Source organism: Ascaphus truei, chromosome 3 (assembly GCF_040206685.1).
Source record: "Ascaphus truei isolate aAscTru1 chromosome 3, aAscTru1.hap1, whole genome shotgun sequence".
Lineage (NCBI taxonomy): Eukaryota > Metazoa > Chordata > Amphibia > Anura > Ascaphidae > Ascaphus > Ascaphus truei.
The window spans coordinates 141429895-141501983 of record NC_134485.1 but is presented as its reverse complement, the minus strand read 5'-3'; the positions used below and the strand labels follow the sequence as shown (position 1 = coordinate 141501983).

The following is a 72089-nucleotide window of genomic DNA, read 5'->3' as shown; positions in this document are numbered from 1 at the left end:
CGCAGACCCTCCGGGTGCTTCTGGTGCAGGACGGCGCCTAGTCCATTTAGACTGGCATCCACATGCAGGACGTATGGCTGTTCGGGATCCGCATATGCAAGCACGGGCGCTTCGGTCAGACACTTCTTCAGTTTCAGGAAGGCCTGCTCACCCTCAGATGTCCATTTGTCACCGAACGGTTGGCGGGCCGATACAGCCTTCTTCCCGGTCTCTGAAGGGTATATTTTCAACAGATTGTTCAGGGGTTTAGCCTTGCTCGAGTACCCTTCCACGAAGCGGCGGTAATACCCACAGAACCCAAGGAAGGATCGCAACTCTGTGACGTTCTCTGGGCGAGGCCAGTTCACTACGGCCTCTACCTTGGCAGGGTCGGTGGCGATCCCTCTGGCGGACACTATGTGCCCCACGTAGGTCACCGAGGTATGGCAAAATCGGCACTTGTCTAGGGATAATTTCAAACCTTCGTTCCCCAGACGGTCGATCACCTTACACAATCGCTCTTCGTGCTCTTCCAGAGTCCTTCCGAAGATGATAATATCATCCAGGTATACCAGACACTCCCGTGGAATCATGTCCCCGATAGTCTTTTCCATCAACCTTTGGAATGTAGCAGGCGCCCCACATATACCTTGGGGCATACGGGTAAATTGATAGAATCCCAGGGGGCAGACGAAAGCTGTTTTCTCCTGGTCTTCCGCATTCATAGGCACCTGATAGTACCCCGATCGGAGATCGAGCACGCTAAACCAGTGACTTCCATTCAGCGCATTCAGGATCTCTTCAATGCGCGGAAGGTTGTACTGATCCGGGATCGTGCGATTGTTCAGAGTTCGATAGTCGACACACAGTCGTACGGACCCGTTCTTTTTCCGCACCACCACTATGGGCGACGCATAAGGTCCTCGGGATTCCGTCACAATCCCAGCGGTTTCCATGTCTTGTATGGCGTTCCTCACATCGTCCACATCCCGAGGGGCGATGCGACGAGAACGTTCCCGGAACGGAGTGGCATCACTCATTCGAATGGTATGTTGGGCACTGCGGCTGCACCCCACATCCATCTCGCTCGTGGAGAACACATGTCGTCGTTGAAGCAGCTGGGTGGTCAACCGTTCTTTCCACTCGGTGGACAGCGTCGACTCGCTGAAGTTGAAGTCCAGATCGACTACCCGCTCATGTGCGGCCGCCGCCTTCACCTGAGGCGTGGCTCCCACCGGGCTGACCGGATATATGCATCCCAACTTCTGATCGACATCAAATGCCATCGGAAAGGGGGAGAGATTCTGCACATACACGTTGGTTCGAAGAGGGATCTTAGCCGTCCATTCCCTCACTTCGGGTAGTACTCTATACCCTCTATGAACCTCCTCTTCTTCAGGCGCACTCTCCAGCGAGAACAGTTGGTCGTTCTCGTCCCGGTCGGGATAACAACACCAGACGGCCATCTTTTGCACTCCCCCTGGTAATATGGTCGTCAGTCCGCGCTGACGATTGTAGAGGTCCCCATGACGCTCCAAGGCATATACCCGGTGGCACTCTTCTCGTAAGATTGGGTCTAGGAGCGAATCGGCCAGCGGCAACTCGTTGGTCTCTTTCAAGTAGGCTCGGATTACAGCTTGTACTATGTCCGCATTGGTTCCCAAGATGATTGGGTACTTGCAATGGTCTTGGGGCTCCGGGCATACCATGGCCGCTACCTGCATGGGGTGCTTCTTGCCGGTGTTCAGTTGGAGTATTTCTAGCTGGACCCTTACAATCCCATCGATGGGGTAGTCTTCATTACTTAACCCCCTAACCTTCATATGTTCGGCCGGCCTCAGGGGGCAGTGTTGAAGGTGCTGGTCATAGAACTTGCGATATATTATGGTTACTTGTGACCCTGTGTCCAATAGGGCCGATGCGTATATCCCTTCCAGTACCACGGGCACGATGGCCGCAGGGCCCACTTGACTGTAAGCTTCACAGGGTGAGGCGTCATCACTGGGGCCAGCGTCAGAAGGGGCATCCGGGGTTCCAGAATGAGGGAGTTCGGGGTCAGCTTCTGCCATAGGTACACTGCAGACCATTGATCAGGCTGATTTCCCCCTATCGGAAGGGTGTTCCTCTGGATGACCTTCTCTTTCTGGACAGTTACGGAGGACGTGACCCTTCTTACCGCAGTTATAGCATACAACCGGACGGCTTTCTGGACGACTCGGGGACGGGGAAGGTGGTCGGTCGGGGGGTCTTGGTTTGTACCCCTTGGACGAGACAGCAGACTCTTCCTTCTTTTCTGTAGAGCCCTTTCCTTTGGAGGCAGAGGGGCTCTTAGGTTTAGCGATTGAGTGTAGCATAACATGAGCCTCCTGTAGTTTCACTTGCCGCAGCAACTCGGTGAACTTATAGGGGCCCCCGTCCATTATCTTGCTGCGGAGCATGTTGGCTATGGGGTGAGTGGGGCTTGATCCCCGCAGATACTGCTTATGGAGCGCTTCATCCATCCCAGAGGCGGGGACCAGCTTACGATTGAGTAGGATCCCCAAGACCAGCTGTAGACGGTGGATAAAAGCCAACAAGTCTTCCCCCTCTTTCTGATAAAGATTGAAGTACTTCTGCTAACCCGTACGCTTCCAACAGGAACGCCACCATTTCCAACGCTGTCAACTCTGGGTGTTGGTCCCTGTGAATGGTCAACATAGTAGACTCAGGGGGTCTGAGGCATTCCATGATACGCTGCCGCTTTACAGTGTCAGTGCACGACCACTCCTCTACTACTTTTACTGCATTCTCCCTCCAAAGGTCTATTCCTTCCTCCCCCTGGGGTATTGGATGTATTCCAGAGAAGGCCTTAAGCTTCCGTGGGCTTTGAGACTGGGATGCCACAGTGAGGGCTTCTACGAATTGGGGCAGCGTCACCCCCATTATGGAACCTTCGTTCGTTGCTCTCTCTCCGATAGGCCGGGAGTTTACCTCGCGGGGTACGGTGTCGGGTGGAGAGGGGGGGCTGTCAGCCCAACTACTGGCTTCCGGGAGGGCGCTTGGGGTAAAGGAGACTTTGGGTTGGGGACGGTCAACCCGGTTTGGGGTACTGGACACGGGTGTACGGGGTGTCCAAGTACTGGTGGACGGTTCGTCTGGATCTTGAGGAGGGGCTCTAAGTGAGAACATTTCCCTTATTACTGGTAAGTCCGAGTATATAAGGGGGTATCCTTCTGTCGGGCACTCGGGGGCTACTAGAATGTTCGGGGCCGCTTCAGGGCATATGTCCCGCCCCACGGTGAATAGTAGGGCACTCAAATGATAAGTAGAGTCGAACACCCTTCCACGGTACCATACTCTATCTGGCCCTAAGAGCTTGCTCAGTGAGTTCCGGATGTCAGTTTCCACTACTAACGCCGGGACGTTCCCTACGGCAACAACGTGTCTAGGTGGTTCACGGACGGTGGTGGCCCACGCGTGGACCTCTTGACGTGAGGTAATTACCATGATGCTGATCTTTGGTGATACTGTTTTGAATAGGGCACCCCAGGTCTGAGATCTCAGCAGCGCCTCCAAAATGTAACGGGTTCCCCCCCCCCCCCCCAATCGCAGATTATACTGTGTGGGTGCAGGAACATACAATGTTACTCAGTGTGGTGCATAACCTGTTGGCTCACAGGAGGGCTGAGACTCCACCACGGGAATCCTGGGGTAATACAATACTATGGACAACCACTTACAATAGGTGCAGCGCCTCCACCTGCGATGGCTCCCACCAGAGGGGGAGTGGTTCCTCGCAGGACAATCAATAACCACGTACAACGGAATTGATTATGACTAATACCTTTACTACTATGCATAGATTGAATACAACATCAACACATAACAGGTGTCCCTTGCTAAGGGTAACCTGACTACGGCGTCTCGCAGGACGCTATCACTAACGTTAACTTGCACCACGGCGGGTGCCCACACTTTATGCGTCACGGCGGACGCTAACACCTTAAGCGCCACGGCAGACGCTAACACCATATGCGTCACGGTAGACGCTAACCTTCCGAAGAGTGATCCCACCCTGTGTCCAGTAACCCCAACCCAATGTCTCGCACTCCCAATTCATATACCAATGTGTGTGTGTGTGACTGCGCAGCCACTATGTCTGGTGATAGGCCTTGTTGGTGCACGTGCGTTTGTGGGTTACCTGCCCGGGCTCCAGCCACGGGTGCCGCTATACCACTGGGGTTGGATCTGCCGGGATATCCTCCTACGCGTGGGGTGAATTCCAGCGTGGATAATATCACCGTAGCTCCGCACAGTCTTTACCTTGGATAGGATCTGTCTGCTGCCAGCAGGCCGCAGTCACTGCTAGCTTGGTCTCCGTGGAGATAGTCCAGCTCCCTCTTAGCAACCGATCAATGTTCGTGGTACACTACTAGCCAATAGATAATGGGGCAGGTTCCCTAACCTAGGGCCTGTCCCTACAATACTCCGCTAGGATGACTCAGGGCTATCTGGGGCCTAGGGGATTGCTGGCCTAGTGCAGAGAGTCACTGACCCCTGCACCCTACCTCCTTCCCCTAGCTGCTCCAGTCACCAACTCCTCAGTGTGCTCTAAGCCCGCCAAATGTATCACTATGTTGCAAGCAGTTACTACAGCCCTATTGGCTCCCTGGCGTCATGGGGCCGCTCCAGAGGCTCATGGGACTTGAAGTCCTCTTACAGAGCCCTCCTCTCATAGGCTACGGCTTCGCGGGCTTTTCTGTGCCTCCACTGCGCATGCGCGAGCTCCCTGCAGTCCTCCCGGTGCTCCTAGCCCTTGCGCATGCGCAACGCGTCTAATAATGGCGGCGCCCTGCTCTGCGAGCCGCCGGGACCGGAGCAACGCGATCGCGGCCTTAACGATGGCCCGATCGCGTCCCCGGCAACCGCCCGCTCGCGTCCCTAGCAACCGGCCGCAACAGTATGTAACGCGCGGTTCGCGCACCAGTACCCCTCTCTCCCTTGTCCTCGGCGGCCCTGCGCAGCGGAAAGGGGGGCGGAATAACAAGGGGGACCTGGCTACATATATATTAATAAAAATATACACATCCCCATTCTGATACATATGCACATATATAGGCATGTGTATTGAACAGTAGCTAATGCTCTAGCCATGAACAATAAAAAAAAAAAATATTTACATATTATGACATATTTAAAATTGATCTATGGAGACCAGTTCATATTGATGGACGAATTTCCAAATGTGAATAACATTTCATATAAAGGTCTGTGTGTTGAATACAACAGATAGCACATACTCAACAATGATATACAAAGTCATTTTCTAAGAAAAGGTGTAATGTCCACCACATCATTGAAACACAATGGATGCTTGGTTTTTAGTCTGTGTATCCAAAATTGCTCCCTGCGCAGCAAGTACATATCTGTTGACACCCCTAATATTTTCCTTCAGGGACTCGATGGCAGAAAAATTTAATGACTTGGCGTTATCGCCATGTGCACGGTTAAAGTGATCCATGAGGAACATCAATGGTTTGCCTTTGTCTATAATTTTTTTTAATATATTTTTGATGTTCCTTATGTAACGGGTTTCCCCCCCTTCCCAATCGCAGATATAGTGTGGGGTGCAAGGGAACATACAATGTTACCAGGTGTGTGGTGCATTACCTGTTGGCTCACAGGAGGGCTGAGCTTCCGCCACGGGGAACCTGGGGCAATATATACTAGGGGTAATCACTTACTCAATTCAGCGCCTCCACCTGCGATGGCTCCCACCAGAGGGGGAGTGGTTCCTCGCAGGACAATCACAATAATCACATATACGGTGAGGTATAATAACTAATACTATTTACTTAGGAACATAAGATAACATATATCATGACAATACCAACATAACCGGTGTCCCTCTCTTAGAGGAGACACTTACCACTGCGTCGCGCAGGACGCTTCCCAACACCAGGTGATCCCACCCAGTGTCCATAGAGTCCCATCCAATGTCCTGCACTCTTTCAGAGAGAAGCAATGGGTGACTGCGCAGTCACAATTACACTAAGGGCCCGTTGGTGCACTTATGACTGTATGATACCTGCCGAGCACTCCGGTGCTCGGGTCAGCAACACTTCACAAAGGGTCAGATGTGTGATGAATCCGTCTGATCCCAACCTTGAGTTATTCTCTGTGGCCCCGACTTGGGCCCGAACTCCTTAACTGGAACCGCAGCGTCCGCTGAGTCCCTACCTAACACTATAACAACATGACACACACTGTACTATAGGCCGTCCCTATAGCACAGCATCCTTAAGTGGCTTAAGGGGAAACTCCTAGGTCCTGCGGGGTGCCTATCCTATGCAGGTAGGTCCCTGCACCCACCCTACTCGTAACACGGGCCCTGGGCCATGGCTCCCCGGATTGGTTACCGCTATGAATCCCCCAGTTGCCTCATACTACGCGCAACGCGGACCTGGGCTATGGCTCCCCGGACTGGTTACCGCTATGAACCCCCACCAGTTGCCTCACGTCGCTTACATCACCTAATTCCTGCAGCAACGCTCTGCAGGCTAACACTCAGCCCACTTGTCCCTTTCTATTCCCCAGCTCTAACTACAGCAAGTGACAGGGGTCCCTAACCTGAGATTGTCCCTGGCAACACTCACTAACCTGGTGGGGAATCAGGGCTAACTTGGACCTTAGGGCCGCTGGCCTAGTGCAGGGAGTCCCTGACTCCTGCACCCTACCTCCTTCCCTGGGCTGCTCCTGACTCTGACTGCCCAATGTGCTGCAAGCCCGCGAAATGTATCCTTTGCTTCTCCTAGAGATCCTGCAGCCCTATTGGCTCCTATGAGGCACCTGGTGCCTACCTCGCTATGCTCCATGGGAATTGTAGTCCCATAGAGCCTATCTGAGCATTGGAGCCGCGTGCGCACTTGCCCTGCGCATGCGCGAGTATATAGGGGCCGCCTCAAGCTTTCCCTGCTTTGCCTTGCCCTCGCGCGACTTCGCCCTGAATCTGGGGCTCTACCAGCGCATGCGCGAGCTAAGGGGCAATGGTGACGCCCTCACCGCCCGGCTCCGAGAGCGCCGGGATCCCCGTGACGCGCACGCGTCCCCGGCAACCCCCGAGCCGGTACCTGACCGCCCTCACCCCTGCAAATGCCGGGCGGAGCCGCCATTGGACGCGGCGGCCCCCGAGATCGGCAGCTAGGTGAGGGGGGTGCTGACCGGCTGGGGAGACCAGGTTACACTTAGATCAGCGGTGCGCATACTGAGGGGCGCGCAAGATTGTTTAGGGTGGGGCGCAGGTGGCCAGCGGTGAAACATGCTGCTGCCGCACGGGCGGCCAACATGATGGCGTGTGTGGGCGAACGGCCGGCCAACATGATGGGGCGGGCAGGCGCACGGACAACATGATGATGGTGTGTGTGGACAGGCGCGCGGACGGACAGCATGTGTGTGTGCACGCGCGGGTGCTGCGGAGGTAGGGCGGCTGTGGAGAAATGTTTCCGAAGAGGCCAGGGGAGGAGCACACCCCAGCGCTGTGACATCAAACGCCCCTCCTTCTGGTGTCTGCCCTGCAAAGCGCTGTGGACCTGCTCTCCTCCGCTGGCTACCAGATTGCTGTGAATGTAATAAAATAATTTAAAAAAAGTAAAATCAGAACAACATTAAAAACGGAAATAAATTAATAATACTTAATACTGATACAGTAGGTAGGAGTGGATGACACTGGGGAAAGCAAATGGGAGAAGGAAAAAAAGGGGGGAGGGGAGGTAGCAAAGAAGTGGGTGAATGCCCCCCAAATGTATTGCCTTTGTGATATTGACCGTCCACCAGAAAAAAACAAATATTACCAGATACCAACAAACGATAAAATAAACAGATAGTGATACTAGTATACTGCCTGTATGGGACATGCTCTTCAGCTAGGAATGTGAGAATAAGGCTGGGATTATGGTCCCTGCGCGGCCACGTGCGAACGAGCGCGCCACCGCACGCACTCCTGCCGCCCAAGTGATTTGTGAACTTGGCTGCAGGAGATTGTAGACGGGGGCTGCATGAGATTGTATGGTGGACTCGTGGCAGACGCGTCACAAAGCTGGTTCGCCCACATCGGCTGAACCAGCTTACGTGAGCTGACGTCACGTGGCAGATGCCTGAAAATACAAAATTTGTGTTTTAAAAATGCTGTCGCGTCAATGCGCCTCTTTGCCTGTAGACGCGCAGGCACGGGTGTAGAGCTCCCATAAGAAAATACAGCAGAGTGGTTGCCGGGTGCGTGTTACGCAAAAGAGTGCATGCAGAGACGCCGACCTTAGATAAAATGAGCCAACCCAAGCCATGTTACTGCTTTCTGGGGTCACCTGATGCATTAATAAGGTGTATGGCTGATCCAGAGTATCAGTTCCTGGGAAGCATGATGCAGTGTTCAGGGAAAGTTTTCATTCTTCATCCAGAGCCATTATACACAGGAAGTCACCTGATTTCATTATCTGTAGCCTGGCAGGTCCAAAGTTCAGCTGTTACATTTAATGAGTTAATTAAACATTATTCGGAGTCCCATGGAGGTTTTAGTGCGTTCATGGTTTTCTCATCCCTGTCCTACTGTCTTCTGGTTGCTATAACCCTGCAGTTCTACAGACACGTTACAGTCAATGGGGGATAATAATTAATGTCCTTAAGAGACACTGAAAAACTGGCACCGAGCTTGAAGCAGGGGAACCTGGTTCAATTCCCGGGGCTCCTTGTGACCTTGGGCAAGTCACTTTATCTCCCTGTGCCTCAAGCACCAAAATATAGATTGTAAACTCTACGGGCCGGGGACTGTGTCTGCAAAATGTCTCTGTAAAGTGCTACGTAAAACTAGCAGCGCTATACAAGAACATGCTATTATTATTATAAGTAAGCGTTAAGAATTTAAACAATATTAAAGAATGCATTTGCAGTATGTGTCTATTGACGTCAATAGAAAGGGGGTGAGAGAAGAGGATGAGGAAGGGAGGGAGAAGAGGATGAGGAAGGGAGGGAGAAAGGGGATGAGGAGAATCTGTGTGTGATTGTCACATATGATATCATACAGTGTTGGGCTATATCAGTTTTTTTCTCTTTATATAGCCCCGTTCTTAATTGCCTGATCTAATTGGAGCATCATCTGCGGCTCAGGATAAGTCAAACTTTTGCTACAGTTAACAGTTAGTTAAATATATTTTCTCCCTGAAAATGGATAAGTGACTTTTAAAGGCTGGTGTAAATGCTACAACTGCTACCTTATCAAATGATGGTCCATCAAAAAAAAGTAGAAAAGTTGCACAATATTGCTGGAAATACCAAAACAGAATATCCAAATGTGCAAATGGAATCTTCAAGTAGCAAAATAAGAAAATATAAAGAAGAATATCTTAAATTTGGATTTTCTTGGACAATGGTTAATCATGAGCAACGACCACCGTGTGTATTATGTTCTGAGATCTTGGCCAACGACAGTATGAAACCAAATAAACTCAAGCACCACTTGGTTACCAGGCACCCAGAACACAAAGATAGATATTGCCTTTTTTAAGCGACACGAAGAATCGCAGAAGGCAAGTGCAAGTGTCATGAATAAATATGTGACAGTATCGTCAAAGGCTCAGAGGGCTTCTTATGAAGTGTCTCAACTCATTGTAATGACAATGAAGACATATAATATTTGTGAAACATTAGTACTTCCGGCTGCAATAAAGATGAGTGAAATTATCCATGGTGGCAAATATGCTGAAGCCTTAAAAACGATACCGTTATCTCGTGACACAGTAAAGAGACGTATTATAGATTTATCTAAGGACAGTGAAACACAACTATTAATGCAAATTGTTAACATGGCACAGCTAATCGTATTTGTTCGATACTGTTATGAAGGTGAAATCCTAGAAGAAATGTTGTTCTGCAAATCACTTGAAGGACACACTACAGGAGACGATATCTTCAATGTTGTGGAAGAATTTTTTAAGGCCAATAATCTGCTCTGGCATAATTGTGTTGGTGTGTGTACAGATGGTGCGACTGCAATGATGGGACATAAGAAGGGTTTCAGAGCAAAGGTGCTAAACATTGCACCTCATGTGAAATTCACACATTGCATGATACATCGTGAAGCTCTTCCTGCAAACAAGCTTTAGCCCGAAGCTAATGAAGTTCTTAATGAGGCAATAAAAATAGTGAATTTTATTAAAGCTCGACCTTTACAGAGCAGGTTATTTTCCATTTTCTGTAATGAAATGGGCTCACAATATGACAGCTTCCTTTTGCATACAGAAGTTAGATGGTTATCACGGGGAAAGATTCTCCACCGAGTCTTTGAGCTCAAGGATGAACTCCACCTTTACCTTTCAGATCACAACCCCACCTTGGCTGCAAAATTCTGCAACGAAAGATGATTTCAAATGTTGTGTTACCTAAGCGATATTTGTGAAAAAATGAATTACCTGAATTAATCTCTACAAGGAAGAAATAGTAATATTTTAACAATGGGTGATAAAACTTCAGCTTTTTTACAAAAGCTCACACTGTGGAAGCATAAATATGAAACAGGATCTTGCGAAATGTTTCATTGCCTCAGCGAATTCATCGAAGCCTCTAATGCTAATGGAAGTCAGATTGATTTTTTGATAAAAACACACCTTGAAAATCTCCTCCAGAATCTCTCTGAGAGGTTCCGGGACTTACATACAGGGGAGCATGACTGGATTCGGAATCCTTTTGACCCCGATGTAGGAAGCACCCACCTACCAATTACTGATCAAGAAAACGACTCCACATTAAAAATGGAAGCGAAAAGCCTTACAAGTTTTTGGGTCACCATGAAGAAGAATATCCTGATATTTCTGCTAAGGCTATTGACGTGCTCTTGCCTTTTCCTTTAACTTACCTGTGTGAAGCTACTTTCTCCAAATTATCTACTTTAAAAAGCAAAAATCGTTACCGTCTGGATGTGGAACCAGAGCTCAGAGTAGCAGTGTCTGGAATAGCACCCAGGATGGATGTCCTTACTGCTGAGTCTCTGGCTCATCCATCTAAACAGCAATAGTACATTGTCCTCCTTTTTTGATGTTCTTTTGTTGCTATTTTAATATGATTTAGTTAAATAAAAAAACACTTAAATTGTAATGTTTAACTGTTTTAAAAATGTTAAAATATGTAAATATTTAGAAGTATTTGTATTTACATTGTATACCATTTAATAAAGGTTTTTTTTCACATGACTTTGATTATATCAGGCAGGGGGGGCACAAGAAATTTCCTGGGTGAAATGCTCAAAAATCCTAATTCTGAGTCATCTTATAGTTTTCCCCTACATACTGGATCCAACAATCACATTTTAATAGGTAAATGACAAATTTACTGTTACAATAAAACTTAACTTTCATTAGTAACAAAAAACTTAATGAGCTTTGCAGGGATCATGGAGCCACAGGCTTTAAATCCTGAACACTTGTAACAACCATTGGGTTTCGTAGCTTGTACAAAAGTTGATTTGGCATTAGGCACCAGACTCGGAGTCAAAATGGATTTTAAATCCTTTGCCTTTTTAAAACAACCCTGGGTTGAGATGGAAGAAGATTCCCCAGGATGGGATCCAACTTTAAAATGTTCCAATGTCGTGAGAAGAGATCTGAAATTGAAAAAACGGACTCTTGACATTGTTACTAGTGTCCAGATTCTCATCGAGACCTCCTGGTAACAAGCTATTCAGCTTGAAAATCCTACAGCCAATTTGGTAGACTAAAACACAACTGCTCCACTGATCTGGATTTCATTGTTCAGTCTAACATCATGAAGGCCACGTTTATTGAGAAGGGCTATGACAATTCTCACATTGAAGAATCTTTTTTGAGGGCAGTGTTATGGATTACAGGTATCTTATGGCATATAACGCATAATTAATACAGGTCACAGGTATATATATAGTATCATTATAAGGCCTAGTACAGCTTAGAGCATATTGTTAAAATCCTAGCTATTTTTTCTTAGAAATAATAGGTTGTTTTGCTACAAAGTGAACAGGATGTTTGGACATAGGTAGCTACACATAAAAGGGTAACTAACTCGGGGTAAACAAGCAGTGGATAGGCATTGTGGAAGTTAACAGTAAATGTCCAACGGTAAATGCTGAAACACATCATACGTCAGTAAACTGTAATTCCTACTGATAAACATCATACGTCAGTAACCACAGAGTATGATATCATATCACGTACGCAGCAAACAATAAGATGCTATATCAGTTTGCATGACTCCATATTGATTAGAACCGAACCGAGGTGGGGAACCACACAGATGAGACTTAGCTGAGACTGGCTGACCTATCATAATATCTTTTTGTTTGTGAGTATGACAATGCATATTAGCTATATAATCTCTGCATAGTTAGGAATGGATTGTTAGCATACTGTAACTGCTAGCCGTTAGCTTACAAGTAGCTTGTTGTGATATTTCTGATTATTGTTGTGATACAATAAATGACAAACCTTATCTTATACAAACTCTGAGTGACCTTTCTTCATAATAATCTCAAAATACTCTGACGTCTTAGAGAGTGTGGCCGAAAATCTACAAGTACAACATCGTAATTTGTGTTCTCTGCTAAGGGCAGGATATAACTTATTACGAGGCATTACTTGGGAGAGAAAGGTTGGCAAAGAGCTCAGATTATGGCGCCCAACGTGGTTAATACTCATGAGTTGTATAAATAAGTCATAAATCGTATGTTACCCATTTAATCTTTAAAGTACACGTGTATGCTATTTCCCCTTTATAATAGAGAAGGTACAATTTTCATTATATATATATATATATATATATATATATATATATATATATATATATATATATATATATATATATATATATATATATATATATAGTATATCATGGCTGTTATGGATTTTGCACGAGTTGCAGATCTGAATGTTTTAATGAGAAGTCAGTATCATAGAGATCTGATTGATGGTGAAACTGGGCTCTTTGCCAACCTTTCTCTCCCAAGTAATGCCTCGTAATAAGTTATATCCTGCCCTTAGCAGAGAACACAAATTACGATGTTGTACTTGTAGATTTTCGGCCACACTCTCTAAGACGTCAGAGTATTTTGAGATTATTATGAAGAAAGGTCACTCAGAGTTTGTATAAGATAAGGTTTGTCATTTATTGTATCACAACAATAATCAGAAATATCACAACAAGCTACTTGTAAGCTAACGGCTAGCAGTTACAGTATGCTAACAATCCATTCCTAACTATGCAGAGATTATATAGCTAATATGCATTGTCATACTCACAAACAAAAAGATATTATGATAGGTCAGCCAGTCTCAGCTAAGTCTCATCTGTGTGGTTCCCCACCTCGGTTCGGTTCTAATCAATATGGAGTCACGCAAACTTATATATCATCTTATTGTTTGCTGCATACGTGATATGATATCATACTCTGTGGTTACTGACGTATGATGTTTATCAGTAGGAATTACAGTTTACTGACGTATGATGTGTTTCAGCATTTACCGTTGGACATTTACCGTTAACTTCCACAATGCCTAACCACTGCTTGTTTACCCCGAGTTAGTTTCCCTTTTATGTGTAGCTACCTATGTCCAAACATCCTGTTCACTTTGTAGCAAAACAACCTATTATTTCTAAGAAAAAATAGCTAGGATTTTAACAATATGCTCTAAGCTGTACTAGGCCTTATAATGATACTATATATATACCTGTGACCTGTATTAATTATGCATTATATGCCATAAGATACCTGTAATCTATAACAGCAGCAGATCTTGAAAGACAGGTTCTGCTTTATACTACCAAGGAGAAACATTTGGTTAAATGTTTGAAGAATGGCCAAACCTCTTTGCAGGAACGAATGTCATTTTCCACTAAGTTCAGTCAGTTACACAGATATGTGAAGGCGATCTTCAATAGGCAATAGGTAATTTTGAAACATGACCCTGTTTTGAGTGAACATTTGGATCAATGACTCTCTATTATTTATAGATGGACAGAGTGTCATAAAACTATGTTGGGCCCTACTGAATTACAATCTTCATCTGTTCTTACCTTTGGTTCTAGGCCATCAGGAAATTTTAGGTGCAATATAGGGAGGTGTCTAACTTGCACCTTTTTAGACACAAAAAGTTTTTTTTCCTCTTTTTCTAATGGTGGGACATTTGTAGTCAAAGGCTTTATTAATTGGTAGACGACCTCTGTGGTATATTTGATCACTTGTGGATGCGGCCTACAAAACGTAGGTCGCATTACATGTCCTCTTTGCACTAGCGTTTTGAGCACAGGAGGAATATTCTCAACAGTGTTTCTTATCATTATTTGGCTAAAACTACTGTTGGTCTTCGAGTCATGGGCTTGGAACACATCCCCTCCTTCTGTCTTGGCGGGAGACAGGGTCAAGGTGCTTTCTCGTAAGGAGACCTATTGGATTTTCAAGCTGAATAGCTTGTTACCAGGAGGTCTCAATGAGTATCTGGACACTACCATTGTCTAGTGTCTGTTTTTTCAATTTCATATCTCTTTATGTCCATTTCCATTCCCCCTTTTGTTTTTTAATAGTATTTTTTATAATATTTTACATGTGATTTTTAGTAGTTATATTGATCTGATCTTATGTTTTTGTTAGACTTTATATATTTTATTATTTGTATATTGTATTTTTATTATGTTATATATGTTGATCTATTCATGTAATGATGGCTAGTGTCAGTTGTTTATTCGATTATCCATTTATTATGTCCTCATGTCTATTTTTACATTTTTGAAGTTTAATTATGTCTGATTAAGCTCTACCAATCAGACTTGCGATTGGTTCTATAAATGTTCATGGCTACCTCCTTTAGGACAGACCCCTGATGAAGTCAGCGCATCAGCTGATGAAATGTGTAGGGCTTACATCATCACGTGACTGCCGATCAGCTGTGAGAGAATTGTTTTGGAGGCTGAAAGAAACGTGCAGCTTGACTCTTGCTGGCGGTGAAATCGAGAGCTATACTGCGGGGAAAGAAACCGTGAGTTCTGGCTATATGCTCATGGGCTACTAGCTTTTTTTACTACGTTGGGCTCATGTACCTTCCGGTGGGCGGAACGAAGAGGAAGACTGCACTGTACTATTCCCGGATCAGTTCATTCTTGCTTCCTTGCTATTCATCTGAGGGGCCTAGCTGATGGGTTAATGTGTATACCTTCTAGGATCATCTACTTTGGTGAGATCGTTCCCACACCTATTTCTCCCTGAAAGTCTTTTCTATTTCAGCCATAGGACTGGCAGCACATTGAAAATGTAATTTGCCATCCTCAGTCAGGCTTGAATAGCACTATCTGCTGCACAATATTAATTTGCCTTTATCAGCCTACTGCACCTCCGTAGCCATTAGCTGTTAGTGATTTTTCACCTTGATATCACTTATCCTTCTCCATTTGGTGTATCAGCAATTGATCTGACATTTTGTGGTGGTTTTATATACATTTCATGTACATTGTATTTAATTATGTTTATTGCATTCTTTTCCTATATATTATATGATTGATATAGGGACTTTGTTTTCCCTGTTTTTTTTTTATACATTTGTCCATATTGTCCATATTGATATGTATTGTTAAGCAGGTGGGTCTTAAAGGTGGATAGTGAGGGTGCTAGGGGCAGTCAGTGAGAAAGGTTTAAGGTAATAGTCGCAGAGAACTTTAATTTTTCACACAGAGTACTGCAATTTCCACAAGTTAATTCTTTATACTCAGCTGGAATTAAATCTGTTTTGCTGAATGTATTTAAGACCTGGTTGGCATAGTCCAGCTCCCTTATGATTAGCATAATGTAAGTCATCTGAATTGCGGGGAATGAAACATTTCAGAGTTAATTATGCAACCATAATTTTGCAGACGGACCTCACATTGCACAAACATGCCAGCAAAGTGTGAATAAAGGCTCTGATTCTCTGTGATTTTGAAGACATGCAACTAAAACATTTTTCAATAACTTTACCAATCACGGTTATGTGCCATTCAGGAAGTGGTTCATCAGCTAAAGTTAACGTCCAGTGAGTAAAAATGAGCACACTGCAGTACAGAACAAAAGTAAGTAAAATTAGGCAGTTTAAATCTAAAATTCATTTTATGTACAAAACAGACGTTCTTGGCGCCAAAAAAATTCACTGATACCTGCTTCCGCTGCCCACTACTAATGGTCTCTATAACCCTCCAGATAAAACACTGTACTGCGTGGGAGGCGTTCTCTGCTGTGGTCTAGACTTCTGCAGAGCAGCATGAAATCTACATTTAATGGGACACATTGCACTAACAAAAATTTTCGTTACATAGTACACTGGCGACACAGTTTATTACACTGCGGCCAGATCCGCAAGCCGGGAGATTTCCCGGCTTGCTAGTGGCCGCCCCTCGGGTCACGCGTCTTCGGGAGCGTGCGCCCCCTGCACGCCCGTCCAGGGGCTCCCCGAGGGAGCCCTGGTGTCCCGCGATCGCGGGACAGCGGCAGGGGGTTCCGGGGGACCCGGCGGACCCGGCAGCGGTAGGGAGAGCGCCCCGATCGGAGGGCGCTCTTCCGCTGCTTCGGCGCGCGCCCGTCACTCTCGGGCGCGCGCCAGGCTACTGCTGCGGCACAGAACGGGCAAATGCTCGAATAAACTGTGCCGCAGCAGTAGATGAGGTTGAAAAAAGACGTACGTCCATCAAGTTCAACCTATGCTAAATTTAGACAACAGATACTTTATCCTATGTCTGTACTTACTCATTGATCCAGAGGAAGGCAAACAAAAAACCCCAGTGACATATCATTCAATGATATATCATAAGGGGAAAAATAAATTCCTTCCTGACTCCAAGAATTGGCAATCGGATTAATCCCTGGATCAACATCCTTCCCATGTTTACTTATTTGGTATATCCCTGTATACCAGGCCTGCACAACTCGTAAAGCGAGAAGGGCCGAACTATTCCAAGGAAAAAAATTTGGGGCCGCACGGGTAAAATCATCATCATCATCATCTCTCCTCCAGCACCTCTCATCATCATCCTCATATCTCCCCCAGAACCCCTCACTATCAACCTTTGCGATACTCCCCATCTATCTCTCATACCCCCATCTCTCCCCTCACCCACACACAATACTCCCTCTCCACATCAAACACACAATACCCCCCTGCACACCACACACATCCCACCCCCCCTGCACCTCACATCCTTCTCCCCCCCGCACCTCCCATCATTCTCCCCCCCTGCACCTCACATAATTCTCCCCCCCATGACCTCACATCACTCTCACCCCCTGCTCCTCACATCACTCTCCCCCCCTGCACCTCACATCACTCTCCCCCCCTGCACCTCACATCACTCTCCCCCCCTGCACCTCATACCACTCTCCCCCCCTGCACCTCACATCACTCTCCCCCCCTGCACCTCACATCACTCTCCCCCCCCTGCACCACACATCACTCTCCCCCCTGCACTTCACATCATTCTCCCCCCCCTTGCACCTCCAATCATCCCCCCTGCACCTCCAATCATCCCCCCTGCACCTCCAACCACCCTCCCCTGCACCTCCAATGACCCCCCCCCTGCACCTCCAATGACCCCCCTGCACCTCCAATGACCCCCCTGCACCTCCAGTGACCCCCCCCACACCTCCAAACATCCCCCCTGCACCTCCAATCACCCCCCCCTGCACCTCCAATCACCCCCCCTGCACCTCCAACAACCCTCCCCTGCACCTTCAATGACCCCTCCTGCACCTCCAATGACCCCCCTGCACCTCCAGTGACCCCCCCACACCTCCAATCACCCCCCCCGCACCTCCAATCACCCCCCCTGCACCTCCAATCACCCCCCCTGCACCTCCAATCAACCCCCCCCTGCACTTCCAATCACCCCACCCCCTGCACCACCAATCACCCCCCCCTGCACCTCCAATCACCCCCCCTGCACCTCCAATCACCCCCCCCTGCACCTCCAATCACCCCCCCCCCCTGCACCTCACCTCAATGCACATCACCTCAATGCATCTCACATCACCCCCGGGACCGCAAGGAATCGCCGCCATTTTTTTTTTAAAGTTTTTTTTTTTTTTTTTTAAATCTCATCGCGGGCCGCACAGAGAGGCCAGGCGGGCCGCACAGAGAGGCCGGACGGGCCGCATGTGGCCTGCGGGCCGTATGTTGTGCAGGCCTGCTGTATACCTTTCCCATCTAAAAAGATGTCTAACCTTTTTTTGAATAAATCTATTGTATCTGCCATCACAGTCTCCATGGGTAATGAATTCCACATTTTAACTGCCCTTACTGTAAAGAACCCTTTCCTTTGTTGCTGGTGAAATCTCCTTTCCTCCAACCTTAAGGGATGGCCCCGAGTCCTTTGTACTGCCCGTGGGATGAACAGTTCTTTTGAAAGCTCCTTGTACTGTCCCCTAATATATTTGTATTTAGTTATCATATCCCCTCTTAGATGCCTCTTTTCTAATGTAAATAAATCTAATTTAGCTAGCCTCTCTTCATAAGTTAGATTGTGCGTCCCCTTTATTAATTTGGTGGCTCTTCTCTGCACTCTCTCTAGTTCTATAATGTCTTTTCTTGGGATTGGTGCCCAAAATTGTTCTCCATATTCAAGGTGTGGTCTTACTAATGCTTTATAAAGGGGCATCATTATGTTTACTTCCCTTCCATCCATTGCCCGTTTGATGCAAGATAAGATCTTGTTTGCCTTTGCAGCTACTGCATGACTTTGGGCACTATTGCTAAGCCTGCTGTCGACAAGCACTCCTGAATCCTTCTCCATCAAGGATTCCCCCAATATATCTCCATTTAATTTGTAAGTCGCCTTTTTATTCTTGCATCCCAAATGCATAACCTTACATTTATCTGTAATAAACCTCATCTGCCATTTACCTGCCCACGTTTCCAGTCTCTCCAAGTCCTTCTGAAGAGAAATTACATCCTGCTCTGATTCTATTACCTTACACAATTTAGTATCATCAGCAAAGATGGAGACTTTGCTCTAAATGCCAACCTCAAGGTCATTAATAAACAAGTTAAAAAGCAGGGGTCCCAGCATGGATCCCTGAGGTACTCCACTCACGACTTTAGCCCAACCTGAAAAAGTTCCATTTATGACAACCCTCTGTTGTCTGTCCTTTAACCAGTTTTCAATCCAGGTGCATATATTATTACTGAGTCCAATTTTCTTTAGTTTGTACACCAACCTCTTGTGTGAAACCGTATCAAAAGCCTTTGCAAAATCTAAGTAAACCACATCAACTGCATTACCCTGGTCTAAATTCCTACTTACCTCCTCAAAGAAACAAATAAGGTTTACATTTAATATTGTTCAGGAAGGCAGAGTTAAGGAGGCTTCATTATACAGGGATGTGTGGATGGAAAGTCGGCGTGGTTGAAGTGGCTTAACAAAGTAACAGAACAGTGCCAGACATTAAAAAAAAAAAGCAGAATGTGTTTTATTTAAGAGAGCCATTTGCACCATAATTTTTACGAAAACTCATACAATATTTGTGTGGAGAAAGCAGAAATGGAGGGAGGATTCCTAAATCAAATTCATGTTTCTTTCAATGAAACATGGAACGGGAAGTGTGTAACAAAAATAAGTATTGGTACAGGCATACCCCGCATTAATGTACGCAATGGGACCGGAGTATATATGTAAAGCGAAAATGTACTTAAAGTGAAACACTACCTTTCTCCACTTATCGATGCACGTACTGTACTGCAATCATCATATACGTGCATAACTAATGTAAATAACGCATTTGTAACAGGCTCTATAGTCTCCCCGCTTGCGCACAGCTTCGGTACAAGTAGGGAGCCGGTATTGCTGTTCAGGACATGCTGACAGGCGCATGCGTAAGCTGCCGTTTGCCTATTGGGTGATATGTCCTTACTCGCTAGTGTACTTAAACTGAGTGTCCTTAAACCAGGGTTTGCCTTTACTCTGCATTTTCTCCTCCCCCCACTCCCATACCATCAGAAGGAGTGGCTCAGTGAGTAAGACACTGACTCTGTACACAATGACACTTTATCTCCCTATGCCTCAGGCACCAAAATCATAGATGGTAAGCTCATCTGTCCAGGGACTGTGTTAAAATCCTATTTATAGTGCTGTGTACTGCGCACTACACTGTCATTGTGAAGCGCTTTGATTGCCATGGGGAGAAATGCACTACATGAAATAAAGTTATTATTATTATCATACTTCCACCAAATTTGATGAAGACGTTAAACCAGAAACCCATGCTGCTCAAAAGATAATGACGCTTTGTGCAGTGGCGTAGCTAGACATGTGCAGGCCCCCGGGCAAAAAAAATTCAGGGCCCCATTTATACTGACTGATCCTCTCTCTCATCATCCCTACAACTAATCATCTCTCCCCCTCACCATCTCTCCCCCTCATCATCATCACCCCCATCTCTCCCCTGATCATCATCACCATCTCTCCCCTTCATCATCAGCACCATCAACATCTCCCCCCCTCACCACCATCACCAGCTCTCCCCCTCATCAGCTGTCTCACCCCCTCATCAGCTCGAGCCTTCATCAGCTCACTCTCTCTCTCCTTCATCAGCTCTCTCTCCCTCCCTAATCAGCTCTCTCTCTCCCTCTAATCAGCTCTCTCTCTCTGCCCTTCAGCTCTCTCTCCCATGCCTGCCTTTGACAGGAGGAGATGATGATCAGAGGAGCAGTCGGTAGAGGTGTGGAGTTGCGCTCTGTCAGCAGACACCGGAAGTAAGAAAGACTTCCTGGTCAGACTGCTAGAGAGCTCCTCCCATGTGGTTCTGCTCTACCTGTGATGATTCCTCCACGACTTATCATTTAATGCCGGGGGGCGTCGCCGTATACAATCTCCCCTCACCTGTCTCTGCTGGGGGGGGGGCCCCAAGAGCGTGGGCCCCCGGACAATAGCTACGCCCCTGGTTTCGGGAACCAAAGGAATGGGATGTTTTAGAGCATGGCCATCTGCAGTTCCACAGATATATATATATAAAAATATATTTATCAGTGGTGGTTTCTCAAGAGGAAAACACTCCTCAGGACTGTCCTGGAGAAGACTATAGAACTGAATCTAGTCTACTGTGCTGAAGCTGGGATATCCTGAAAGTCTGACCTGTTGGAGGTGCTTGAGGACTGGAATTGAGCACCCCTGGCGTACATTATTAGCTGTGAATATTAACTCAACTCAACGCACTGCTCTGCCTTACAAATGTAAAGTGACAACAAACTTCTCATTATACGGAAATTATTAAGTATCCTAATTATTTCAGATGAAGTTGGGGTCTCAAATGTATTTTTTTTGATTGAGCCACCTGCCTTGGATGGTATTAGATTAATTTTCTGGGTCAGAGTTCCACGCTTCCTGATTTGCTGTGATGCCCCAGTGATCCCCAAATGCAGTATGGGCATCTTAGCCTTCAGACTGTGCAGACTAACAGCCTGTCAGTATTTCTTCAAAGAATGTAAATTCCTTTAGGAAGTATCAGCAGTTACTGTCAGAACATAACTGCAAACCGCAGACGCCTGGGGGCTGGGGCCACGGCCTGCTTTTCATTTTGGTTGTAGAAGATTTTCTTTTTTTATTTCAGGATTTTCGGTTCACTTGCGCTGGACAGATCAGGCCGGATTGTGTACGATACAGTTCAGTTCAGTGTTTTCTTTGGCTGACAATTCTACTTTTATAGGAATCCAGGGGCACAATCAGATTAAAATGCAAGACTGGGCCTATTGCAAAGGTGAATTTGCTTTTACACGTGTTAAAATAAAGAATTTTCATACAGATACTGTACACTAGACACCTGTTTCTTTATTGTACTGTTTGAATTGCTGCATTTTTAAATAATGTGTGGGTGTAAGCTACTGAGATAAATAATATTAAATGTGTCTTTTCAGGGGAATGCATTAAAGCTGGATACCCCCATTACTTTGCAAAGATTTGGAAGCTGATGTCCTGATAACAGATTTGAGGTTAGCTTTCTTTAGTTATGAAATATTACAGCAAAAGTGATGTTTAGCATATATTTGTGAAAATTTTGGAAAGTGGTTTTATTCAGTTCAGAAATATTGTTTTTTATTTTCACAGCCGCGCTCCGTGTGTTTCTGATTACTGTGATTCCATCTCTTGAAGACGGCACTCCCATAGTTTGGCAGATGGTAGGTAACAGGAGGCAGCTTTTGGGCACGTTTTGCCTACGCTATTGGCTTACAATGGCATTTTTATACGTGAGTTTTGTTTTTCCCCTTTTTACTCATCATTTGCTACAAATGTTCCATTCACTTTGTGACTCTTCCTTTGCTCTTCACCAGCAAATGTGTGGACCTGTTCATATAAATAAGCACTTTTCCAACCTTTGGCTCGTTGAAAAAGAGTCCGTGCAATGCATTGCAGACCCCAGTGGCCTTAAACAACCTAAATCCACTTGTACAAAGGAAGGCAGCTCCTTAAAAGGAAAAAAAAAAAAAAAAACTCTCCCAAATATAGACTTTTTTCCCCTACATTTTTCCTTAGCTCAATAAAATATATCCCATTCTTTTTTTAAGGGAATAATATCTTGTGGAGTGCTTAATAAATTGGACCCAACCTTGACTTTTCCATATTTATATATTGTAGCTCCCCCTGATCACTTTCGCCTTGGAAGTGCAATTGTTGAAGCATTATTTCGTATATATTTGTATTTTCAATGTTATTAGTTGTCTTGCATTGTCCTGTTCGAAATGATTTAAAAATCCAAATAAATGGTGCCATTAAACTGATGTAAAGAACAGCATTTTGAGGGAATATGTATCATGATATTAGGCTCTGCATGTAGGGATATTGCGCTCACTCAGCCATGACCTAAGATCCATCGATATAGCCGCCTCCCCCCCCCCCTCCACCCCTTGAAACATGCCCGCAAGTAAAACTCGCACACAAGAAAAAGTCTGGAGGTTAAAGGTTAAACGGCCACAGCTTTTATTAAACAGGAAGTGCCAAAAACCCTGCCAGAGTTCTCCACCAACCAGTAAGGCCAATGGTCCTGAAACCATAGCCCTCAAAATTGAGTCTGGCTGGCAAATTTGGGCCTGGGGGGCAAGCCCAACCAACCGGCCCAACAAAATTAGGCGGCCCATAAACCACAGACACCACACACAGACACACGCACCGCAGATACATGCACAATACACAGATGCACGTACCATACAGACACCATACAGAGATACATGCACCATGGACACACCGTACACAGACGCATGCACAGCAGATATACTGTACACACACCCGATTCACGTATCATAGACACATGTATGCCATACACTATGCAAGGAGAAACCTCCATACACATACAAAAGCACAATACACGTGCACGCCAGACACACACACACACACACACACACACACACACACACACACACACACACACACACACACACACACACACACACACACACACACACACACACACACACACACACACACACACACACACACACACACACACACGTGTGTGTGTGTATATATGTCTGTATGTCATGTATATATAAAATAAAAAGATCACTTGTGAGCACATTCACATGTCTTAGGCAGTTCTGCAACCCTGCCTTTCACCATTATCCCCAGCATACAGTGCTTCCACTGCAGCAAGGGATTCTGGGAAATGACATGCAAATGATCACACAATGTGTCACCTTTTGTCTGAAAAAACATTGTTACATGGCGCCTGTGACAGGGTAAATAAAAGCCACCAGTTATATGCCTGAAAAACCTATGTCTAGTCTACAGTGCAGCACTGACTAGGTGAACTTCAGCTGGGAACCTCAGGACAATTAGTTGATCCCAGCTGCCTAATCAAGGTGTGTTAAAACCCAGGCTGTAGACACATGGAGGTTGTTGTTGATGAGAGAGGAGTAAGCTGCTGCTAAAGAGATTTCCTGATACAAGGTCTGATAAACAAAGTAACTGAATTATAAACTGTCGGTCTCCTGCTTAGAAAAGGGATTGCTGCCTGAGTTACACACTGTCTGCTAAAGAGAAATTGTTTTGTTTTGTTGCTGAAGAAAAGCTATTTTTGTTTTGTGTGTTGTATATCTGTTAAGGCTAAATAAATAAGCCTTGGCAAGAAACCCACGTGTGTAGTTGCATGTACCCTGCAACATATGGTGTCAGAAGTGGGATGTTTTTTTTTCAAAAGGCTCCTGCAGTTAAAGGGCCACACACACACACACACACACAAGAATGGAAGAAATGTTGAAAGAGTTTCTGTGTGAGCAAACCAGACAGCAGGGACAGTTAATGCAGGAGCAGAGCAAACAGCAGGGACTGTTAATGCAGGAGCAGGCCCGGCTGCAAGCGGAGAGAGATGAAAGACTACAAGCAGCACAGGATGAGTGGATTGCCAAGCTGCTGACCCAATTCCAAGGGTCTGCCAGTGCAGGACTGGCAAGCAGACCCCCGATACTCCTGAGTTAAATGGCTCCGAACGAGGATCCAGAGGCTTTTTTACTGACTTTTGAAAGAGTTGCCGAAGCTCAGGGCTGGGCTACAGATCGCTGGGCAACTGCTTTGGCCCCGTTCCTCATAGGAGAAGCCCAGGCCTCATATCAGGGCCTCCCAGCAGATCAGGCAATGGACTACCGACAAGTAAAAGCCGCCATACTGGATCGCTTAGCTCTGACCCCAGAGACCTACCAGCAGCAGTTCCGGAACATGAAGTACACCGCTAAGATGAGCGGGTCCTCACACAGCAGTTATTGGACTTGTGTACACGCTGGATACAACCCGAGGAGTGCACTAAGGAGGCAATTCTTGAGCAGGTGGTTTTGGAACAATTTCTACAAATAATACCCCCTTCCGCACGCTCATGGGTAAAATGCCATGCTGCTGAAACCCTTGCTTTGGCGGTCCGACTCATGGAGAACTTCCTTGGGGCTGAGCAGCAGGCGAGTGTCCTGGACCCCACTCCACCGGCACTTGCGGACGCCCAAAGAGGGAGGTCGGATCAATGGGGAACCTATGGCCCGTCACGGAACCGCCAAGTCCAACGGAAGGAGCAGTCGTTCCAGCAAGGACGGAATCCAAATGCTGGTCCCCGCAGAGACCTTCATCTCCTTCCGGATGTCGGCTCATCACAATGTGAGAGGAACTTCCGAGGACGTCGCCCACAGGACCCACCAGATGCCTGGTCTCCAGTAACCGGTCCAGCGGAGCACTATCCACAGCCCCCTCCTGCGAGGGACCCCTCTCCATGTTCTGCCTGCGGAGAACAAGGCCACCGGTATGTGGAATGTCCACTGATGGATTGTTCATTCAGCAGAACCGTCGCCTCGGCTTTTACTAAGGAAAATTACAAGCCCTGGCTACTTCCAGCCCTGATTGGGGGAAAAACGTCCAGGCCCTTGTAGATTCGGGCTCTGGGAAAACTCTGGTCCTCCAGGAACTGTTACCGCCCAACGTGTGTTCTTTTGACTCCCCATGGAGCATAGAATGTATACACGGCGATGTAAAACGCTATCCGACGGCCAAAATCCGGCTACAGGTAAAAGATCAGGAGGCTTACCTCGAAGTAGGAGTCGCTCCTTGGCTCCCTGCCCCCATTATGCTCGGTCGGGACTGGCCTTTCTTTTCGGACCTAATGGTCCCAGTCTTTCACGAGGAGCCTCCTTCTAGGGCTCAGGAGAACCCTGGCAAATTGTTCCCCTTCTCGGCAGACCTTTTTCCCAGTAGACACCGGGTTCAAAAGACTCGGAAGCAAAGACGCTTGGAAAAACAGGACTGGTTGCAGAAATCTGGGTCTCAAGGTGACCATTCTAGTAGTCAGAGGTCACAAGTGATGGCTGGGGATGGTCAAAGGGAGGGGGATATGGGCCCTGGAGAGTTACCAGACCTGTACCTCCCTGACTTTCTCCAGAAGCAAAGGGAAGACCCAGTCCTTGCTAGACAGTATGACACGGTGGTGAAAATTGATGAACAGATTTTAGATGTACAGGGGGTGATAGTATTCCCCCATTTTGGGCTATCAAAGGATATCCTATATAGGGTGAATAGGCAGACACAAACAGGGGAGGTCACCAGACAGATATTGGTTCCCAAGGCGTTTGTTAAATCTGTGTTCACTCTAGCCCATACTGTCCCTTGGGGTGGTCACCTGGGCAGGGATAAAACATTGGACCGTATTTCATCCCGATTCTATTGGCCAGGGATGCATAGTGATATTGCTAAGCTATGTGCAGCATGTCCGGAGTGCCAGCTAACTAGTCCAAAAGGACAAAAAACAGCCCCTTTGGTTCCTCTACCCTTGGTGTCAGTTCCCTTTGAGAGGATTGGGGTAGACTTGGTAGGACCTCTAGAACCTTCTGCGAAAGGACACAGGTTTATCCTTGTAATAGTGGACTATGCAACAAGGTATCCTGAGGCGTTCCCCCTGAGAACAGCAACGGCGAAGCAAGTAGCCAACAAGTTGTTGGAACTGTTCTCACGGGTTGGACTTCCCCAGGTTATGTTGACAGACCAAGGTACAAATTTCATGGCTAAATTGATGCAGGATGTCTTAAAGTTACTAGAGGTCAAGTCTGTTCGGACATCGGTCTACCATCCACAGACTGACGGATTGGTGGAAAGATTTAACCGAACTCTAAAAGGGATGCTGAGGAAATTTGTAGATTCAGAGAAGAGAGCCTGGGATGAACTTATCCCTTTTCTGCTGTTTGCAGTGCGGGAAGTTCCCCAGGCCTCCACGGGATTCTCTCCATTTGAATTGCTCTATGGCCGCCAACCCCGGGGTATCCTAGACCTCCTAAAGGAGTCCTGGGAGGAACAGCAGTCCCCTTCTAAGAATACCCTGCAATATGTACTAAACCTTAGGAAGCGCCTAGATGTGGTCGGCCATTTTGCCAGGGAGAATCTTAGATCAGCCCAGGACAGTCAGGAGAGACATTACAATCAGAATGCTCGCATGAGAGTGTTTCACCCAGGAAACCAGGTGATGTTATTGTTACCCAGTTGCGAGAGTAAACTCCTGGCCAAATGGCAGGGCCCATTCGAAGTACTCCACCGTACGGGTGATGTGGATTACGAGATCGCTCAAACAGGGTCCAGGAAGGGTAAACAAATTTACCATGTGAACTTGCTGAAACCCTGGAAGATGCAGCGGTCTCTATTCATCCACCCGGTGGAGGAGGAAACAGACTTGGGTCCTCAGCCTCCACGGGATAACATCGTGAGTGACGATAAAATCCCAATGGGTAACCAGTTGTCCTCTGAACAAAAAGGGGACTTGTTAGCAATAATTACACAATTCCAGGATGTTTTTTTCTGACTTACAAGGACAAACTAACTTAATTTCCCATGCAATTGAGACAGCACCTGGGGTAAAAGTACGTTCCCATCCTTATAGGTTGCCTGAAAGTCGTAGGGCTCTGGTAGAGAAGGAGGTACAAGAAATGTTACACTTAGGAGTGATTGAGGAATCATGCAGTGAGTGGTGTAGTCCACTAATTATGGTCCCTAAACCTGATGGGAAGGTAAGATTTTGTGTGGACCTTCGAAAGGTCAATGCGGTATCCAAGTTTGACGCATATCCGATGCCAAGGGTGGACGAATTAATTGACGCCCTTGGTAACGCGGAATATATATCCACGTTGGACTTGACAAAAGGATACTGGCAAATACCCTTAGAGGAAAAGTCCAAATGCAAAACAGCTTTTGCCACTCCCATGGGTTTATACCAGTTTGGACTGCATGGAGCGCCAGCCACATTTCAGAGACTCATGGATAAGGTACTGAGGCCCCATAGGACTTATGCCGCAGCCTACCTAGATGACATTGTCATTTATAGTAAACACTGGCGGGCCCATCTAAATAGGCTGAAAGCGGTCCTCAAATCTCTAAGAGAGGCAGGGCTCACAGCCAACCCTAAGAAATGTGCCTTGGGTAAAGCGGAAACCAAATATTTAGGGTATGCAGTGGGAGGTGGAAAAGTAAGGCCACTAGCCGACAAGGTAGCTGCCCTGAAAGAAGTTCCGACCCCCCCAAAAAAAACACAGGTACGCTCTCTGCTGGGTTTAGCAGGGTACTACCGGCGGTTCATCCCCAACTATTCGGAAGTGGTAGCCCCTTTAACGGACCTCACAAAAAAATGTGCCCCTACACAAGTGGTGTGGTCAAGGGATTGTCAGAGAGCCTTTGAGGACATAAAAAGGTGTCTATCAGAGGGTCCCATGCTTAGAAGCCCAGACTTCAACAGCCCTTTTATAGTGCAAACAGATGCATCAGAGATAGGGCTAGGGGCAGTGTTGTCACAACAGTTTGAGGGAGTTGAACATCCTATCCTTTTCCTGAGTAGGAAATTGTTCCCAAGGGAAAAAAACTACTCAGTGATTGAGAAAGAGTGCCTCGCAGTAAAGTGGGCAATCGAGGCTTTGAGGCATTACCTGGCAGGAGTCCATTTTACTTTGGTGACAGATCATGCTCCACTGAAGTGGTTAAATAGCATGAAGGATTCCAATGCTAGATTGACTAGGTGGTACATGGCCCTCCAACCCTTCTCATTTGATATTCAGCATAGGCCGGGAAAAGAGAACGCAAATGCTGACTTCTTTTCTAGAGAAGGGGTGGATGGTCGGGCTTAGCCGTGCGTAGCCCCAGCCACACACTAACAGGGGAGGAATGTGACAGGGTAAATAAAAGCCACCAGTTATACGCCTGGAAAACCTATGTCTAGTCTGCAGTGCAGCATTGACTAGGTTAACTTCAGCTGGGAACCTCAGGACAATTAGTTGGATCCCAGCTGCCTAATCAAGGTGTGTTAAAACCCAGGCTGTAGACACATGGAGGTTGTTGTTGATGAGAGAGGAATAAGCTGCTGCTAAAGAGATTTCCTGATACAAGGTCTGATAAACAAAGTAACTGAATTATAAACTGTCGGTCTCCTGCTTAGAAAAGGGATTGCTGCCTGAGTTACACACTGTCTGCTAAAGAGAAACTGTTTTGTTTTGTTGCTGAAGAAAAGCTATTTTTGTTTTGTGTGTTGTATATCTGTTAAGGCTAAATAAATAAGCCTTGGCAAGAAACCCACGTGTGTAGTTGCATGTACCCTGCAACAGAGCCCATATAAGCTTATGCTCGCTGTTAGCACAGATTTAAAGCACAGCATGGGAATCAGATGCAAAGCCAGAGAAACCATTCACAGACATGTTTCAACCTTAATGGGTATCATCAGTGTGAAGTTGGTTGTACTGCTGGCTTTGCAATTTTGAAGACTTTAGGGTTTACCGTCTCGTTTTAAGTTATGGTGGATGGGTTTCTTGTTGCCTTTTTTACCCACCATAACTTAAAACATGATGGTAAACCCTGTCAGGCATAACCCAGAGGAAGGTTCCATTTGTGGAATCGAAACGTTGCTTTTCTGAGTGTCTACATCTTCAATATAACTCCTGAAGTTTACCCCTTGTGTGCTGTCTCTTCTTGCTGGACTACAATCTGGTAATTATATATATATATATATATATATATATATATATATATATATATATATATATATATATATATATATATATATATATATATATATATATATATATATATATATATATATATACAAACAAAACAATAAAGCAGCGCCTAGTGAGGGTGTAGATATAAAAAATGATATACTAAAATATATGTGTTAATATTAAAAATACTAAACTAAGTGCCTATCCTAGTGTTAATCAAGTGAACAGTGTATATCCTACATATAATATGAAAAACTATGATAGGTGATACAAAACACAATAAAATGAATAAATAAAATGAACAAAAATTAATATATGAAAAAGAAAATGTGATAAAGAGGGTAAAACCAGTCCTCAAAACAATAGTCCAATGATGAAAAATAAAGGTTGGTTTCGGGGGTCTCCGGCTGCTCTCAGGGGGATTAACCACATCCGAATGGAATCTGCAGAAAGGAGATAGGAGAGAGCGCACGCCCCATAGTATAAAACCGTAAATTTATTGAGGGGAAGGGGGGGGGTAAAAAATGCACTCACAATGGTACAAGTTTTAAAAGCATATTGTGATCATAATCACAACCATCCGGTAACTGCAATTGATGCTGTAGAAGACTCTCGGTCCCGAAAATGGATAAACCACACTGTTGCAAGATTTCCTGGGTAGATGGATAGTTAGGAAACAAGTTCCAAAGATATATATATATATATATAGATAGATAGATAGATAGATAGATATAGGTTCCTTACCGAGTAAATCCAGGATCCCAAGATCACAAGGCAAGAAGGAGACAGCACACTCAGGAGGTACAAAAAAAGCATGTATTCTGTAGAAAAACTGGCACATAAACCCGACGTTTCGGTCCTTGGCACAGGACCTTTCTCAAGGGAGTGCTCTGTACATAATGATACCTGACAAACATATATACCCACCACCCATCAACAAACAGATCCCTGATAGGCTAAACCACGATGTTAAACAGCTGTAGACACTAGCTAATCAAATACGACATCAGCACTGAGCAACAGTGGTGTCGGGTGGCGTCTCACGTATCTTAGTAACCATTAACAATGGCGCACATGCGCAACATACGTCACAACTACAAATAATAAATATATAAAGGTAATTGCTAGAAAACACGAGCGTTCAATGCGTATGCTAGGTTTCCACGAATAAATAGCAAAGCATATGTATGGAGCATACCATGGTATTACATAATGAAAATAGCGACTGTAGTGACTATCAATTAAATACCGGCGTCAGCACAGGGAAACACAGTGTCGGATAGCGTCTAACGTAACCAGGTAACCACCACTGCAAAGCAACAATGGCGTTTTTCAGCATGCGTAACAACAAAGAAATATAAAGAAAATTCCTGAGGGATGCAAGCGACCAATGTGCACACTGAGCTGACTCGGATAGGCAACCTAACACATAGGAAGAGCATCACGTAACATAACTTGTTGAAAATAAATAGATAATTACCCAAAATGTCACAAAGACACACACAGCAGCTGCAATCACAATATAAAAAAAGCAAGCGTGATAGTGCATGCGTGACTAGCATAATTATTGAACAAGTGTCATAACATCAGATAGCCATAGTAAAATAGGGAAAAATAATAAGGTGAAAGACAAAAAATAAGGGACAGGAAGGGAAGTGTTCCTTGGAGTCCCAAGACACATGAGGAGTGAACACATAAAAATAGGGCAGATAGACAGAAGACTGGACCCAAAATGAAAGCAGAGGCATACCTCCTGAGTGTGCTGTCCCCTTCTTGCCTTGTGATCTTGGGATCCTGTAATTACTCGGTAAGGAACCTATCTATACATTACCTGTATGGGACAAGCACCTATTTCCAGTTTATGTGTGTGCAACACTATTGCTCCTATATTTCTTTGTTGTTACGCATGCTGAAAAACGCCATTGTTGCTTTGCAGTGGTGGTTACCTGGTTACGTTAGACGCTATCCGACACTGTGTTTCCCTGTGCTGACGCTGGTATTTAATTGATAGTCACTACAGTCGCTATTTTCATTATGTAATACCATGGTATGCTCCGTACATATGCTTTGCTATTTATTCGTGGAAACCTAGCATACAGTACGCATTGAACGCTCGTGTTTTCTAGCAATTACCTTTATATATTTATTATTTGTAGTTGTGACGTATGTTGCGCATGTGCGCCATTGTTAATGGTTACTAAGATACGTGAGACGCCACCCGACACCACTGTTGCTCAGTGCTGATGTCGTATTTGATTAGCTAGTGTCTACAGCTGTTTAACATCATGGTTTAGCCTATCAGGGATCTGTTTGTTGATGGGTGGTGGGTATATATGTTTGTCAGGTATCATTATGTACAGAGCACTCCCTTGAGAAAGGTCCTGTGCCAAGGACCGAAACGTCAGGTTTATGTGCCAGTTTTTCTACTGAATACACACTTTTTTTGTACCTCCTGAGAGTGCTGTCTCCTTCTTGCCTTGTGATCTTGGGATCCTGGATTTACTCGGTAAGGAACCTATCTATACATTACCTGTATGGGACAAGCACCTATTTCCAGTTTATGTGTGTGCCATCTGCCTATTTTTATGTCATTACCTTATGAGATGTGCACCCGATTCAATTGCCCTGTTGGTTCCTGCTTTGTTTAGGAAACCTCCTCTGTCTTTGATATTATTCAGATTTGTTTCATCTATATTCATTACATAGTGATTTTTACAAAGATGGAAGACTTTACGGACATGTCTGGGATTTTATCATCTATCTCAGAGAGTGTTAGCTATAGTGAGGCAGAGATTGCAATAATAAGGTTTACTGATACCTTTGAGGAGGCATTAGGGTGTGACAAGGCACCAGATGTCTATAATGAGCTCATCAAATTGAAAAAGAGGGATGTTGACTACTATTTACATGGGGTCACTCTGTCGCACTACCATAGAGAAAAATTGATTCCAAGGGGATTTCGCATTAAGAACCAACCCACAATAGGTCGCACTGACCCTGAATTTTGCAAAAAATGGGTGGGAATTCTCAATAAATGTTCATTCGACCTCATGATTCTAGTTATTCAACAATCTAGCAAGGAAATGGCACGTTTAAAGAACGAAATAGCAATTATTACAGACCAACATGCTGATACATTAGCTTCCGATACATCTACTGATTGGACCACTAAGATACAAACAACACTTGACTCCTATCGTGATACCCTCACCGCATACAAACGTGAAAAACTCAAGCAGGTGAAAGGTGACTATCAGGATAAACGTGTCTATAGGTGGCTCCTTGGGCTTAGTGAACCCGGGATTGGCCGTGGTGGCTATAAGAGATGCTACTCACGTTCTAAAAAATCTCAAAAACAACACACAGGTTATATTACCAGTGATACAGATGCCTCTGATACACCTGAGAATGCATCAAGGGATCCTTTTTTAGGAGACAGCACTGGAATGGCGCTCAGACCACCGATACCAGACTCAGACGTGGGAGAAAGACCAGGCGAGGGGGCAGGAAGCAGAAGATATCTGGAACGGGACTCAAAGCGGGGGAGAGGACGCACAAGGAGGAGGTAATTTTTAATCTTTCCTCCCATCAACTCATTTCAGCTGAGCTCAGTGTCCTCCAGAAAAGCCTCTCATATGTGCCGACCAATTGCCAAAATCCATTCAATTGGGAATTTGACTTATTTAAATTGGATCGACAACTACGCCTTAAAGACTTCTTTTCCAGGACTGAGACAGCACACTCCAACATCCCTCCATCCAACACGGCTATACATAAATTCAAGAACAAGAGTACTTTTGACCCAGTAGTCACTAATCACAGCATAACGACCTTTATGGGACTACTAGGCAGTGATACTAGACATCATGTTAAGAACCACAAGAGGAGTTTCTCCAATCTGTCTGTTGAGGAAAAACAAGCCATCAAAACACTCCAGGCCAATGACGATATCATAATAAAACCTGCTGACAAAGGTGGGGGCATTGTGATTTTGAATTACATTGACTATAGGACTGAGATCATGAGACAACTTGGGGACCCTTGTTACTATAAAAAACTTAATGGTGACCCTACAATGATCTATAAGCGTGAAATTGACTCCACCATCCAATTGGGAATTAGCAACTCATGGATTTCTGAAGAAATCGGATCCTTCCTAACTGTAACGATGCGCGGAACACGCCCCCTGCGGCGGGTCCCTTCCTTACCTGTTTACTTCTGATCGCCGCCCTCTAGCTGCGAGTCAAGATCCTGTGTCTTTAAGGATTCTGAAGCAAGCAACGCCATCTTGCTTTCTGGCAAACCCTGCCCTCTTCCTCCTGACAGGAAGTAAGCCTCTCTTTGACTTTCTCTCTGCTATTAGTCTTTTGCTACCAGCCCTGGTGCCTGCTAGTACTCATCGCATACCTGCCTGGACCTCCTTGGAACCTTTACTAATCTCCTGTGGATTCCGGAAGACTGGGACAGTCACTCTTATACTACTGAGGTTAGTTTATCGTCGGGTAGTGTAGGTACCTGCTTAGTAGGGTTCACCTTGATGTGGTAGCAGGCTTATAATTCCTTGGCCAATGGATTAGACTAAGAACCCTTATGTTATGTTTAGTTTCGCTGCACCTTGCTGTTTCTGGCACTAGGCCTTTAAGAAGTCTGGACGTTCTCCTAGAAGCAGTCCTTCTCTGGATGTTACCTTGTGCTCTGGACTCTATGCCCATGTTCCTGGTTTCCATTTCCAGACTCCTGTGCTGAAGCGTTGGTTTCCCACAACCCCGCGTTGGTGCCTGAGAACGCGCGCAATCCCGCTCTGCTGTCAGAGCATGCGTGCACATGCAGCTGGATAAGTCGTGTCTCTGAGCTAGGCACCGCACCTCCGGACGTGTCATGCATTCTCATGCGCGCGGCGCGGTCACGTGACTACGTGCGCCGATCCCAAGCTGCGCGGCAACTTACTCCCTTCGTATCCCCTGCGGCCTCCCCACCTCGCTAACGGGCCCTTCCCTTTCTCCCTGCGCTTGTGAGGAGAGCACAAGCGTAACACTTAGGCTAAGGCCCCGCTCCCAGAGTCAGCGCACCTGCGCTGCTGACAGGCGGTGCGCTGAGATACACAGACCGCGATCTGCGGTCTGTAGGGAGCGGGAGCCGGAGCGGGAGGTGGGCGGTTTGATCGGGAGGTGGGCGGGAGGTGGGCGGTTTGACAGGGAGGGGGGGCGTGGCTTGAGCGGAGGGACCCGCTACTCTCCCCCCCTCCCTCCACGGACTCGGGCTGGAGCTGGAAGGTAAGTTTAAACACACACACGCAGGCACTCATTCATACACGCGCACACACACACACACAGGCAGGCACTCACGCACTCATACACACACACACACACACACAGACAGAGGCAGGCACTCACGCACTCAGACACATACACACACAGGCACGCACGCACTCAGACACACACATACACACACACACACAGACAGGCACGCACGCACTCAGACACACACACAGAGAAAGGCACTCACCTGCTTTCACTCCACACTCCTCCCCGCTCCCCGAAGCCTCTCCTCCTCCCGAAGCCTCCCCTCCCCATTGGCTCACAGCCACACACGTCACGCGTCAACGCTAGGAAACACCATTCTCTGGTGTCTCCAGCGGCTGACGCGCTACAGCGTGTAGTCAGCTGTGCCGCCAGGGGGGACCGGGACTGGCTCGCGAGGATTCCCCTGCTGGTGGGGAACTCGCGACCCGCCGCCCGCGCCAACGAGCGCAGCGGGACCGAGGCCTAACACAGTGTCATCCAGTGATACCAGTCATTTATGTACTCCCAAAAGTAGACAAATCTAGCCAGAAGCCACCTGGTAGACCCATCATAGCAGCGATGGGATCCCTGTGTCAACCCTTATCCCAGTATGTTGATTACCCATTACAACCGTTGGTGGTCAATATGAGATCGTACATTAAGGACACCACAGACTTTATTAACCAACTGGGTAAGATCACATTTGACATGTCTGATATGTTGCTGGTGACACTGGACGTCACCAGCCTCTACACGAACATCCCACACGTGGAAGAATTGGATGCCATTCAGGAGCAATATTCCCTAATCACTGACCATGATGGTCCCCCCACAGAATATATCTTGCAGCTAGTTGATATCATTCTCCATAAAAACTTATTTCGCTTTGAACGTGATTTCTATCTACAACTCACTGGGACGGCGATGGGATCAAACATGGCACCTTCGTATGCAAACCTGTTCATGAACAGCTATGAACAAGTACACATTCTAGGTGATGCCCCCCTTTCAACATACATTAATCACTATGTACGCTATATCGACGATATCTTCCTCATTTGGGGTGGCTCAGAGGGGGAGCTTTCGCAATTTGTTGCATATTTGAATCTGATTCCATCCACGATACGTTTCACTGTCACTAAAAGTATGGACAGTATCACTTTCCTGGACACGATGATTTACAAAAAGGATGGTAAATTGGAGACTACGATCTTCCAAAAACCCACTGACAAGAACTCTTTACTATATGCCACCAGCCACCACCCTGAGCCACTTAAACGTGGCCTCCCTTATTCACAAATGCTGAGGGTCAAGCGTATCACCAGTGATCCGTCACTTGTTGAGGCCTCACTTCTTACAATGGCCCAAAGGTTCATGGATCGGGGCTATCCGAGGACTGAGATTAATGCGGCCTTAAAAAGAGTTCAGGCCATCAAGAGGGAATCTCTCCTCATACCTCATACAGCCATCAATGAAGATCAATGCATCAACATTAGCAGTACCTATTCAACAGCCTCTAACTACATTAAGCGAAGCATTGGCAAGAATTGGCATATCTTAAGCAATGATATTCAAATTGGCCAATTGTGCAAAGCACCGCCACGTATGTGCTACCGTCGAGGCAGAAATCTTCGAGACACATTGGTGCAGGCTGATCCATCGAGCAAATATACACCAACCCTAACATGGCTTAGGAGGAAACCTGGCACCTACAAATGCCATGGCTGCATTCATTGCAGCTTCATGCAGACTGGTAAATCTTTCTCTCATCCACACAATGGGTATCCTATTCCCATCAGATCTTACATTAACTGTGAGACACGGTTTGCAGTTTACTTCATCAAATGTCCATGTGGACTCTATTATATAGGGAAAACAAGCCGGATGTTTAAGGAAAGGATGGCCGTTCATAGGTCCACCATTAGAAAAGCTTTGTTGGATACTGACAACGGGGATGACCTACAACATCTACCAGTGGCCAGACACTTCAGGCAACACAAACATAGTTTATCCACACTGAAGTGTATGCCTATCCTACAAGCCAACACATCCTCACGTGGGGGGGATAGCAGTAAGTTGCTGCTTCAACTGGAGGCCAAAATGATCTATGAGTTAAGAACAATGTCACCACACGGTCTCAATTAAGATTTTCGCCTAGGATGTTTTATTTAATATGCCAAGAAACAAAGTTGACATTTGGGACTCTTTTTGCACATTGTCTTTATTTTTGTATGCCAATTTTTGCTTTTTGGTTTTTCTTTTGATTTTTCTTTTGATTTGCTATTTTTGCATTTGTGCTTTGCATAATCTTTGTATTTTTTTGCTTTTTTGCATGATTTGCATTTTTTTGCACATTTGTGGTTCTTCCACATTAGCTCTTTGTTGGTCGTGTCTGTATTTTATTTTTATTTTGTTGTTTATTCTCCTTTCTATTGCCTAATCTCTTTTTGCCCACTGTACTTAACAGTGATGTTATATCGGTATGCCTCTGCTTTCATTTTGGGTCCAGTCTTCTGTCTATCTGCCCTATTTTTATGTGTTCACTCCTCATGTGTCTTGGGACTCCAAGGAACACTTCCCTTCCCATCCCTTATTTTTTGTCTTTCACCTTATTATTTTTCCCTATTTTACTATGGCTATCTGATGTTATGACACTTGTTCAATAATTATGCTAGTCACGCATGCACTATCACGCTTGCTTTTTTTATATTGTGATTGCAGCTGCTGTGTGTGTCTTTGTGACATTTTGGGTAATTATCTATTTATTTTCAACAAGTTATGTTACGTGATGCTCTTCCTATGTGTTAGGTTGCCTATCCGAGTCAGCTCAGTGTGCACATTGGTCGCTTGCATCCCTCAGGAATTTTCTTTATATTTCTTTGTTGTTACGCATGCTGAAAAACGCCATTGTTGCTTTGCAGTGGTGGTTACCTGGTTACGTTAGACGCTATCCGACACTGTGTTTCCCTGTGCTGACGCCGGTATTTAATTGATAGTCACTACAGTCGCTATTTTCATTATGTAATACCATGGTATGCTCCATACATATGCTTTGCTATTTATTCGTGGAAACCTAGCATACAGTACGCATTGAACGCTCGTGTTTTCTAGCAATTACCTTTATATATTTATTATTTGTAGTTGTGACGTATGTTGCGCATGTGCGCCATTGTTAATGGTTACTAAGATACGTGAGACGCCACCCGACACCACTGTTGCTCAGTGCTGATGTCGTATTTGATTAGCTAGTGTCTACAGCTGTTTAACATCATGGTTTAGCCTATCAGGGATCTGTTTGTTGATGGGTGGTGGGTATATATGTTTGTCAGGTATCATTATGTACAGAGCACTCCCTTGAGAAAGGTCCTGTGCCAAGGACCGAAACATCGAGTTTATGTGGCAGTTTTTCTACTGAATACATGCTTTTTTTGTACCTCCTGAGTGTGCTGTCTCCTTCTTGCCTTGTGATCCTGGATTTACTCGGTAAGGAACCTATCTATACATTACCTGTATGGGACAAGCACCTATTTCCAGTTTATGTGTGTGCCATCTGCATATATATATATATATATATATATATATATATATATATATATATATATATATATATATATATATATATATATATATCAAAAAATAAATAGATGATACCGTTCTGTGGCTAACGAAATGCTTTTACATTGTAACATCGCCGGAAGAAGAGATCAGTGTATCTCGAAAGCTCGCACAAATAAAAGCATTTCGTTAGCCACAGAACGGTATCATCTATTTATTTTTTGATTATTGAAGCTCGGCTAACACGGTACTGATACCTCTACATGTGTGTGTGTGTATATATATATATATATATATATATATATATATATATATATATATATATATAATATATATATATATAATATATAATATATATATATATATATATACACACACACACATGTAGAGGTATCAGTACCGTGTTAGCCGAGCTTCAATAATCAAAAAATAAATAGATGATACCGTTCTGTGGCTAACGAAATGCTTTTATTTGTGCGAGCTTTCGAGATACACTGATCTCTTATATATATATATATATACACACAAACATATATACATATACACATACAGTACATATACACATACAGTACATATACACATACACACTTCCATTAACAGCAGCACACTACAGGCAGCTCTGGGAGACGAGAGATGGAGCTGCTGGGCTCTACAGTGCCACCTGTTGGCCAGAATGTACAGTGCGGCACACAGCTTCTCTCTACTGCCAATCGGCCCAATTTGTTCAAATCTAACCGGACTGGGGGGCAATTTCCATCTGGCCAGTCCACACCTGCCGCAAAACCCACCAGCCAGGCACCACACAGCCCCAGCCACTCAGATGACTCATCATCAGCTGCGTGAGTGGACCCCAGGTACCCAAAGCACAATGAGTCCTGCCCACTCGCCAATAAATACCACCACTAGGCAGTTACTGTACCCACATAGCCCTGTCCAGCAAGGATACCCCAGGGCCGGACCTTGACCATCTGCTGCCCTAAGCTATATCAAGTTTGATGCCCCAAAAATTAGAAATAGATTTATTATTCTGACTGAGGGGAAAATATAAACATGAAACAAAAATGAATGAAAGCATTATACTAGCATTGTTTAGAAAACAAAGATGATGCTGTAAAGCTAAAATGAACAGTGATTGCACATCACATTAATTTTAATAGTTAAAACATTTTTTTCCTGATATTTGGAGAGCAAAGTCATTGATGTTGTCTTCAAGCTACAAAGTGTGTCACTTTCGATACCCATGATGCTTAGGGCAGATATCTTTTCTTGATGCATTGTTGTTCACAGTTAATTCTTGATGTGTTTCAATTGCGAGAATGACCTTTCTCCTGAGCAGTCCATATTTATGGAGCATCTTCTTTTTTCCATATCTTCTTTATTTATCATCCGATTTTGATAAAACATCAAATGCATCATTTCCCCCCTGTTTTTGATGCCACAAGCTTATGCGCAAGTCATGGCTACTAGTCCTACTTTATGGTAGGATATGTCTTAATATTCTGCGTTATCACTGCCATTGAATCCTATGCACACGAATGTGATATTCTGTGTTATCAGTAAAGCTGCGCTTATAATGCCGTTGACAGCGACGGTGATGTCACGCTGCGCTCACTGGAAAAATCAAATTGACTTCCAGTGACCAATCCATCGCTCCGTCCTTACTATAAGTGCACGTGACGGCTTCAATACATTTGTTTTGAAGCGACGTCACGTCACTGTCGCCGGCACTATAAGCGCAGCCTAAAGCTTGCTTCAGCTGTCTAAGTAAATTATTTCATGTGTGGGTACATGGAGCAATGAAACAACATTAGAGACAAGCTCTGTATCCGTGCACAGAAAAGTGCATAAACCTTGATGTATCATATAATATATCCAGGTATAATATCAAATCCACATGGATGGCAGGTAATTAATCCAACATGGAGCAACAGTAGCATTGTTTGGGACGAAATTAGGCAACAAACCGTTGCAAAACAATTAAGTTCTACATGTCGTGCCATCTTTTCTCTCTTCTCTATGTCACAAAAGGGACTACTGTATACTGAATTTATGGTAATAAACACTTCTTCCTGTTGACTGGATGCAAGCAGGAAAAAAAAAGTTGTGTGTGAGATGGGAAGCAGAGTTCTGAACCCCAATCATTATTGTGTCACAGTGCCTTATTACACTTCCCCTACTGAATGTGGAAAAACTCTTCTTGGGATACTAATTTGTATTTAATTACATGTATCTATAATTTAAAAAAATAAACCATATAAAAAATAAGCCAATGCAAAATCTATATAAGGTATAGAAATATCAACTGTGATACATACAACATTGGGAAATACTATCCAAAACAAATCCCATTTAAGTTAGTAAAAACGAATCCCAATGTACTGATGGGTGACTCTACATCTATTGACAATAAGCAAAGCTTAATAATAAAACCTTTAAGAGCTGCTAAGGCAAGAGGAGTGCTGGAGAGGGCTGGGAGCCTTGGAGGGGAGGCATTAGAAGGCGTGTTTATCCCCTGTACTGGCTGTATGCTGATACTAGTAAAGAAATAAGCACCCCTGCTGCAGCTTAAGTGACTGACTACTGCAGGAAGCCGTGTGTTGTTCTCATACTGTAGCTCCCTTGAAAGTTGAAGTTGTCATTAAAAGAGGACTGGGATTGGGAATGGGATCCTCTGCAATTATGTCTGTTTAATTAACGAAAAACTGCAGCAGGTGCTGCATCTCATTGCATCAGAGGGGGATCAAACCGATTCAGCTGAAAGGAGCCCTGTCCTGTATCTTTTCTCATTCTGAGTTGAGCAGTTTGTAGCAATGGTTGGGAGGCTGAACCTGCAGAATGTCCCTGATCTACTGGACATGAAGAAGAAGGAGAGGGTGCTGGACAGCCCAGACTCAGGGCTCCCTCCAAGCCCGTGTCCCAGTAACTGGCTTCTGTCTGCAGTGGCAGCTGAGAAATCTACTGATCAAGACATCTCTGGGCAAACAGTACAGGGAGTGAGTAAATTCATCATTTTTACTATTCCATCCAAAGGGTCAGTAGCACCAAGTGGGGAGAGGAATGATATTGTTAATCTGTTTTTCTGTATGTACATTTACTCTTGGAGATTAAATCATTTTTATATGATCAATGCAAGATCTCTGGCCAAACAGTATATAAATAAACAGCATACAGTTGCTCGTTGAAGAGGCAATCCAAGCAACACTTAAAAAGAAAAAATATATATATACTTTTTGTTTATATATGCAGCTTTTGATGACCTTTTTTTTAAATTTAAAACGAATGACCTAATCTGCCGATTGATTGTTCCCTGTGATCAATCAGCAAAGATTCTGCTTCTCAGGGTTCACTAAATGGCTGCCTTTCAGTTTCAATCAATCCTTCACTCAGTGTAACTCAGCAACTACTGTACAATGTATTCTTACAATGTTATATTAAGGTACCGTTATCTATTGTTACAGTTTGCAGCCCAAACTGCTAGAAATATTGGCAACAAATTATCACAAACAGGAAAGTGTTACAGTTTAAAGATTTTGCACTGCTGGGGAGGTGTGCTAAAGCCTGCTATAGAAATCAATGGATGCTCAGTATATTAAAACAAATTAAAAATGGTATTGAGTTGAATTAAAAAAAGAAACATTTAAGTATTTAATACTACGGAACTGATTTATTAAAAAAAATGTACAGAAGGCTATTGCAAGGATTGATTCTTTAATAGGTAGTGAAATGTAATCGTAGTATCACTGATTGAACTTTGAAGATACTGGTACCAATCATACAGAATGTAATTCTAATTCTGAAATCAATCTAATGCTGATTCATTTTCTTTAGGGAACCATTGTTTATGTGGGTGAAAGCCTTTTCACTGTGAAAATTGTAGTAGCATTCTGACCTGTACTATACAGCAATAGTAGCTCTGGCTACACACAACTGTTTATTGCAGTATTGGAGCTTTCAAATAACTCTTGACAGCTGACCCTAGATGTCCTAGTCTTAACCCCTAACACATAACATTAAAGCGGAAGGAGTGCACAGCTGGTTATTATTGTAGGCTTAAGCATCACACAGAATAATTGTTTCAGGAGCAGAAACTGCAGCCTGTGGCTGCTGTTGGTTTTGACTGGAAGTGTGCAGAGATATTAAGGATCATTATATAGTGTTGCATGTTCAAACACTGCTCTTGTATGAGTGATTTCACGTTTGTTTTTTAGTTTGCGTTTTTTAATATGATTCTCCCCCTCCTCTCCTATTTCTTGCTGCGTTGTGACAAAGCAGTTTTGTGTTTTGGAGGAGATCCAGAGATCCAACAGCTGGCACAAAGTTGATCACTGACCTACAGTAACTGATGACAATTTTGTCAATGAAGTTGCTTGCAGTTTTACAATCTGCATTCTACCACAACTGATAAATGCAGTAGGGCAGGGGTGCGCAAACTCGGGGACCCACGCAAGATTTTTCAGGGGGGGCGTGGCAGTTGCAGAGGCCCCACGCTCCTCCCCAAAGCATTTAAATTAAATGCCAGGGCGCGTGCGAGGCCTATGCAACCTGAACTTACCGACATTCAGACGGCTTCTGGACGTGTCCCCATGGCAATGCGGCTTCAAATGATGCCGCAGCGTCATGTGATGTCGCATGACCCCGCAGCATCACATGTCGTGATGTCACACAACCCCGCGGCATCATTTCATGCTGCACTACAGTAAGGGAGGGGGGGGGGGGCGCGAGCACCAGGGGATACAATGCAGGGGGCGCACCCCTGCAGTAGGGTAAACTTTAGCCCCTCCAACCATTGACATACACGTTCCAAGAGATAATGAGGGCAGAACATCCCATTTAAGATTTTGGTAGTTTTTGAAAGGCACAAATCTCTTCAGAAAAGTTTCAAAGATATAAACTGAAATAAACACATTTTTGGAATTTTAGAGGGAAGGTGTACATTATTCACAAGAATAATATAATAGTATTTAACCATTGCAGCCTTCTCCCCCCCTATATTCCTGCATCAAAAACCTGTCCAAATATATCTGAAAGAATTTAGCTGCAATATAATATAAATAGTAAAACCAGCACTTCAGAATCAAAGCAATACCTGTAGCGAGATAAGGTACACAGCATACTGGACGCCAGATATTTCTGTCCCCAGAGAAACCTTCTTCAGGTGTTCCAGAAACATGGTGATAAAGTGATGGTAAAAAGCAACATAAAAAACAGGGTTTTACTGCACAAGGCAGAAATACCCATATCCATTTTGAATCTGAGCTGCAAAACAATGAGATTATGCAGCTGTGTTTCAACATTCAGCTATTAAAAGTAAATTCCAATCAAATTGGCACAGCACGTACAGGTATTGCTTCATATTATTAATGTTTTTATTTAACATGACGCCAATCACATATGTAGTGCTTTCTAATATAAGCAAACAGAAAACGTTCAGGGAAATGATGCAGAACAAGAACAAAAACACGAAACAAATGTAAATGTAAACCAAGGTGAATGGAACCATTGTGGCAAAGAGCTTGTAATCGGAAAGGTTTATTGGAGATAGAAGTTGTGAAGTCATACCCATTAGTTTTTTGCAAGATATTTTTTTTGTGTTACTCTTATTTGTGCTAGCCTTTTCTGCTAGTCTCATAGCTGTGTGCAACAGTGATTTGCATTCTTTAATATTATCATTGAATCGCATGAATTTGCATGTAGCTTCTTTTTTTTTGTACATTGGGTAGTTAATATTTTACCTACATGTATTTGACTCTCCTGGCACAAGTTGCCAAAGGCAAATACAGATATATTTATAATTTAGCTTTAGCCTGGTGCAAACAGGTTTTGACTAGGAACATGTTCACCTTGAATGAGGAAGTACAAATGTGCCCAGGTTTTGACCAATCTGTTTTGACTGAATGTTTCAGTTGTTTGCTTTCCACTGCACTAAAATATATATTTATTTATTCCCTGGTCCAAATCCCTTGTGGTTCTACCCTTGCTGCCTTCTTACCAATTGCCCATAATCAAGGTCCATCAGTTTGTGTTTGCAAGTGCCCAGAGAACTTTATTGGAAACAGTCAGTGTTAACTGTACTTACTGCTGTACTTGTTAATGAGGAACCTGCCTCAAATATGATTTATTATCGAGCATCTGTTCTCTAAGCACTATAAACTTTAGATGTTTTGGAGTGTGTAACCCTAGTCAGTCAGTATTGTTTTATGTTCCATCAGGATGCATTGCGAAAAATTCACATGCCCCCCGTTGTAATTATGAGTATTATTTGTTTTTTTATGTGATTGATATCCACTTTGTGTGGCACATGATATACAAGAATACAAATAAAGGTAAACATTGGCAAACCCATAATCTAGGTAGTACAGGTGGTAGGAGACATAATAATGCATGTCATATAAATATCACTTGGAACTGAGGGTAAATATGTGCATTTGGTCATAGGATGGAATAGGCATTAGTGTATCACAAGCTGTTTCAATGATTTCTTGGAAACATGACTTTTTAGTCTAGAATGCAGATTTATCAAAATTGTATGACTGTGATAGTTCAGGACAATTTAATGATGGGAGTTATGCAACAAAAAGATTATTTATAATAGAAACACAGAGGTTGGCAGCAGATAAGAGCAAGCTAATCAGCACCAAATTTGCATACATATTGTCACACTGTAAAAACTGCATAATCTTCACTTTGGTTCTTTTACCATGTCTTAATAGTTTCCTTGTGCTTGTCCCATTCATGTCTGAAGTCGGCTGCCATCTCTGGCTAGTCGGCTAAATAAGCAAAGCCACATGGGGGAAAACGGGCATTGAAAACACGAGCTGTACTTTTAAACATTGCTATGAGAGTCACACACCACTCGGAGAATGTAAATCACCATTTTGAATCGGTGAGCCACAAAGTACTGGGATTATGGATACGAAGGGCTAACATTGTCCAAAATGTGCTTGGCAGTGCATTAGGAACTCGGGAATTTAGGTTCCATTAGGTAGTGTAACGTTCAGAGGCCATAAAGTTTATCTGTATGTAAGTACCTACTTGTAACTCGCCTCAATATTGCCTGATACTAGTTCATTTATTAACTAGCGTCTGTATACCTCTTCTGTAGTGAATCCCTAGAAATGAGAGCAGAGTTTATCTGCACTGTCCATTGTTCTAAAAAAAACTGTGCAATGAAAATTCCTACAAATTCTTCGTAAAATGTAATGCCAGTGATGGTCAACCTATCCGTCTGTTTAAAATGTTATCCCATGAATGCCGTTTGTCTTGTATAGACATTGTTATGCCTATTTTATTAATTTATTGCTTTTATCACATGGGAGCTCGTACAGTATTTTGAGGTCCGCACATGTGGTTGAACTTGCGCAGCACTGGTCTCTAGACTGTGCAATAGAGCCAAGCTTTTTAAGACGTCACAAGCTCCATTGGCTGTGTAAAAGCAAATATGATGTGACATAATAATAATACCATGTTCTTGTATAGCGCTGCTAGTTTTACGTAGCGCTTTACAGAGACATTTTGTAGGCACTGGTCCCTGCCCCGTAGAGCTTACAATCTATGTTTTGGGCGCCTGAGGCACAGGGAGATAAAGTCACAAGGAACTGACACTGGGAATTGAACCAGGCTCCCCTGCTCCAAACTCAGTGCCAGTCAGTGTCTTTACTCACTAAGCCACTCCCTCTCCCTATAACTTAATGATTTTGTTTCTACACACAGGTAGATTTTTGATCTAGATCTTTTCCCTTTACGAGGTTTTATTTGGCTTATAATGGCAGAATAATTTGTTTTCAAGAGATATGAAAAGCAGTTATTGGGAGATAACATTCAAATTAGGCAGACCCAAAGAAAATAGGAACTAACACATTTTGACACGAAGCAAGTAAGTTAAAAATGGTAATTGGGGGGGAGGGGTGTACATTGAATCCTTTTTATAGAAGCCTGTTGCATTACTAAGTAAACAAACTATGCAAGACTGCCTCTTTTTAAAGGTGTGAATTATGTGTCATGAGGACCTGCAAGGCATTGTTATGCATTTGTGTTGCCAGCATATCTGGCACTGAGTGGGTTAATAGGACTCACACCTCACTGAAACTGAGTAATTTACAGGGGATTCTGGGAAAACCTCTATTACACGTGACTAAGCTCTTTCACTAGTAAACCCCCCCCCCATACTATATACAACTGTAAAACAAAGAATACATCTTATTAAACAAAACTGATAATTACATACATTAAAATGAGTTTATTAACATTATTATATTTGTAATAGCTCTGATAACATACGCAGGAATGTACATAGATTTTTATACAGTTGGTTTTTGTTATCCAAGTTTCCCAGCTGCAAAACTGGTGCACAAAACCACACCAGACTTATCAAAGAAAAGGAACAATCTTCCCAAAGGAATCCCAACAGTTACAACTTCTGCCTTCTGTTCTCTAAACTCTTCCAAATGCTATTTGAGAAGCCCCTACTATGTGAGTTATACAAAAGGGAGGCACAACTGCACTATCAATTGATATTTTGGCATAGGTTCTGCAGACACATTTCCATCCAGAATATCAAAAGAATCAAATACATACATGCTAATAACTACTGGTAACAAATGCTGAAAGCATTGTGTGACAGTGAAGAGGTAGCCAGGCTCACTAATAAAGGTTAAGCCTGTTTGGTTACCTCTGATCCATGAGTTGGGGTTCAGGAGTGTCAGCTCTTGGATCCAACTGTTGTAAAAGCATTACCTGTAATTATGCGACAAAGAATGTTTGTGTTTTTACCTTTCCATGGATGCCAGCAAGCAGGGATTGCTGTGGTATGAGTTTCAAGGGGGTTTTTGCGGAGAAAGTGTTGTCAGAATGTGTCTATCTAGTCAAGGGCCAGAGTTTCTGGTTCCCCTAAAAATGTACCCAGGAATCAGGATTCCTGAATGCATGTAGACACAGTCTCGGTAATATCTCCCCTTGAAAACGCTTGTGCGACTCACCACTAGGGTTCCCTTCTTCAGCACAGCCCAGAAAGGTAAATGGTGCAAAGGGATGTAAAGTATCCCTGTAACTATAAGGGGTCTCCAGGTTAGGGGGGGGTACCACTGTTACTGTACAGGTAACCCAGAACCTGCTTAGAGGTTCTTGGGGTACTCCAACCATCTATAAGGTTGTGAGGCAGCTTGTAAAGTCCAGTCCTAAGACTATTTTATAGTGACTTACTATGACTAGTAAGAAATAAAGTGCAGTTTTTTATTCTATTCCCCATACCAGCAAAACTTAGGATATTTTGAAAGTGTATATTTTATTAAATGGTGTATTTTAAAACATATATGCTTGTGCACAGAAATGAGCTGGGACTTTCAGAATCAATGATCCGACAGGCCAATGGGGCTACCAATTGGTGCCAGTAGGTCTGGCAGGACATCTGGAGATGAAATCCCCAGAGGATGTCTGAGTTGTCAAGACCATTTGGACAGGAGGGAAGGACTCAAGTATCCACGCCCTGGGATCAATGAACACTCTTTGCATTTCTATTTGCCCCACCAGACTTAGTCGTGCCGACAATGGGTTAGCTGGGGGGAAGATGCTGCTTGTGGGCACATTTCCCATTGGCTGATTCATATTTCCTGGCCACCCATTTTTTTCAAGCTAGCTCAACACACACCTTGCCTCTGACACCATCAGCCAGATGAGCCCTGCTCTAAGTGGCTGCATAGAAATTTCTCACAGTTTGGATTGGGCTATAGTATTTTTGGAATGAAACTCAGAAGTATTAAAAACCCTTACGCCCATCAGATAGTTAGTTCTCCAGTCCTCTAAAATTCTAAGTTTCCAGTTTCAAGTCTCCAGCAAGAAAGGGCTGCTTCAGCGAAAGCTGCCTGTTTTTGCAACTGTTATCAGGGTTAGGATTCTCTGCACCTAGGAGAGTCTAGGTTGTTACCCCAATTCCCAAGTAAGTGTGTCTTTTTTCTGTAGTTTGTGTAACATTGTGTTTTCCTTTTCTTGTGAATACATTTACAATTTATTTCATTAACTTGTTTTGCTAAATGCATGATCCTGGTAAAAGGGTGTAAATTGCCTGGTCTCCTGTGACATATTGATCAAGAGGAAAGCCATCAATAAATTACTTAAATGTTAGAAACACAATGCTCAACCATTTGTACATTGTGAAGCTCTTAGATTTAGTGTGTGTGTGTGTATGTGTATGCGCACACTATATATAAAGTAAATGTGTGTGTGTTTAGTAAATGTTGGCGATGTACAGTATGCAACATTGATGAATGGAGAACAAAGCTGCCACAATACTTTTAAAGACTGATCATCCAATGTTCGGGACAGTACAGTATTACCTGAGATTGGTGACTTTTTCGGATGACTTTGAATTAAGTTTTTTAAATTAAAATAATTAGTCTTGAATGTGGATATCAAAGCAATGCATTCTATTCTTAACTGTTTGTTTGTTAGTTTTTGTTTGCTTTTTGATTAATTGTTTGTGTTTTTTATTCCCCCCCCCCCTCCTCCCTCAAGAATTCATCTCTTTCGTTAAGCTTCACAAGTAGCTGCATCCCGAGACTGTGTCCTTTGTCGTTTGGAGAAGGGGTGGAGTTTGATCTGTTGCCACCCAAGGAGATAAGGTAACTTAGTTGCATTGTTGCTCACTGCCTACACATGTTCAGTATATTCATGTGTGTCGAGAAGAGAATATACTGTAAGTCAACTTTACTAAGCGGTGCAATGGCACCTTGTGGCACTGAAAGTCACCATACAGCCCATTTAAGTGAATACGCTATAAGGTGTCTTCCGGCACTAGAAAGTGTCTTCTGGATTAGCACTGCTTTGGAAATAGAGGCCATATATAAATTCTTGGTTATGTATCTCCAGTACAACCCAATTGATATTAACATGATAACACTTTAGCAAACAATATTATTGGATTGTATGTAAGCATGTTCCACTTCTCCCCTTTGAAAATAAACACGCTGCACTAAATAATAATAATTATTGCTGTGCTCTTAATGTTCAAAGCACGGTATTATTAATAAAAATTTGCATTAGTGAATGCCTGAAACACTAGTTGTTGCAAAATCTGTCATACAATCTCCACTCTATTCTAACCAAAGAGACAGTGCTTCACCCAGATGGGGATTCTCAATCTGTGATTTGAGAGCGTAGGGCAGTGTGAATTAGAAAATCAAATTAATGAAAGATATGATCAATTTTCAAAGAAAAACTGGGCCCCAAACCAAATCTTTTGTGTAACAGAAGATTATGTTTTCATCCACTAAAAGGAGATATTTGATGTAAAAACAGAGAATCTCTTGTTTCCCCCCACGATTATATGGTTGATGCAGAAATGTATGTTTGTGAGTAGCTGGATGCCCCATGAATGAATGTGAGCATCAATATGGGTCCTTAAAGCTGGAGATTGCATAGTCCATGGTACTGATATTGCAGAAGCTTGGCCTTTCTGCTGTAGCAGGATTTAAGAGTGCATTGCTGTCTAAAATATATGGTTATTTTGGCAGTGCACACATGGTGACTTCCTTTTTATTTTGTTATATCATGAGGAGAAAACAAAGATGGAGGGCACAAGATAGTGCTTTCACAAAGAATTCACTTGGTTGCACACCACCTAAATTAAAACATAACCTTTAATAGAAAAGTTAAGAGCTCATAAAACATATCAATGTATTGATAGTATAAACAGTAATTAAAAAGTGTAACGTGGAGCGGCAGGGCCGAGATACGAAATAGTAACTGGTTCAAAATATACCAGAATTAGAAGCAACTAACAAAATAGATGGCACCATAGTAATACCATCATATTAAGAGATATGTGCAAAAGCAGACTGTATTGATGCTAGTTAAGTCACAAAAATCACCATAATATTGAGAGAATAATGTGCCCACACATTAGATATAGCCACTGTGGAGGAATAATATAAATTAGAGTTCAGAGGATAATGTGAACACCCATAATAAACACAGGGGAACCCTCTATCAAGTACATATGCCAATGCAAAAATCAGCAATCCACACCAAAAGTGTGGAAGATGCAACACTATACTGTTCATCCAGATATATATTCAATTCAGATGATGGTTAGAATGTAAATCATCTGAAATATAAGTAACTGTGTAACAAATGGTAACACCGTTAACTAGAGACAATGAGAGCCTACACACTGAATTGCAACATTGTAGGCAAAATGGCTGAGTAGCATGGCTTTGCCAAGTGAACTAGCTTGGTGGATAACAGCTCACTTCACAACAGCTAGCCCAGTCCCTTATATCTCTTGGTATTTAACAATCTAATTTAGTAAAGTGGGTGGAGAGCTGATCCGAACCAATCTCAAACCTCTAAATATCTAAGTGCTTAAAAACTAGTGTTCAGCATTACAACATACCCACAGCGGTGTCTGATGTAATTAATGTGCCCAATATATCATGAGGACCATGCGCTATTGTGATTTATTTAATCTAATGTCCTTTTACCCATTTGATACAGCATGACCAGTATGGAGTGTATAGACAAAGAATTGGTTCAAGTGTAGCTGTTACAATAGACTCTTTTCACTGCAGTCATTTATTAATCCTCGCTAATGCGTTTACAGGGGCTGGCATGTTGGCCTATTATATAATGGTGCTATGCTGGAAGATACCTTATGGCCCATTCTCTTTGTACTAAATGGGCTGTAATGTGTCTTCCAAGAACAGGAGGTGTCTTATGACATTGCACCACTTGTTAAATATAGCCTCTTATGGGTTTTTTTTAATTCCATAATATTATGAAACAATTAAAATGTGTCATATGAAGTAATACATTAGTCCTTACTACACACTTGCAATGGGCCACCTTAAAACTTTTAGATTAAAGAATAAAAAAACGCTTTGCTTTCTCCTGCTAACAACTGCAGATTCCAACACCCACTATGGTCTTGTAAACCCCTTCAAACCGCAAAAAAAATTACTCATCAGTAATCCTATTCATTATTAGTAGTAAGGATTAGCAGCCAGTAGCGACAGCTAAAATAGATAATTGGCATTTCAGGTATTGGTTATGCGCATTAATTATTGTGTTCCAGATGTTCATAGAGATACCTGATACCTATATGGTGTTGTGTTTCAAAGAAATGTTCCCATGATTATAACCTGGTGCTTTAACCCGTCTAGTACCAGAGGGGCCTGTATCTCTGGCTCGGAAGCAGTTCGGCTGCTAGTAAAAGTATAAGGTGTGAAAAATGGTGCTCAAAACCATATGTGGTTCTGTACATAAATATGTTTCCTTTTTAAGAAGATATGTATCCGGGAACTATTTGGATTGTCCAATATGTAATATATAGTATCTCAACCAGAAGGGGATATGTGTCTAGCGGTGTCCACCTGACCACCACAGCATACAACACACTTGCATCTGCCCAAACTGGTATAACAAGATCCAATTCAATATATAGCACGGTAGTATAAGGGCTTATAGCCGCAGAGACAGTCCAGTACATCCAGTCCAGAATAGAAGTAGATTCAGAGATGTAGATAACGGAGCACTGCCAAAATGATAGCCACGTGGGCCAAAAAAGATGAAAAATCCAGGGCAACTCAGATATAAAGATACATTTTATTGCAAGCTCAGCAATAGATGGTAAGAAACGCACCTACGCATTTCGTGTCTGAGCACTTTATCAAAGTGTTAAGGTGCAACAATAAACATACAAATGTATACAGACCGGTTCGCGCCATTCCACTGCTGGGAGTGACGTCATCGGCGCGCGACTCCAGAATGAGTCGCGCTGTCGTGACGTCCATCCCCATTGGTCGAGCTGGTCAGATGTAAACATTCAATACAGAAAACTTTAATCAATTAGAAGAATAAACAAAGACAAAATGAAACAACAAAGTAATAAAAACGAATTTAAAAAAGTATAATAACTGTGTAACAATTATATTAAATCTTGCCAACTTGTAAAGAATAAGCCAGAGCCACTGCCCAAATAGAATGCAGAAATGGTAATCCTTGTAGGGACCAATCATAAATCTAACATCATAATCTCTCTAGAATATCTAATTCAACATTTTTTTTATTTGAGGGATATAAACCCTCCTAACTAGTTCTATATAATGTCAATTAATTTATAATCTAAATGAGAGGTGACAGTGACTCTCTTAAAGTCTACAATATATGCAAGAATTTATTGTAACCTTAATTTACACCTTGATAAAGTGCTCAGGCACGAAACGCGCAGGTGCGTTTCTTACCATCTATTGCTGAGCTTGTGTAACGCGTAGCTCACCACAAACTAAGCGCAACCGCGGTGCTGAGGTAGGGAATTGGTTAACGCCGACCGACAGTTCAGGATTGGAGAGTATCGAATAGTCTGGGTACGTAGCCAGGTTCAGGATAGGAGAATGTCGGATCGTTGGAGTACTTAGCCAAGGTCAGGACTGGAGAATCGTTGTACAAGCCGGATCAGGAGTAGAGAGAAGCCGAGTACAAGGAGCTAGCAGGGTTCAGGCAACAAGAGGTTAAACAGCATACAAGGCAAGATTCAGCAACAAGGATGTGGCAAGGCACGGCGTCACAATGACTATGCTCAGCAATGACTGATTGCAGACTGAGGGTATATATAGGAGGAGCCTCCAATAGCCAACCAGGAAGTGAGTCGATTGGCTGCTGGTGCACACAGGTGTGCCCTATGACGCAGCCTAATCATGGTTGAGGGTGGATCTGCTTGCGCACCGTCCTGAGCACGTCACGGAGGCCAGGGGGAGGAGTTTAGAGTGTGCATCACTTCCCCGACGATTCCTGGGACCAGAGGGGGCGGGGCCAGTCGCGCGCCAACCCGCGCGCGTCACGGAGGTCAGAGGACGGGGCCTGACTCATGCGTCAGCAGGGAGGCTGGCCGAACATCCACGTCGTGTGACAGTGATAGGTGCGGGGTCTGAATCTGCAGGCGGTTGTACAGTGTGCGCAAGGTCCGCGCACGCACTGGGAGCATGCTGGGTATCCGTCACGGAAGGCTTGTTGAGGTGAGGAGATGGTCTGGGACTGCCAGGATGGCAAATCCTCACAGCTTGCAATAAAATTGACCTTTATTTCGGAATTGCCCTGGATTTTTCATCTTTTTTGGCCCACGTGGCTATCATTTTGGCAGTGCTCCGTTATCATCTACATCTCGGTTGCTAGTAAAAAATGTTTAGACTAAGTATTTTGCAATGGGCTTTTAAGACCGCAGCAGACCACACAGATCAGTGTTTTTTGCATTACATTTTTTCTTTACCTATTTAGGTCTCATCTTGCCCTTTCCAATGGTGTCTTTTTATTTTTTTAATCTGATACCTTGTTTAGGACATATAAGCGTTTGAAAAGTTAAGTGTCTAGAAGGTTCAAATAGAGCTCTCCACACAGCTCAGTGCAATTTCTAGCTCCGACACTAAAATGTAAGAAAATCATGAGGGGAGAAGGGGGGTTAACCCAAAAACAGATACAGAAACAGAACAGGAACTGCTCAAGATACTAATATTATATCAGTTAAACTGCTTTCATTTCCTTTTTCACATAAAACAATTGGATTGGTTTTTTTTTTTTACAAATTTGTGCTTTGCTGGCTCCTTTCTTACTTTATGTACTGTAGTAACTGGATAATCTCTAAGACTGAATTACTTGACCCAGTTTGCATTAAAAGTAAAGTATATGTCTGTGGAGACCGTAATGGCAGATACAATACTGTAGATATGTTCAAAAAAAAGGTTGGACATCTTTTTAGAAAAGAAAGGTATACAGGGATATACAAAATAAGTAAACATAGGTAGCATGTTGATACAGGTTCTTGGAGTCAGGAAGGAATTTATTTTTCCCCTTATGAGAGATCAGTGGATGATATTTCACATTTTATTTTTGTTTGCGTTCCTCTGGATCAATATACTGTAAATATGGATATAGGATAAAGTATCTGTCGTCTAAATTTAGCATAGGTTGAACTTGACTGGCGTACGTCTTTTTTCAACTTCCATCTACTATGTAAAGTAAAACATCTACTATGTCCCTATGTCCCATCTGCTGTTATACAAAGAAAGGGCAAAGTCTATAGATAAGCATCTCTGCAAGAATTCATCATGTGAGCACGTGGCACCTTTATGCACACGTACTGTATGCAGTGGCTGAATCCGCAAACACTTTCAGCTAGTAAATGTACTATAAACTATGATGTGCTATACATTATAATGTTTATATATTATTTATTTTAGAGATACGGTCATTCTAAAATCAGTACTTAAGAAAAAAAAAAAAAAAAAAAAAAAAAAAAAGAACGCTGCATATTGGGTCTCAAATTTTCCTTTCTTCAAACGCCTCTTAGAAACATATAATCTGTTTACTAACTAGGTTTTCTACTTAATGCGAGTGAGCTACAATATTTTCTTCCACATGCACAAAAACCTTGAAGTGAACAAGCAGATGTTTCTGGAGTGTTACAGCATATAAGAGAAAAGAAGAAAATCATTGTTAAAAAAAGTGTAATATCTGGATTGTAACTTTCAAAGCATTTTAAAATGCTATAATTACCACAGCCCTAAAGGCATTATTCATTGCTACAGTACACAGCATAAGGTCTATCACAGGGCGATACAATTAGGTCATCCATTATAAAGTTAATTGTCACAATATAGCTATTCAGGCAGCGCCAATGAATTCTATTGTCGGTGTGATGATATTTATTGAATGCAAGCACAGTGGTAACAATCGGCAATTACTGCAAGACTAATTACCACTCATTATCCCGTATCCACACACATACACAGACCACCCACTTTAAATGAGCTTTATATTCATACCATTGCCTTTCATTGTTTGTTTTCTTTTATTTGGAAGTACATATTGGTATTCTAAATTGTTACATAATAAAATTCATATCTTAATTCAATCAACCATGTCACTTGGGTGCATGTTGACCATGAAGTAGATTATTTTCCTATTCGTTATCATTTAAACAAATACATTGCAAAGGAAAGTATTTTATGAAATAATAAACTGAAGGACAAATACAAAAAAAGATGACGTTACTCATCTAAAACTGTACCATTCTGTGTGAGCTACAGACCCTGGATTTTCTGGCTTTGAAAAGATTTCATTTCCCTTTTCTAGTTCATCAGGTTTAAAGCTCCTACAGTACATTAATTTTTATCCATTTTTGTAAAACTACTGTATTTGTTCTCTAGTCCCCTGTAGCCTAGTCACGTTACTTGTAGCTCCAGGCACCCCATAGTTAAAGTCAAAATAGATATCTTTTTTTCTTCATTTACAAACAAAATAAAAAAATCTAACTACTCCTGATGTTGCATCTTCTTATTGGCCATTGGAGCAAGGGTGACTCTGGGCACCACATTGTTCTTCTGGACAAATATTCTTGCCCAAGAGTTTCAACGATTGCAGTTTATTTTTTAGACTAGGGTTCCCTGGTGTTGGAAGGCTTACAGATACAGCTTTTTAAAGAACTATATTTTATAGTGCATTTTCAGCTGTGTTTTTCACGTAGACCTCTTTAGTCAAATATGACACAAGCACTTAATTGACATCTACATCTAAAAAAAATTGGTTTGATGTTTATGGGGGAATTGCTGCTTTAAGAAGTGTATTTAATAGTGTGCATTCTGACATTTTTTCAGGTACACTTCATCAGTTAAATATGACTCAGAGAAACACTTCATTGACAACATCTACATGCCGGTGGGATTGGGCATCTCCTCCTGCAGTGAAACTGTGATGTGCATCCCCAGCTGCACGTGGCGTAGCTACAAGGCAGAAGTCCATTTAGAACCCAGGAACAAGCCTCAGAGATTCACGAGCACCACCATTATTTATCCAAAGCACACAAAAACGGTCTACACCACCACCTTGGATTACAACTGCAAGAAGTTCATGAGGCGTTTCCTTTCCAGTGTGGAGCTGGAAGCCACAGAATACCTAGGCAGTGAGTGCTTCCAGGATGAATGTTGATTTATATTTGTTTCCATCTTCCTTCTTGCTGTCAAGGTTTAAGTACTCAAATGAGTGAGATTTTGGGAGCGTCTTGGACAATTGCAATTTCAGTGTAACACATTTCACTTAATATAGAAGCTCCACTGAAAAATGAGGCAACTGGTAATAACGATAAAAAGGACAGCCGTCCAAAGAAGCAAGAACTTGGTCACTTCAAGCATGTGAGACTTGATAGACCTAGGCATTACTGGAGGTAATGAGTTTCACTGTAAATCCTATCAATTAACTATTTGGGTAATAATACTTGTTAGCCATTCATCATTGTACTGTATGAGCCACAAAACAAACTCACCTGCTTTTGACACTTGAAGGGAAGATGTCCCCTCTGAAGATTTGGCTTCTAAATTAAATTCTACTTATTGATGAATCTACTTACATATATTCTGGTGGTTGTGAATATCTGGAAAGATAGGGATTGTTGCCATAAAAGTTATCATTTTAGACATGGGCTTTCAACAGAGAGACAAAAAGGGAACTATTCTTCTCTCCATGTACACGAGATAGCAAAAATACTATGTAACCTAATATGACTGGAAAAAGGTTGGAAGGGTTTTTGACACCTGCACCATCTTAGGCTGCGTCCAGGCAGGGAGTGGGCGCACTGGCACTCGTGCCCTGCTCGGCCGGGCGATTTGTGGCCGGCTAGGTGCGTGCTTGCCTGGGGGCGCGGCCACGATGTCATGGAGCTGGTTTGCCCTCATTGCTTTGCAAGCATCTAAGCGCGGCGCAGGCGCTTGCTCACGCTGGCCACACAGATTGCCTCAATGTGTTTCAGAGCGGCCAGTGTGAGCGCGCCTGCCTGCTCGGCGCCACCCTGGCCGAGGCCTTCTCCAGTTGAACCAAACTCAAGAAAACATGAACAACATCTATAGTATTTAATAAATATTGCTCCACAACATCCTTTTCGCTGCATTAATGTGAACAATAAGAAGAAAACTCTAGCTGAGAGAGGACATTAGTCAACTTCTCACAAGTGCAGAATGTGTAGACATTTACCTCTGTAATAAGTCACATTGGATGTTGGGATAGTTCGAGGTGGCTCTGGAAATTTTATTGGACAATTATTAAGAGCTTCCACAGGGTGTACATTCTGATCTCTTACCTTTTGGTTCGTAGACAATAAAGTACTTAAGGAGTGGGATAACCAGATTAGTTTTAGGTTCAATAGGCATATACTAACAAATCAGAGCAGTTGTATGCATACAGAGCTTTCATAAGACTAATTATGTACAGTATAATCCACAAATCCAAGTTGTTTGGTAGCATTTTGCTCAAGCATGCATCATTCCTTTTTCTACAGTCCCTAACAACCTGTAACAGATTTATAAACAAAACAAATAAGGAATCATTACAAAGAGAAAATGAAAGCATGAGTTGCACACCTAATGAACTGCATACCATAATATGCAACAATAAATAGGAACAGATCGCTCTGCTTTTGCGATGCATATATGCAAGGGGCTGTGCCCAACTGGGACTGTGAAGCCACTTCCACATGGCCTTCAACTTTTTTGCTTCTAGAATGACAAGTAATATTGTTGCCCCTTCATTTTAAGGGGTTAATTGCATTTTATTGTTATAAAGCGTACAATTAAAACGGAGTTAAGAGGCAATCCAAGCAGATTAAAAAAATTATTATAAAAAAACTTTTGTTTTAATATATGCAGCATTTAACTACCTTTTTATTGAAAACGAATTACCTAAGCTATCGATCAATTCGTTCTCCAGTGATCAATCGGCAAAATCCTGTTTCCCAGGGTTCACTAAATAGCTGCCTTTCAGTTTCCAATCAATCCTTCAATCAGTGTAACACAGCAGCTACAATGTATCCTTATATTACTAAGGTAATATTATCTATTGTTGCCGTTTGCAGCTCAAACTGCTGGGAATATTGGCAACCAATTATCACAAACAGGAAAGTGTTGCAAATATCTTGCACTGCTGGGGAGGCGGGCTAAAACCTGCTATAGCAATCAAAGGATGCTCGGTATATTAAAACTCATTAAAAATGGCATTAAGAGTTGCATTTTAAAATTAAACAAAAAGGTAGTAAGTATTATCTAATACTATAGAACTGATTTGTTCAAAAAAAATTACAAAAAAAAAAACCACATGTAGGATATTGTTTGGATTGCTCCTTTAGACCAAACTTTTGCTGCCTTTTTCTAATGTTCCTGATATAACTGCTGCCCTGATACTGGACTTTGTAACATTTTATGGACGTATAATAAAGCCTTTCCACCTTCATACTCTGATTACCTTTCTCTCACTGCTTTGTCTCCATTTCCCTCACAATCCCATAGAAAGCAGCTGTCATAAAAACATCAGCCTTCTCCCTGGGTGCCACTTTCCCTTCTTTATAGATTTTAAGCTCCATGGAGTAGGATCCTCATTGCCTACTGTACAAGTGTATGTTAATATTTTATTGTTAATGTCTTCCGACCCCATAGTACTGCTGGGCTGCGCATTATAAATAAATGATACAATGTGATGTGCAATACATTTTTATCTTTCTTTGCATTTCATTGAATGTGTCCCTTGCTACAGACAATTTGAGAACACATTTCAGTCTATTAATCAAGGAATTGTATACTTTAAAGTGTGTTCAAGATTTTTGATTCCATCATTGTTAAGTTTAGGAAACGTGTTAATTAACTTTGTATGTATGTCTTTATTTGTATAGTGCCCTTAATGTACATAGTGCTTCACAGCAGTAATAATTACAATAATAAATAATAAGATATAAATAACACATAAGATAAATAACACAAAGAGAAGAAGTGCTTCAGACTTAAAAGTAACATTTAGGAAAAGGAGTCCCTGCTCCGAAGAGCTTACAATCTAACTTTGAAGTAGCTCTGCTGTAATTCTCCTCAGATCTGTAAAATGTTATCGATGTTTATCGATGTCACCAGCCTCATTGTTCCTAGTGATATCATAATCCCATATATCCATTATAACTTAAAATAACACAGAGTTTCCATAGGATTCAATGGTAGTGATAATACAGAATGTCATTACATATCGCACCACAAGGACCAATAAAAATGACTACATCTGTTGGTAGCTACTTCCTTCATAATTGTTAGGCATATTGACAAGGGCATCTGTCTTGAGGGAGAAGGGGACAGTGGAGCAGTTGACTCCTCTGGAATCTCAAGTTCTTATTCTTCTATTCATATGTGAACCTCTTTAAATTGTTGCGTTAAATTATATGTCTAGAATCAGAAACAAAAAAAAACAGCTTCCTTTGAACTACTTCAGCAATAAAGGGGTTACGCAAATATTCAAGGCCAAGAGACATTAGTCTTGCCATCCGGACAAAAGGAAGACATAGTTTGTAAGATTTAGCACTTATAAAATCTGGTTCTAGTTTACATTTGCTTAAATATGGAGTCTGAGGCCCAGGTCAACAAAGGTCCATTAACTCTGGACACATAACGGTCTGTAATCAAATTTGATTACAGATGTTCATTCCCCGAAGTTTAACAACAATCTGAAAACAAAAGACAACAGCCATTAGTGATCTTATTAGCACAGGCTTACCAGTCTGTTAACATGTTGTAACGCACATACGCATTAAATCTTTCTGACACACGCGCAATGGCAATTATATCTTGCGTGTCTGTTACAGAATGAGCCGCACATGTGCATTAACATCTAAAACCCACCCATGCTAATATATATTGGTGCGCATGCCACAAACAATCAAGCAGTTCAAATTAAGAATAAATAGAAGTTAAATAACTGACATTACTCAGATCACAGACCTATGTTAACAATCCCAGGTAGCATCTAGGAGTCTCACTCGGGCATCATTAACCCATCATGGTCCCACTTTGCAACCAGGTAAAATAAGAATGCAGCTGTTTACTAAGGAGAGATTAGATATTATAATCAATGGCATAGTGGACCATTATTCCAAACTGTTTTTGAGGGGGGAGGGGAGGGGAATGGCGGGCATTCTCACGTCAATTAATGCTCTGGGTATGCTAAAAATGCTTTGGGCCGTAAGTGCAAATTCCAAAAGAACTGTCAGACAAGCCAGCAAGGAGGACTGACTGGAGGGGGACCACCAGCTGAGCTGTAGCACACTGCCTATGAGCTGTAGATGTTGGAGTTCATGTTGCCAGCTCAGGTGGTAGGATTGCCCAATACCACAGACGCTGATCTGCAGGAAGAGAAAGCAAAAAGGGAATGAGACACAACCACCCTCAGGAAAAATCCTCTGTGGTAAAAAAAAAAATGTGTACTAAAAGTGAACACACATATATCCAAAACACCAACGGTCCCTCTAGGTAACAGGAAAAATCGCCAGATTACCTAATGAGAAAAGCCAAAAAGAAAGGACATAGTGTAATCTGTTTTAATGACGCCACGCATCAGAAAGCATACATTGCACTCACAAGATTTGATTATAAAAACAAGCAGTGGGCGTTGTTTTCAGCAGGACACCCGCGGCTCTCAATAGCACAATCCACAGCTCAGCTGCTCCCACAGCATATGGTTAGGCGATCCTCTTCTCAGCTGGCTAGTATCCGGTATGATGATAGTACCTGCTGTGCTGGAAGGTGCTTGCACTCCGCGTCCCCCCAGATGTCCAATCGATGCAGGTCCATCGGAACTTCTCACAGTGGCTTAACCACAAACAGCAGAACCGCACAAGTCCGTGATAAAACAAGCTGGGTGCAACGCTCAAGCCAGGTGAACTAATGTCTAACTTCATGCACCTGCACAGCGGAAGATGCATTGACCCTACGTGTTTCACTGTTCTGACAGCTTCCTCAGGGGTTCTCAATGTTTGAGTCACACTTGTCCATATTTATATCAATCTAATTATTCAATAATGCAATTACTTATAAAATTGAAAACAGATGTGTTGATTCATGAGTAGCTAGCAAACGTCCACACATGAAAAAGCTAGCAGACTTATACCATGGAAACAGCTGATAGCTTAATGATTATACAAAGCTACATGCTTAAATTATACTTTAATAATAAGCTAAAATAAAACAGACAGATTCAGAAGAGAATAATCAAAAGCAAATTGATCAGTCAAATCGTATGTTCTAATTGAACAGAACATTTAGATATTAACCCATACATTTTTGGATTGCAAATTCCATTATCCACAAAACAAGTGGAACAATTCTATTTTAAGAGAATACAATTATAAATATATAAAAATCCTAATAAAATCATTCAGATAAGCTAAAATAAAAGCCTTCAATTCTAAATGGACAATATGAGAATATATAAAATCACAGCGAATGCACACAAGATAAGAGAGGATTTCAAAGCAAAGTCCACATTTAACCCATGTGGGCTGAGTGTCCCCAATTTAAAAATACAATATGTTTCTTTTTTGGGACAGATTCTTCAATCTATTACCCCCGCTACCAATTTTTCTGAATACAGTCAACGCCCCTGTCTCATTTGAGACACCTGAAAAAGCAGATGCAATGAAACACGTAGAGTCCAGAGCGTGTTTCCTGCTGCCCCATGTTAACACCGCTACACCTATCTACCATAATTAGAGCTGTGTCCTGCCGCATGGGACGCCACAAGCTGTCACGAGTCATGAGGGACGATGTGTGGGCCAGGCGGCAGTGAGATTCTGGCACTCTGAAGAGCATATAAACCTCTAACTCAATGTCCATTTTTTCCTGTTACACTGTGAGTACGCATTTGTTTGTGCTTTATGTCCATATAAATACTTTTGCCTATACTATATGCACCATCGTTTTGCCTCATCTTACCTCTGAGATGCATTCCTGTTATAAAGCTGGATATATAGATGGACCCAGAGAAGATTCATAGGCTTATGCCTATGATCCACAAAGACTGTTGTATTGAGTATACATTTTTTATTTTTCTGCTGTTCCAGTGATCTATTCTCCTGCTGAAGAGATCTTTACTTTGCACTTTTTCTATCGCACTGGCTTGCCATTTAATCTGTTTGCGCTTCCCTTTACTTTTTCACTTGACACTCATGTCATGGCTGGTTGAACAGTTGTCTACAGTCACTACAGTACGCATGAGTGTCAATGCACATTTTCAATATTTCCTTTTTTGCTTACTTTTGAATCAGTGTAGCCAGGTACCCCATGGCTTGACGGGTCCTCTGTTCCCCCCCTTACCTCCGCTGCCACTGGGATGTTGCGGGAGGTGTGGGTGGCGTCAGGCTTGACGGCGGGTTCCTCTGCAGGGCTCCGCCATGTTGATTGTTCGCGCGCACATGTGCAGAGGTTCGCGCATGCGCAGGAAGAGCTCCGGCGGCCAGTACCCATTCGCGCATGCGCAGTATGCTAAGCGCACGATGGGGCTGATAGGGATAAGCTCGGTGGGCACTACAGCCCACAGCATCCAATGGGGCATGCAGTCACATGGGCACAACAGACCAGGGATAAGCTCGGTGGGGACTACAGCCCACAGCATCCAATGGGGCATGCAGTCACATGGGCACAACAGACCAGGGATAAGCTCGGTGGGGACTACAGCCCACAGCATCCAATGGGGCATGCAGTCACATGGGCACAACAGACCAAAAGAGCGGCGATTATCACGGGCAGTCAGGAAGAGGTTTTGGCGTGCTGGGAGCTGATAGTCCGAGCTGGGACACAGGCAAGGGAGGGTGTAGGTGTGCATGGGTCTGTGACTCCTGCACTAGGCCAGATGTCCACCTAGGCCCCAGCTAGCTCCCGATTCCCCTAGTAAGAGTGCGGCAGCGACAGGCCTTTAGGTAGGGACACTGCCCCATTAGCTGTTTATGCCAGGGACAAAGTTTTGACGTTGCGCAGTGCTGGAGAGCGGTGGTCTGGGACCAGATCATCAGAACAGGAGTAAGAGACTATCTTCGTGTGGGACCATCCCATGGGATACCACCCCACACGGAGGAGGACTCGTCGCGGAGGACATCGCTGGATCGGCGGATTCCATTGTTCCTCAGTTGGCACGCCCGGGTGCTGGAGCACCCGGCAGGTACCTATACCATAAGTGTACCAACAGAGTACACACACAATAGTGGCAGCGCTGACCACATACAAGGGTGGGGCTGTTATTCTTGTGGACAACAGGGTGGTTGGGTGCCCGAGGGCTCCTCAGGTACGGTGGACACGGTGTGGGTTACACGTGGTGGGATAAGGCCCTGCGCAGCTAAGGGGTAGCTGTAACCAGTAGTTATTATCCACTTAACACTGTCTATTTACATGTTCTTTAGTAAAGTTATTCTTATCATATACTGTGTGTGGATATCAGTATTGTGGTTCCTGTGAGTGGCTCCTCCCACTACGTTGGGAACCCTCTCAGGTGGAGGCGCTGTATTGAGTTGTATTGTTGAATCACCCCGGGCTCCCCGTGGCGGAGGTTTGGGATCTCTGTGAGCCAACAGGTAAAGCCAGCACCCATAGACTCTTTACCAAAACACTCTTCATTCAAATCCTTCACCCTCCATCATGCATATTCTAAAATAAAAGATACGCTTTTGTTCAATCTGGCCATTAAAACACTTAACTATGTTAAATATCTCAGAAACATTAACTTGGCTTACTATTGTGTTTGTGTGAGGGAGGGGATAGTGCTCCAGTATGTGTGACCAATTACTCGGCATTCATTAGAGAATTCATACAGTAGCGTTAATTAGACAGCTGGTGAATTTACAAAAAAATGTTCACTCGGACAGTGTGGTTGTTGGTGCAAACAAAGACGTGTTTCAAGAACCATCAACTTACTGTAACTTTCTACACAGTCTCAGGTGTGCGTGTGTGTATATATATATATATATATATATATATATATATATATATATATATATATATATATATATATATATATATACATGTAGAGGTATCAGTACCGTGTTAGCCGAGCTTCAATAATCAAAAAATAAATAGATGATACCGTTCTGTGGCTAACGAAATGCTATATATATATATATATGCACTGCTGTATTTTCCATTTGTATGACTCTGTTTGTTAGCATGTCATTAATAGGTATATATAATTTTTTTTTTTTTTTGCTGCATCAGTTCTCATTGTTTTCTTTTTTTGGGGGGAATTGCTAGGCAGGGTATGATTATTATTTTTATATCATTTTTTTTCCCTGTTTGCCTTTCTCTCCCCCCTTTATTTTTGGTAATATATTATTTTTCCTGGCTGTATACTGGGTCATTGATTATATACTTTTCCTCCATGCCACAATCCATAATATATCTCTCTATTAGGCCTTCATGCCAGTAGGGATTTATAATATTTTGTATTACCTTCAAGGGTTATATTAAACTACTTTTGTGTTACAATTTATATTCACTTAGACACATTTTAGTTTTTTTGAGGTAAAATAGAATTCATTCACTAGATTAACAGTCCCCCTTTTATCCAATATATTTTTGATACATATATTTTGTTAGGCTGTCTTTAGTATATTCATGTTTTTAAGTTAGTGTGTCTTGCTGTTATTCCAATAAAATCTTGTTCATTTATCTGACTCTGCAGTGCATCTGGTTCTTGCAATATAATCTTTATTAGTAGATTTTCTTTAGGTGTAATTTAGAGTGTTAACAAGGGGGTTGTCTTTGTCCTTTTCATTTGTGTGTTCTATATAGTTGTTATTATCCCCTAGCACCAACAAGCTCTATAACTTTTCTAACTGATTTAATTTGGGGTTTATATTTTATTTTACCCCTATAGTCAGTATTAATCTGGGGGCTTGATTTAACCTTTAATATTAGGTGTTGAGCAACTTTCCTTTTTTGTGTGTTATATATATATATAATATATATATATATATAATATATATATATATACACACACACACACACACACACACACACACACACACACACACGAGACTGTGTTCTTGAAACACGTCTTTGTTTGCACCAACAACCACACTGTGTGTGTGTGTGTGTATGTATGTATATAAGTGTAGCCCCTGTAAGAAATAGGGGGCTACCTATCCTTCTCCTACTGGAGTAAGCCCTGGTAAGGGCAGGCGCCAGTAGTAATCATGGGTTTTTCCCCCCCACCAAGCCCTGCCTTGAGTGATAGAGGTAGGCCCCTGACTCTGTAGCAGGCCTGAGACAGAGGGGAGGTCCTGCTGACATCATAGGGGGCAGGGCTGTATCTATTTAGTGGGCTGCTCCTGTGTGTGTATGTGTCAGTCTGGAGAGGAGTCAGTCTGTTGGAGTGTTCAGTCTGTGGAGAGAGTTCATTCTGTTGCAGTTGAGAGAAAGGAGTGTCAGCCTGGAGAGTCAGGCTGTTGGAGTTGTGAGAGTGGAGAGTGCTGGAACAGAGAGAGCATGGTCTGTGAGTTCAAGGCAACAGGAGAGAAGACACGCAGCGATACTGATTAGAGCTGATAGCACTGTAGTGCTGTGGACCAATGCCCCTCACCCTGCTGAGAGGGGGAGGGGGGAAGAGATCTAGCCTCACCCAGAGGGCCTACCCTTGGGTGGAGGCAGGGGTATTGATGCCCCATACAGCCCATCCTGCTAGGGTACAGCCTGGAGGAGAGGAGAAAAGACCTGTATACATTTGAAGTGCACTGCTGTATATGAACTGCTGTGTGCCGCTGTGCATGAAGTGTTGCTGATCTGTTGTGTCAAGGACAATAAAGACTGCTGCTATTTTATACAAAAGACTGTGTGTGAGTTTAAGATCACTCGCCCTGGGATCAGGGCTTCTTCTGGGAGGATCTTAACCTATCTCTATAGGTCTTGCCAGAAGATGGAGGCGCTGCACCATTGCTAAAGAAGATGGAGGCATATACCCCAGAAGCCTGGCCCTGTTATCCCCCATACCAACGTGGGAGACTCAGGCCCTCCTGTTCCAAGCAGGTATGCACCACCATAGTACATGTATCCAGCCCTCACTACACCCTAGAGGTCCAATCTGCGACCGGCGGGGGGGGGGGGGCGGGGGAACATGGGCTATATATACAGTGTTCGACAAACCTATACATTTGCTCGCCCCGGGCGAGTGGATTTAACCCCCGGGCGAGTAAATATTGGCCCAAGCAGCACACGTTTGGTACTAGGTGGCGAGTAGATTTTTTTGTGTGGCGAGTAGATTTTTTGGTGATTTGTCAACCACTGCATATATATACATAAATAGGCTATATATATATATATATATATATATATATATATATATATATATGTATATATATATGTATGTGTTGCAGGAATGTGCAGTTCAGGAACAAGGGAGGCATTTGTGGATACATGGAAATAATACATTTTGCATATTTCTTTGGTGGTGGCAGCGGATATTATTGTAGCAGAGTAAGGGTAAATATTAACTTATTTAAAGTACCTTGCAAAGGAAAAAGGTGAGTTGGCTAGTTTAGCCGGGTATATTAACCCTTGTTGCATTTATTTAATGGGCTCATAAGTGTTTATGCCTGCGGGACAAACTGAACACTAAAAAGTGACTGACCTGTATGAGTTTTGCTAGAGATCACAGCTCAGAACCCCAAAGCTATTGCCCAGTGCTACTGTATAGTTTTCTAACACATACAAGCGGACAGTTTTATAACCTTCCCCTCTTATTTTTCTTTCACTATCTTTTTATTTTGAGTAAGTGTAGTGAACATGACTGCTGTGTACCGACGCCAGACAAAAGAGACTCTGATGACTTAGGCTGCGGACATGGTGCCTTCTCCCGTGTGGAGGCGCGCAGAGGCTGAGGGAAAGCGGGTGCTTTCCCTGGCCATGCTAGACGGGCCGTGAGGGACGGGCCGTGAGCTGGCGTTCCTATTGACATCACAGAGCTTGTTCACCCTCATTGGGTGAACCACTCACGTGAACTGTCTGTCGCGCTGAGAAATAAGAAAAACTGATTTCTCATGCAACGCGTGCCCCCTCCTGCATCCGCTGCGTGCGGCCGCATGGACGCGAACACTGCCTTAAGGTAGTCTGTTCGCTCAGAGTGCGGACACGTCCGCACGGTCTGCGGCACCATGTCCGAGGCCTAAGTGTGAGGAAAGCGATCTCCTAAGTCTAAGTAAAAATAAAGGGGAGCTGATACAAATCTTGCTAGATAATGATAGAGAGCAAGATGCTACACTGAGCCAGGACGACCACAGCAGTGGAACGGAGGGTGGCTTTGCCCTGAAAATTGGATTGGATTGGAGGATTACTGTAGTCCTCAGCCTGCCAGTGCCCTGAATGTGTACATGCAAACTGCTCTCAAGCACTTAGCACCAGTAGATGTCGCAATGCGTTTGCAGCTCTTCCTTCAGTTTTAGCAAGAGGAGAGGCAAGTATCGAGATATGCTGCAGAATGTGCAGCTGAAAGGGAAAGACAAGCAGATGCGAGAAGTGCTGCAGACCTAAGGCACCAGCTGCAACTTGCCAAGCTCAAGGGCATCGCCAGTACCAAATCACAGAGAGTTCAGCCCTTCCAAACCCTGTATGGAGCATTACTCAAGCCTGGGAAAAGATGGGGACCTGGACACTTTCCTGCATGGTTTTGAAAAAACCTGCTGGCAGCATCAGTTGCCATATGATTGGCCCAAATTGAAAGAATGAACCCTGAATGTCTTCACTGATCTTCCTGCACACCTTGACCAGGATTATGAGACCACCAAGGCTGTATTGCTGCACCATTTCAATATTACCCCATAAATCTACAGACAAAAGTTTAGAGCCCTTCAGCATGGTTGCACCGCCAGCTTTTCGGAGTTGGTGGGGCATCTGACATCTTTGTGCAAGCAGTGGGTTGGGGTGATGGAAATGTAAAGCTTTGCATGGTTATTGTATCTCATGAGCAATTTTTAACCCTGTTCACACCTGTAGTGAGGGACTGAGTTCCTAAGTCAGCCTCAGTGGCTGGACAGCTTGCAGATTCCTACACAGCTAACAGGAAAACAGCGGTTAACAAAAGGGTCCCAGTATGGAAGGGGGATAACTCTGGAGAAACCCCAATAATGACCTCCTCCATGTTACACATAATGAAGCTTCTTTTTGGGGGGGGGGGGGGGCAAGAGGGAGGGGCAGTTGGCAAACTGAGACAGGGGACACCCATCGTTGTGTTGCCTGCAAACAGCTGGCCATATCCGCACTACCTGTCAAGCCCAGGTAAAAAAGGAAAAACAAAAACTGCGATGCACCACCACAGCAAATAACAAAGAACAGGGCACTCCAAAAATAAAAAAGTTTATTTGGCCAATAACAGGAAGACCAAAATGTTTCACGCAAGCTGCGCTTTATCAAGGTCCCTTCTGAGTTAGCCTCAATAGGGACGTTTAAGTACCCATCATTCCTGGGCAAAAGCCGGGGATGTTGGGTACACAAACATCATAAAAAAACATTCAAAACAACTTTATTGACACAGACATTGAATAAAAAAAAGACAAGATCTGCCACAATGTTCCTAACAGCCCTTTACTCAACGATTTGCAATATAATGGCTACATTGCAGCAAGATCAGGCATAAGAAAAAACTTTATAAAATATGCAAATTAAAAAAAAGGCATAACTATATAGAACAATTGCCTTTACACACAGGAGTTAAGTAGCCAGATATAAATTCTTCTTATATATGTCCGCCACATCAACCACACATGGACCAAAATGGAAAGGAGACACGTATAAAACATTAAATATATTTACTTATATTCAAGTATATTTTCTATAACAAGCAAACGTATTCCATATGTGTAACCATAAGTCTCTCTTAAGCACTTTTGATATGCACTGTGTACAAAGAATAAAGATAAGTTTCAGTGAAGATAATTTTAAATTCATTTAGTGACACAGAGCATATGGTACAAAGTACAAATATAATCCATAATAACTAATGAATTTAATAAAATGAATTATTTTATTTAAATTAATAAAGCATATAATTTTGTGTAAGGAAAAAAGAAAAAAGTGAAAAAAGTAGGGTGAGGGGAAGGGAAGGAGGGGGGGTACAGGAGGGGGGGACAGGAGGGGGGGAGAGGAGGGAAGGGGGGGGGACAGAAGGGGGGAAGGGAAGGGGGGAAGAAAAAGAAGAAATAGAAAATAATATATTGAATTAAATATTAAATTTATAAAGCTTATATAAAATTACTCAAATCCCAATCAGAATTAAATCCCCTCGGGATTCTAGTACGTAAAGTGAAAATCCAAAACATTTATCTACGGTCAAGCCTATTAACCCTATTGCCACCCCTAATAAGGGGTGGAACCACCTCAATGCCTTTACATGTCAGTTTGGTTAAGCCACCCTATGGACTCTGAGACATGTTTGGACATCGGATGTTTTTGGTCGTTTTTCTTGATTAACCTGACATGCTCCTGGATTCTTTGTTTCAAAGACCGTATAGTTCTCCACACATATTGATTTCCACAGCCACAAGTCAAAAGATAGACTTCAAATCTAGTATCACAATTTATAAATGAATTAATACGAAATGTTTTGCCCATGACTGTGGAAGCAAAAATGGGGGAGGACTGCAGGAAGGCACACATTGCAGTGATTGCAAAGGAAAAAACCTTTTGGTCTGTCTATGCAACATTGTTCTTTGGATATAAACAGACTGGGTGAAATGCTATTAGCAAGAGTTTTTGCCCTTCTAAATACGAATTTTGGATCCTCATTCACAAGTGTCTTTATAGATGGGACTAATTGGAGTACCCCCCCCCCCCCCAATGCTTTTTAACAATTCTTTTCATTAATTGTGCTTGTGCCCTAAATTGTGTTATAAAAAGGGGAAATTCATTTTTGTTATTATTTTCTTTCTGTTTACTGTTTTTTCTGATCAGGGTGGATGCTCTCTCCACATTATTTACCTCCTCCATAGATCTACCTAAATTAATAGATCTATAACCCCTCTGTTTAAACTTATGGTAAAGTTCCCTAGATTGTTTTGAACAGTCTTCCTTATTTGAATAATTTCTTTTTACCCGTAGGAACTGACCTTCTGGAATTCCTCTACTTAATGTCCTAAGGTGATAACTGTCCACTCGCAAAAATGTGTTCCGTGCATTACTCTTTGTAAAAATATCTGTTTCAATTTTGAAATCTAAATTGATATATAAAATTAAATCACGATAGTGAGCATGCTGATAACTGTGATTAAAGGTGAATTTTATGTTGAATGTATTAATGTTCAATAATTCAATAAATGTAATAAGTGAAATTATATCTCCATCCCACACCATAATTAAGTCATCTATAAAACGACTAGAAAAAAATTATATTGTGCCTAAAGGGGCCATCTCCCATGGTCTTTCACGTTACGTTGATTGTTTCCTCCAACCCCTTGTTCAGGAACTCCCGTCTTTTATCCTGGATAGTGGAGATCTTATCAACAAAATCAGGTGCATGGAGTGGAAGAGACAATATCTATGGGTCACACTGGATGTGACCTCACTCTACACGATCATTGACCACATCCAAGGGGTGACAGCTGTCCACTATTTTTTCGAAAGGTCTAATTTATTATTCTTTCAGAGCACATTTATTTTGGATTCAATTCACTTTTTTTTTCACTTTAAATTTAATTGTTTTTTTTCATAAGGCATAACAGACAATTACACATTTTGTCTCCTGAGTTCTCGTAACATAAGTGTCAATGCCATACCTCATGACACACAAAACACATAAAACAACCCCATGGGTGGGGAGGAGGGGGGAGGAGACGAGCTGCTGAGTTTAGATCCTGGTCCCTGCAGAGACACTGCTCTATGCCATCTTCCAACCGGCAGTTCCCTGGTGTAACGCTGTGCTCAGCACAAACAAGGCTGGACCCCGGTACTGAGGTTGGAATGGGTATAATGCTACCCATAGCCACAGGGGCACGTCTGGAGTGCGGATGGTCAGGCAGCCGGGTTAGGATTGTAGAGAGTAGAATGGTCAGGTACTTGCCGAGATCTGAGGTAGGAGCCGTTAGAATGGTCTGTGTCCATTTAGCTGTGGTCAGGGGTTGGAGCCAGAAGGAGAGTAGAGGTCCGTAAGCCATGGTCAGGTTTGGAGAGATGCGGAAGGTCAGAGGTAAGCTGGGTCGGTAAGCCAGAAGTGCGGAGTCCAAAGTAAAGCCGGGGCAGTACACAGGAGATCAATCTGAAACAAGGCAAATGAGACAAGGCAAGGCAGGACAAGGAACCTGGAAGTGGGAGAACAGCACTAACTGGAACTATGCTCAGCCAAAGTGCAAGTGGCACAGCTGAGCATATATGAGAGAGTGAGACCAATGAGAGAGGGGGGCGGAGCGTAGGCGTGGCCTCCGCGGAGGCACTGATAGGGGGAAAGACACAGGAGACAGGTGGGTATAATAACGAGAGTTGACACGCAGCTTGGAAGCGGTGCACATGTGTCACATGTGTGCGCCGCGTGACGTTGATGCACGTTGTAAGTGGGGGCGGAGCCAGACTTCACGACATCAGAAAAGCTCCTGCGGGAGTGTGCGCTGTAAGGACAGCGGGATTGTACGAGACATCAGGTAAGGAGGGAGTGCGCCACGGGGAACGCGCTCCCGATGCCTTACAGTACCCCCCCCTTTGAGGAGCGGCCTCTGGACGACTCCAATATGGTTTAAGAGGATACTTTGCGTGAAACCGTTTAATGAGGTTGGAAGCATGTATTTGGTGATGAGGTATCCAAGATCTTTCTTCTGGACCAAATCCCTTCCAATGTACCAAATACTGTACCACTCCTCTCAAAATTCTTGAATCAATAATAGATTGTACCTCATATTGTTCTTGTCCTTGTACGATAGCAGGAGTAGAAGAGTTATCTGGAAAAAGTGAACTTTGAAACACAGCCTTCAACAGAGAGATATGAAAGA

The 72089-nt window shown here is 43.2% G+C and overlaps 1 protein-coding gene and 1 long non-coding RNA gene across 2 annotated transcripts; both read left to right on the top strand.

Moving 5' to 3' along the window:
* Positions 1-15879: 15879 nt before the first annotated feature.
* Positions 15880-22333, top strand: LOC142490974 (uncharacterized). The gene is made up of 4 exons (XR_012800192.1): positions 15880-16068; positions 21590-21736; positions 21894-21968; positions 22084-22333. It is a non-coding gene; the product is annotated as an uncharacterized LOC142490974 (long non-coding RNA).
* An 18490-nt stretch (positions 22334-40823) lies between these two features.
* RFLNB (refilin B) lies at positions 40824-58816 on the top strand. Its single transcript, XM_075589577.1, has 3 exons — positions 40824-41298; positions 48812-48918; positions 55942-58816. The coding sequence occupies exons 1-3, from the start codon at positions 41116-41118 to the stop codon at positions 56270-56272; spliced, it is 621 nt and encodes a 206-aa protein (XP_075445692.1). The 5' UTR covers positions 40824-41115; the 3' UTR covers positions 56273-58816.
* Positions 58817-72089: the final 13273 nt, after the last annotated feature.

Excerpts from the sequence above, each read along its gene's own strand:
- RFLNB (XM_075589577.1), top strand. The coding sequence starts at position 41,116 with ATGGTTGGGAGGCTGAACCTGCAGAATGTCCCTGATCTACTGGACATG. Across the intron at positions 41,299-48,811 it reads CTGGGCAAACAGTACAGGGA|AATTCATCTCTTTCGTTAAG; the intron begins GTGAGTAAATTC and ends TCCTCCCTCAAG. Across the intron at positions 48,919-55,941 it reads TTGCCACCCAAGGAGATAAG|GTACACTTCATCAGTTAAAT; the intron begins GTAACTTAGTTG and ends ACATTTTTTCAG.